At 43.1% G+C, this 72089-nt stretch overlaps 1 protein-coding gene across 1 annotated transcript; it reads left to right on the forward strand.

Annotated features, from left to right (window-relative positions):
- Positions 1-4238: 4238 nt before the first annotated feature.
- Positions 4239-55400, forward strand: SCGN (secretagogin, EF-hand calcium binding protein). Its single transcript, XM_032801255.2, is given in 11 exon segments — positions 4239-4562; positions 5413-5483; positions 21935-22027; positions 22484-22573; positions 24143-24199; positions 25740-25817; positions 44643-44698; positions 46622-46669; positions 46770-46827; positions 47392-47429; positions 54674-55400. Coding segments are annotated over 11 exon segments (831 nt in total). The 5' UTR covers positions 4239-4489; the 3' UTR covers positions 54843-55400.
- Positions 55401-72089: the final 16689 nt, after the last annotated feature.

Consider the following 72089-nt stretch of genomic DNA (forward strand, 5'->3'; position numbering starts at 1 on the left):
CTTCCCATAAAGTTACAAAATATGGTAATATTGTCCTTAAATCAACTAAAATGGGTTTATAAAGACCAAGTTTAGTCTCCTAGGTCACCAATAATGGCCTCTGAGCAAACATTTATGGAAGAGCCATCCTTTTAAAAGCCAGTTAATAAATAACTAGCAAATAACTTTTACTGATATTTGTTTAAGGCCCATATGCTTCTTTTCTGTGAGTAGACAGAACAGGGATCCTGGCTGGGTGTGCATGGACAGGAGGAATGCCTCAACACTGCATCATTCCCCTTACCCTGCAGAAGCCCCTTATCAGATATCTTACAGAGTTTGAACCCTGCAGTGTGATGGAGCATACTCAGTGAACTGCCACTCTGCTACATCAGCCTGAGGGAATTTAGTGAGTAAGTGAAAGCTGGCTCCAGGCAGGGCCGTCCTTAGGATTTATGGTGCCCTATGCGAGATTATTAAACTGGTGCCCCCGTGCCTGTCTTGCTCTTAGCAACACAAACATAAGCTTACAGTACTGGAAAACTTGCCACCTGCATGTTATTAAAAGCAGTTTAACTTATAAGCACACTGTAATGCTGAATGGACTAGCATTAAAGAAGTAGCAGTATAGAAAAAATTCTGATTTGACAGAATGATGCAAATAATATCATTTTTTTAATTTGTCAACATTTTATTGGAAATTTCTATGAAGAGGTATTGAAACAAGGATTAGTTTTTAATTAAAAGCAATCTTTCTGGCTTTTTTGGCTGCAAAATCTTAAGTAATAATGTTCATCGGTATGACAAAGACAAAGTGATGTCTGTTCGATGCAAGAATAGCAAGACCAGTCAAGTGTCCTGACTCATTGTAGGGTGGAGATAGTTTTTAATGAGCTTTAGTTTGAAAAACTCCGTTCTCCTGATGCTACTGTTACAGGGAATTGTCAGTAGAATACGAGTGCCAATGTACACATTAGGATATATGTCAACAAGTTGCTGGTATGAATAAACTGTACAAAGTCCATCACGATTTTGCATGTGGCAACAACTCAATTTTTCGTACAGTTCAAGTCCATTTAAATCAAAACGATCACCATGCTTCAGGAGGCTCTTTAGGTCAGGGGTCCCCAACGTGGTGCCGCAGGTGTCCCCGGTGCCCGCAGGGGCGTCTCAGTGCACCCACGTACTGGCCGGAGGGAAAAGATGAGGCATCTGCCGAAATGCCGCCGAAATTCAGCATCATTTTGGCAGATGCTTGTCCGCCACCACGGTCCTTCATCTGGCACCCGCCAGACGAAAAAAGGTTGGGGACCACTGCTCTGGGTCTTGCACTTAGTCATTAGTTGCTCTTGTTTCCTATTTCATTGAATTAGTCCTGTCAGCCCGCTGCCAGGCTGAGTGAATGGAACTGCAGGGTTCCGACTAGTGGGTTGAGTGGCTCAGCCGGGTCTCAGCCCGTCCGGCCCTGCTCAGCCAGCTGCCAGCCTGGGGTTCCTGGGGGTCCCCAGGCCAGCAGTGGGTGCTGAGTGGGCGCCAGCGGTTGGGACCTGGGTGCCAAAGGCGGCAGCAGACGGAACCCCAGAGCAGTGGCAGGCTGAGCTGCTCAGCTTGCCGCTGGCGTGCCATTTCAAAAATCAGCTCGCGTGCCACCTTTGGCACATGTGCCATAGGTTTCGCTGGACCAGCATGCTCTATACATTAGTAAGGAGATGAGCCATATTACAGTTGTTGGAGGTTCTATTTAGCAGTAACAGGGCTATAGGAAAGTCAGTCACATTTTTTGTTTCTCTGATGAAAACTGGACACCACTCCCCTCCCCATACCAAACTTGTCACAATATAATTGTCAACAACTTAATTTTCTGTTTTTGTCTAAGATATTGATTTTTTTTTAAAAAATATTGAAAATTGAATTCAGGATTGGTTAGCAAGCATTTTTAGTTCAAACAAAGTTTGTTAAATGACACTTTAATTGACAACACAGTACTGCTTTCCTGCTTGGCTCACCCCCAGCCGTGCTGGTCAACAGCTGCAGTAGAGGAGGAGATAGGTGGAAAACTGCAGGATTCCACAAAATTCACCTCTTTGGGGTGCAGAGTGGCAACAGCAGCCAGCAAACCCTGCAGGTCCGATCACACGCAATGGGCACCACCGCCAGCCCAACGGAACCATGGTGAAATTAGCACAGCATCTGATCTCAGGGACAGGGCACCCATGGAGCCACAGCGGCTCATCCTGCCCTGTGCAGCTCCCCTCGGATGAGATGGATCACTGCCAGCCCAGGGGAGAGATGCGCTCCCCAGCTAGGGTGATCAGGTTCCCGCAGAGTGGTGCCACCAGACCTAGTGGTGCCCTAGGCAGCTGTCTATTCTGCCTATGGCTAAGGACGGCCCTGGCTCCAGGAAGCCATTTCAGGAGTAATGGTTGGTGGAACTCTGGGTTCATCAGAGGAAGGAAAGAGTCAGGAGCTCCTAAGGTAGTGCAGAGGCATGGGGCCTATGCAGAGATGGCTAGAGATCTGAGCGTCAAGAGAGCTGAACCCCATCCAATGTCCATGATGTGTAAGGGAGAAGCGGAGGCAGCCTTCCCCAACGGAGTGATCTGATAAAGAATGGTGGAGTGTCCAGTCCTGATGATGAGAGTACCTGTGCAGATACCCCCAGACTACCTGATTTATCTGTCTTTTTTCCTAATGCTCCTGTTGCGGGGGCTCCCACTTCATGGTGGGGGCCTTTGGCTGAAGCTGCTTGCAGCCTAGTCATTCCACTGAAACCTTTTGTCTGGAGTAGAGTGGAGAGACAACAGTCAGCTGGCTGTGATATAGTTATAATAAACAGCTCTCATGCTGTTAATTAAATGCCTCAACTCTATGGCAGCTGCTTTTTCCTTCCCCTACTAAAACCAGCCAAGTGGTTTTATTCAGTTACCTAAAAGGTTAGTGGGCTCTGGTAGCTTAGAGTAGGTCCATTATGGATCCGTACGTTATACTTATCTAACAGATTGGGCACAGATTAAGAACTCATAATTCATAGGTGTGATAACACTAAAAGCAAGTAATTTGCAGGTATAGTGTTCTTTATGTGAATGGCAACTTCTGCTGAACAAATGCAAGCAAAGATTTTCAAAAGCAGGGGCCTAAAGTTAGCCTCCTCAACCTGTATTTAGGCATCTAGCTAAGTGACTGGCAGGATTTTCAGCAGTGCTCCCAATGAAATCAAATATATTTCTAAATTAAGATAATGGGAGTTGCTGGGTATCAGAACTTTTGAAAATCTTGCAACTTACAAATGAGTTGTTTAAGGGCCTGGTCCAAATCCCATTGAAGTCAGTGGAAGTCTTTCCATTGATTTCAATGGTCTCTTGCTCAGGCCCTAACAGTCAAAAATTAGGCACCCATTTTTAATATTTGGCAGCGCAATTCTCCCTCTCACTTCAGCACAGATGTGACTTTAATTTCCATGAAGAGTTAGAGAATTCTAGTAAATACTCTGGAACTTCTTTTTATTGTTTTGGTTTCTAGGGAACTTTTTGAAGTCTTGTAGGACATTTTTCTTTTAATTAAAACTCACATTTTCCATGCAAAATATAATTTAAGGATGACTCCCTCTCCCCCCCCCCAAAAATCGCATGCATGTGTCTTTTTCAGATGCATGTGCAATGCCAACATGAAGGATTCTTGTTTTAAGTCAATCCTCCCATTGTTTCTAGGTGTACTTGAATTTCTAGGTCTACCCATGTTTGAATAAAATACAAACGTGCAAACCAAAATCAATCTTGCAAAACTGTACTGCAAGAGGACCGAGAAAACACACATTGGCATTGCAAAAAATACACCAAGACTTCAACAGTACTGTATGGACAGCTCCAAGGGCTAGATGTGCCTCATTATTGCAGCCTGATATGAAGATGTCATTCAGACCACACCCATCCCCCTAAACAGGATGGTCAGGTGACTTTGGTGGGCTTGGGATCAAGCCTTTAGGGAAGAGCCACTGTGAGAGATGCTAAAATAAATATCCCCAGCCAGATATCAGAGGGGTAGCCCTGTTAGGCTGGATCTGTAAAAGCAGCAGAGGGTCCTGTGGCACCTTATAGACTAACAGAGGTATTGGAGCATGAGCTTTGGTGGGTTCTAAGAGCTGCTCCTGTAGTTAGTGGTGTCCTCTCTTTGCATCCCTGCAGCTCTCAGACACCAGGGAATGGGGTGGGGGTGATTTTTAACTGGCGGGGAGCTCAGCTGCGGACAGTTGTTTTGCAGTGGAATTTTCCCTCTCCCCTTCTCCCCCTACCCTCCCCCGCTCCAGTGGCTCGGCCTCTGCCCTTCCTCTCACCTGGGCCCATGCGCGCGAGCGCAGGGCGTGTCTCCCTGCGGGCTCTTCTTTGGAAACTCTCCTGCCCCAGTCAGTCGCGGGGTGGCAGGCGGAGCAGGCGGCGCGCTGCAGGGACAGCGGGCGGGCAAAGCGCTTCAGCCGCCGCCGGGACTTGGGCGAGGTCTCTTCCCCTGCAGCACCATGGACAGCAGCCCCCTGGAGCAGCTGGACGCCGCCGGCTTCCTGCACATCTGGCAGCGCTTCGACGCCGACGGTGCGGGAGGTTGGCTTGCGCGGGAAGGGAGCGAGCCGGGGGGCGCTGAGGGTCCCGGGACTGGGAGGACGGGCCCCTGTGGCTGGGTGTGGGGGGGTCTTTCGGCCCCAGGGAGTCCCCCTGTGATGTAGCTGGGGCGCGGTGGCCCTGAGTGCGGCCCCGGGTTGCATGCCCTGTGCCTTTGTGATGCACGTGAGCGTGGTGCCCGAGTCTATGCAACATGTAGCTGGGGCTTCGTATGTGGCTGAGACTTACCACCTACGTCTGCGTTTCCTAGCTGTGGCAGATGTTGCCTGCGCCCGGATAGCCCGCAAGCAGGTTGATAGCGTTAACACCGGGCAGCAAAAATCAGGACAAATGTTCGCTTTGAGCACCAACGAGAATTTTTTTTTAAATCAAGTACTTGCTGAGCATCCACCAGCACGGAGTAGCTGAATCAGTCCTTCCAGGAAATCCTGAACTTCACAGGATTGATCTTATATACATAAGGGAAAATAATTTTAACAATAAACTTCCCTTGCAGAGAATGCACTGGGAGCACAAAATATTTTTCTACTCTGTTACTGCTTCTTTTTTCCTTTTTTTTTTTACGAAGATCTTTACAATAGAGTAAAGAAAAAAATAAAAATATTAAAATGCTAAGACTTTGAATTAAATATAACAACTTCCAACTTTAAGCGATGTGCCATAAGATAGGAAGGATGAATAGACTTATTTAGGAATAAAGAGAACATTGCCCCAACTTGGCACAGTTTCTGTAAACAAAAATGGCTCTATAGTTCGTAAATTGTGCTTAGAGTTAGAACAATAATTATGTCTGTTCAATCATGTATGTTTTAATTGTATTTAGACAATGGTTACATAGAGGGAAAGGAGCTTGATAATTTTTTTCATCATCTACTGAAGAAACTGGGCACATCTGTAAGTACTTACCAAATTACATGCATGTGAAGACAATTGCATTTAAAAAGGTGTTGTGCTCTTTGCTCTGTGACTACTAGTTTCCTTAGTGAGACCAAAGATAAACGGTTTTTATTTTCTCCTAGCAACAACAGGTGTTAGGAGAAACAGGTGCAATAACTCTACCAGTATTAGAGCTGTTTATTTTCAGTCCAACATCTGTTACTCACTCCAAGGTTATAATTTTGGCACAAACCAAATCTCCTCTTTGAAAGCTTGAAGGAAAATCCATTTAGATGATAAAAATGGAACTGAAATTCTTTAATATAGATTTTAGTCTTTGAGAGGAGAGTAGCAAGTATTTATGCTTGATTCAAAACAATGCTGATTTGTTAATATGATCATTGACTTTGGAGATAAAACTACCATAGAAGTATTCCTGCATTAATTTTAACCAGAGCTTATGAAGAGTTATACCTTCATTCTTAGAAGTGGCTAAAGGATAAACATATGAGTCAAAGATACTGCTCATAAGATCAAGACTTATGTATCTTTGTTTGGGTTTGGTTTTTTTGAGCTCTGTTTCATACTACTTATCAGTGCTTCTCATCTTATGCTGTCCACAAATCAAAAAGTACAAAAAGTTTTATGCTAAAATCTCCCTGTTCTCTGTTATCTTCAGTTTATACTTTGCCTTTGAATGTCAGAGAGAACTACTGCCACTGAATAAGTCTGTCCTAGAATTTGCACAAAGATTACATTAAAAAAATTATCTTTTCACTACGGGATCGAATACAAGAAAAAAAAGTCAGCATCTCTTAAAATAGAAGAAATGGGCACAAAGCAAATAAATGTGAAGCAGCTCCATTAAATAAAAACAGATAATAAGACTGGAAAAACAGGCTAGTTAAATCTGAACAGATTTCTGATTATAACATGCAAAATTAAGAATGGGGGTCTTATATACTCCAATTTGCAATTATTCTAAACAAAAAGGAACTTTTGTTTCATTTGCAAAAAGAATAGTTTTATTATGAAATATTGTTGGCTTGTATAGAAAAGTCTATTTAGATATAAATTGCATAAAGGCAGAGAGGATTCAGAGATGAGGAATGAGAATGATTATGGATATAGAAATATTCATATGAAGAGAGGTTGAAAAGACTGTGATTATTTATTTTAAAAAAGAGATAAAATTGGAAGCTTCCATTCTCCCTGCTTCATAACACAAGAAAAAAGGGCATTGAATTAAACTGAAAGGTGGCATATTCAAAACTGATAGAAGTGTTATTTCACACAATGCAGATATTGACTAGAACTCATTGCCATACGATGTTATCAAGACCAAGAACCTAGGAATATTCAAAAAGGGATCAACATTTATATAGATAAGAATATCTAGATTTATAACAATGCTAAAGAAAGTATTGGAAGGAATATGAGACTTCAAGCTTTGGGGTTTAAGCCAAACTTTAATTATGAGGTATTAGGAGAAGAATTTCATAGTGCAGATTATCTGATGTTTGCCTGCTGTGGGGTTTCTTGCACAGTCTTCTGAAGTGTCTGGTGCTGGCCACTGTAGTACTGGACTAGATGGGCCATGAGACTGCTGCAGTACAGCAGGTCCTATGTTCCCGTGATTATGTATCACACACAGAGGTCTATGTGAAGTCTGTTTCATGACATGAAATAGGGCATTACATACCAAAACACTAGTGCCCAGAAACCAGTATCTACAGGGTTCATAATGGAACATATTTTTTTCCCTTTGTTAAACAGGGTACATAATGACAACTCTCATTATTGCCAAAAGTTATATGTTCAAATGATTTAATTGAAATCAGTCATCTTTTCTTTTCTACATCTGTATCTACTATTGCTATTATAAGAAAAAGTTTCACATAAATAAAAACCCTCTGAATTAAATTTAAGGAACAGATTCTGTCACACTTACTCATATGGAAAGTAGTATCTTGCTTTATCAGAGGATTCTCAGGGAAATCGGGGAGCAGTAAGGTGCTACTTAACAGTGAGGGGGCCAGTATATGGCCCTTAGACAATATGATCATGCATTGCCTTGCATCCCTTCTCCTGATATCCACAATTCAAGAAGGATGTTGGTAAATTGGAGAAACATGAGAGAAGAGCCACAAGAATGAGTAAAGGATTAGAAAACATGCCTTATATTGATAGACTCCAGGAGCTCAGTCTGTTTAGCGTAACAAAGAGAAGCTTAAGAGATGACTTGATTACAGACTATAAGTACCTACCTGGAGAACAAATATTTAATAATAGGCTTGTAGATCTAGCAGAGAAAAGTATTACACAATCCAGTGGCTGGAAGTTGAAGCTAGACAAATTCAGACTAGAAATTATGTGTAAATTTTTAATAGTGAGAGTAGTTTGGAACAATTTACCTAAGGTCACAGTGGATTCTCCGTCCCTGACAATTTTTAAAACAACACTGGACGTTTATCTAAAACAGTGGTTTTCAAACTGCAGGTCGTAAGGCACTGAATCATGGCAGCTCAGGTCAGCACCGCCGACTGGGCCGTTAAAAGTCCCGTCGGCAGTGCTGCCCAGCTCAGGCAGGCTAGTCCCAACCTGTTCTGACACCACGCTGAGCCCCGAAAGCGGCCAGCAGCAGGTCTGGCTCCTAGGCGGGGGGCCACGGGGCTCTGCACACTGGCCCTGCCCTGAGCACTGGCTCCCGGCCAATGGGAGCTGAAGGAGAGGTGGTATCCCTGCATGTGAGACACACGTGGAGCCACTTGCGTGCCTCCACCTAGAAGCCGGACCTTCTGCTGGGCTCTCCCAGGATGCAGCATGGTTGCGGTGCCAGGACAGGCAGGAAGCCTTAGCCTTAGCCTTAGCACCCGTGCCTTGCTGCTGACTGGGAGCCACTCAAGATAAGCCTGTGCTTCAACCCCAATCCCCTATCTCAACTTTGAGCCCCCCCAAACCCAGAGCCCCTTCCTGTACCCCAAACCCTTCATCTCCAGCCCCACCCCAGATCTTGCACCCCCACCCCAGAACCCTGGCCCCCTCCCACACCTCAATACCCTACCCCAGCCCAGAGCCCCCTCCCAAACCCTGACTCCCTCATCCCTGGCCCCACCTCACAGCTCTCATCCCCACACCTCAACCCTCTGCTCCAGCACCAAGCGCCTCCCACAGCCCAAACCCCTCTTCCCCAGCTCCATTGGGTCACAGGCATCAATAATTTTCCTCAATTGGGTGACCAGAAAAAAAGTTTGAAAACCACTAATCTAGAAGATATGCTCCAAAAATCATTTTGGAGAAGTTCTATGGTCTGTGTTATAATCTGACCTCCTGTGTATGATCAAAATGGTCCTTTCTGACCTTGCAATCTATGGTCTATTTTCAATTCTCATTGTTTAACTAATGGGAAAATTATCTCAAATCTATAGGGAAGTATTCTGCTTTCCCTTGCATGGGTGGATCTCCCATTGAGGCTGCTGAGTAAGTCTGAGAGTAGAATTTTGTGCTTTGATTGGACACTCCACAGGGAAAGGACTTTTTCTTATTTGTCTCTTAAGCATCATGAGCATCGTAGCACTGTATATGAATGACTTATTTTTGTATAATTATCATATAACATTATGTTAACCCACCATTTTTCTTTCTGTACACATCACCTATTCCATACATGCGTCCTACTCATGTGTGAAGAACCCCCTCCCACAGTGGAAAAAGTCAAGGGCCCCCATGGAACTATTTTTAATTACCCTAAAGAAACACATTGCCTACTGATATCAGCACAGGGCTGGGAGCTAGGATCTCTGCCTTTTAATCCTAGTTTTGACACTGATTCCTTTTATGGGCACTTAACCTCTATGCCTCTTCTACCCTCTGCTACAGAGAGACAATAACACTTAATGACATACCTTGCAGACGCATTACAAGGATTAATTAGTTACTATTTCCAAAGTGCTATACAAGTGATAAATAACTATCAGCTCTGGAAGTTGTCTCTGCTTGAATAGTGAACAGTTTCATAATTATATTTTTTCAACCTCCGCTCTCTAAGCTATTATTTTCCCCCTAATGACCACTGTAATCTGTAACTCGTTATTTTTCCCAGCTTCTCTGCTACATCTTTGTCTGACATTAAATGCAAGTGCATCAAAGCAGCTGGGGAAACAATTAAAGACAGAGTCTATGAGCCACTTGAGAATCAGATTTGTGGATTACGAGCACCGGGCAAGAAAGAGGATTCAGAATGTGTCACTAGTGTAGATGGGTCCAAACCAAAGTCTTGAATCTAGATATCTTTGAACTTTTGAGGGTGTTTTGAAGCAAAGGAAGATCTGAATTTTGCAAAGGGCCCCTAACTTTATAATGGGCCAAACCAAATCCCAGATCCAACCCCCACTTTCCTTATCTAACTATGAAAAGCTATCAGGTCATACCATTCTACCATAACTCCCTTGATTTGCAAGTAGATGTAGATTAATGGGCCACTTCACCTTGAATAGTCCCTTGAAATCTGTTACCTACTTATGCTAAACAATCTGTTCAAATCTTGTATTTAGCAGCGACAGGTCAAGTTACTTTCCCAGACCTGAAGAAAAGCTCTGTGTAAGCTCAAAAGCTTGTCTCTCTTGCCAACAGTAGTTGGTCCAGGAACAGATCTTACCTCACTCACCTCATCTCTCTAATACATATGGTATTATGTTATGGTAGGATTCTGTAGTCTAATTACTAGTCTATGCTGATGGGCTAAGGACTAGATCCACAAAGGGACTTAGGCATTGCAATGCTCAGTGTTGCAGTGCCTAACTTATAGGCATCTTGCTGCACCCATTGGAATCCACAGCCTCTGAGTTAGGTACCTACGTGCCCAGTGCATGGAAGAAAGAGTTAGCTGTCACAGAACTGGATCCACAAAAGACCATCATACTGAGGCCTGGTCTACATTACAGGGTGAAGTTGACGTAAGCTGCATTGCGGTGATCTAGCTGTGGAGGTGTTTTCACTTAAATTTGACTCCCACCGACGTAAGTGCCTCTTTACACCAATTTAGTAAATTCCCCATGTGGCACAGAGTCACGGGCGATGTAACTAGGTGGACACAGTGTCAGTGTGGACACTACATTGCTTACATTAACTGTTACTGGCTTTCAGCAGCCGTTCCACAATGCCCCACACTGACAATACAATTGATACAAGTGGTCCTGGTGAGGATGAACACCAACAACACAAGGAGCAAAGTGTGCACATACACCCAAGCAATTTAATAACTACGGTGGCTGTATGCTGATGGAAGTTAGGTCGGCATAATTCTGTAGTGTAGAAATGGCTTGAGCAGGGTGCTGCCTAACTTAGCTAGTAGGAAATGTCAAGGGGAGAGGTGTGGGCTGAGTCCTGCCCCTCTCAGGAAGTTTGGTGCTGCAGGGAGGCAACTATCACTGCTTGGAATTCACAACTCTCCTGGAGTTAGGTCCCTAAGCAGTTGTTTTATTTTGTTTTGCAAGAAAAACACTCTGTGGGGTGGGAATAGGAAATGATGGCAGCTTCCCTTGTAATTTTTAGCCCAATGACTAGCATATTCACCTGGATGTGGGAGACCCGGGTTACATGTCCCCTCTGCCCCACCTGATGTGGAGCAGGGATCTGAATGTGGGTTTTCCCAGTTCTCAGATGAGTGCTCTAAGCACTGAGTTATGGAATAGTCTGATGTGGAGCTCTCGCCTATTGAAGCTGTTTCACAGACTATAAAAAGCATCATTGCTCACGATACCACACAGCTTTCCTAAGCAACCATGTTTATTCTTAAGGTGAAAGCATTAGAGAAAATATATTAAAGTATTAAAAGAACTTGCACCCATGTTAATAAGCTTACCAGAGATCACCAGCAACCTTCCAGCCTCACGTAGGGGTTTTTTTTTTTTTTTTTTGCAGCCATAGGTTTGTAACAACTATTAGCTTGGAATAAGCACACCCATGAATCTCAGAGTCACTCCTACTATTTGGGCCTCTGACCTTGTCCTCATGTAACAGGTGAACAGCAGATGAAAGGTCTCCTCCTCAGGGCAGAGCTTCAAAAGGCTGAGCTATTGCATAACCTGAGTGGGTAACATTTGCATGGGCCTCTCCCTTGAAATTTCTGGGAAACCCACTTAACTTTAAAAGTTCACATTATTTCAAGTAGTCCTTTGAAGCTCGTAACACTTCCCCAAATTTACTTTAGTCAAATCTCCCTCCTAAACAAGTTTCATTTTTTTATATAAAGTTAAGAGTCTCCCATACAGAAAAGTCTCAAGAGTCTTTGATGTCGCAGCAGCAGCTGAAGAGCCAGGGCTGTTGCAAATTGCCCCAGTCCTGGTTCCTCCTAAACAAGTTACATACAGTCCCACAATAACACATGAACATTTGCATTTTTAATATAGTAAACTCCTAAAATACTTAAACTTACTTCAGTAGGGTTTGTCCAGGATACTGCTGGAAGTTGCCATTTCTGTCATATGTATATAGGTCCTGATTTCCAGCCTGACTTTAGTTCCATTTTTGTGCCCACTGTTTTTTTGAGTGGACATATCTACTGGTTCATTTTCCACCCACAATCAGTTGTAGACAGTTGGTCATATACATGCCTAAGATTTGTGGAGGAATAAATTGGACCATCAAATATTTGTGCCCACAATTTGTGGGTGCAAGTAGAAGGCTAGCTTTTTTTTTTTTTTTTTTTTTTAAGAGGCTATTGTAGTTACTCTGCATAGGAGGCACTTAGCACATGGCAGATTCAGGCTCTCACATGAGTTCAGTTCTCACTGGCTTATGTGGGAGTTAGATCTCAAACCTGCGTCTGGCTCCATGTGAACACAGGGCTTTGCATGCATGCAGCCTGTTAAAGGATCAGATCCTAAGTGAGGTCTGAATTAGTCCAAGGATTTGTTTTTCCAATTTGGCAGACACTGACAACTAGCTGCAGACAGAATTGAATGGTGCAATCTGCCTGCCTTTGTACCAATGAACAAGGGAAATTGGGAATTTAAAAACAAAAAAATCACTTGAAAACAAGCATCTTTCAGTGCTTTAGACTTTTTTCCCCCCTACATGTGATGTACTTACTTAATTGCAGGGAAAAGTCCTATTTTCCATCTCCTCATATGAGGGAGAATGGCAATTGTTAATGACATGACTTGTTCTTGATTAAAGTGATACTCTCAAGGTTGGCATATCCTAAGTTAGACCTACCCTTACATCAAGTTCTAAAGTCTCTGATTCTCTGCACATTTTATTTTTTCCAAAACACATGATTCATCACTGTGTTTTCATTAAAATAAATCACTACCAGCAGCACAGCTCTCTTAACAAGCAAAGAAATATGAGAGAACGTGGGGGCAAGGGCACCCAAAAGAAAAAAATGTGATAAAAGGAGAGAAATTACTGTCAAGTTTCCAGAAGGTTATGGACAACCATCCTTAAGAAATTAAACACTGTGGGGATAAAAAGGTAAATATGTCCTTTCCATCATAATGAGAAGTATGAATATGTCAATTACATTTCTGATGTGAAATATTTTTAAAGGTTTTTTCACAAAATTGAAGGACAGGGTCAGATGTGAAGAGGGGAAAATGTACTTACTATGGTGGGTTGAATTACAGTAATTGTCCCATGCAAAGCTTTGTGGAGTATTATCCTTAATAAGAAATGTTCTTGTAAAAAAATTGTCCTTAAAAGAAATGATTTATGATAAATGCCATGGGCCATATTTTTTACAGCTGTTTATATTTTCATAGCAAAGTTATATAATCTTTTGTTTGCTAATAAGATACATGTTACGGACTTGATCCTAAATAGTGGTGTGCCTTCAATTACCATAGGCTTCATTGGCCATTGAGGATGCTCAGCTGCTCTCAGCACTCCGCTAGATTGGGACTTAAGCCAGTGTCTTTGAAATTTTTATTGTTCACATGATAATAGCTAAGCGGTAAAAATCCTTCTTTCAGACTTGGGTTCAGTCACCATTATAATCTAATACAGATCATAGTTCTTTGAGTAAGGTGACCTTTCTTTTTCCAAAATGAAAACTGGAGTCAGGCACTGCTTTTTATTCCTGTAATTTGTGTCAATTGACAGTAGCGATCTGCCCCTCCTCCTTTCTCTGTCACCGATAACTATCGTATTACCCATAGCTCCTAAGCTTGCAAACTTGGTGTCATTTTTGATTCCTTTTCAGATAGCCACAATCTCCATATGCCTAACTTGAGCAAAGTTTGGAGAATTCTTATTTTATCTAATCTTGTTTACCTCTTTCTATGGAAGAAAAATTCCCTTAATTATACTCACATTGTGTTTTGACTAGGGCTGTCAAGCAATTAAAAAATTAATCATGCAATTAAATATCATTTATTTAATATTTTTGGTGTTTTCTACATTTTCAAATATATTGATCTAAATTAAACACAATACAAAGTGTACAGTGCTCACTTTATATTTTTATTACAAATATTTGCACTGTAATAAACAAAAGAAATAATATTTTTCAATTCACCTAATGCAAGTACTGTAGTGCAATCTCTTTATCATCAAAGTTGAACTTACAAATGTAGAATTATGTAAAAAAAAACCTTTCATTCAAAAATAAAACAATGTCAAACTTTAGAGCCTACAAGTCTACCCAGTCCTACTTCTTTTTCAACCAATTGTTCAGACAAACAAGTTTATTTACATTTGCAGAAGATAATGCTGCCTGCTTCTTGTTTACAATATCACCTGAAAGTGAGAACAAGGTGTTTGCATGACACTGTTGTAGTCACTGTCCAAGATATTTACATGCCAGATGCGCTAAAGATTCATATGTCCCTTCATGCTTCAACCACCATTCCAGAGGACATACATCCATGTTGATGATGGGTTCTGCTCAATAACAATCCAAAGCAGTGTGGACTGACGCATGTTCATTTTCATCATTTGAGTCAGATGCCACCAGCAGAAGGCTGATTTTCTTTTTTGGTGGTTTGGGTTCTGTAGTTTCCACATCAGAGTGTTGCTCTTTTAAGACTTCTGAAAGCATGTTCCACACCTTGTTCCTCTCAGATTTTGGAAGGCACTTCAGATTCTTAAACCTTGGGTCAAATTCTGTAGATACCTTTAAAAATTGCACATTGGTACTTTCTTTGCATTTTGTCAAATTTACAGTGAAAGTGTTCTTAAAATGAACATCATATGCTGGGTCATCATCTTAGACAGCTATAACATGAAATATATGGCAGAATGTGGGTAAAACAGAACAGGAGACATATAATTCTCCCCCCAAGGAGTTCAGTCACAAATTTAATTAACACATTATTTTTTAACAAGTGTCATCATCATGGAAGCATGTCCTCTGAAACAATGTCCGAAGCATGAAGAGGCATAAGAAACTTTAGTGCATCTGGCATGTCAATATCTTGCAACGCCAGCTACAACATTGCCATACGAATGCCTGTTCTCACTTTCAGGTGACATTGTAATTAAGAAGTGGGTAGCATTATCTCCCATAAATGTAAACAAACTTGTTTCTCTTAGCAATTGACTGAACAAGAAGTAGGACTGAGTGAACTTGTAGGCTCTAAAGTTTTACATTGTTTTGTTTCTGAGTGCAGTTATGGGATGGGATGGGATGGGGCAAAGCGGGAGGCAGCATTGTTTTTGGTACTGAGTCTGCCAAAAAAAAAAGTTACAAATATACATGACAATGATTTGGGTGTGTATCTGTGCATATTTAATTGTTTTTCCTAAAGTTAATTAGGTATTTTAAGGGAAAAGTGTCAGTGTGGTCACCAGTGAGAGTGGCCACATAAAAATTTGTTGTGAGAAACCCTGATCTAGTCCATCCATGACAGATGTTTGTCTAACCTGCTCTTAAAAGTCTCCAATGACAGAGATTTCACAACTTCCCTAGGCAATTCATTCCAGTGCTTAACTACCCTGACAGGAAGTTTTTGCTAATGTCCAACATAAACAGATATTGAACAGAACCAGACCCAGGACTGATTCCTACAGACCCCACTCAATATGCCCTTCCAGCGTGACTGTGAACCACTGATAATTACTTTCTGGGAACAGTTTTCCAACCAGTTATGCACCCACCTTATAGTAGCTCCATCTAGCTTGTATTTCCCTAGTTTGATTATGAGAAAGTCATGCAAGACAATATCAAAAGCCTTACTAAAGTCAAGATATACCACATCTACCACTTTATCCCCCACATCCACAAGGCTTGTTACCCTGTCAAAGAAAGCCATCAGGTTGGTTTGACACGATTTGTTCTTGACAAATTCATGCTGACTGTTACTTACCACCTTATTATTTTCTAGCTGTCTGCACATTGATTGTTTAATTATTTGCTCCATTATATTACCGGGTGCTGATGTTAAACTGACTGGTCTGAAATTCCCTGGGTTGTCCTTATTCCTCTTTTTATAGATTGGCACTATATTTGCTTTTTTTCCAGTCCTTCCATGACTTTTCAAAGATAATTGCTAATGGCCTGGATATTTCCTCACTCAGCTCCTTGAGTATTGTAGGATGTATTTCATCAGGCCCTGGTGATTTGAAGACATCTAACTCATCTAAGTAATTTTTAACTTGTTCTTTCCCTATTTTAGTCTCCGATCCTACCTCATTTTCACTGGCATTCATTAAGTTAGATGTCCAATTGCTACTAAACTTTTTGATGAAAACTGAAACATAAGTCATTTAACACTTCTGCCACTTCCACGTATTCTGTTGTTGTCACACCTGGCTCTGATCAGTGTGGTAGCTCTGTTTCTATGTAGTTGATGTCTGTCAGTCTGGAACGCGCTCCCTCACTCACTTCTTCTCCTTGTAATATGAACAATCTCAGGTTACCCAAGATTTGGGGTAGGGAGGAGGAGAGCGCTAATACGGGCTAGCAGTTACCTTTAAAACTACAGTGGTATCTTCCGACTGCAGAAAATGCATCCTCAGGTCACATCTACACAGTGTAACTTAATTGTGCATTGGCAAGACACTTTTTTAAGGGACATTTGAATCTTGTCTATGGAAACCATGGCAATTATTGAAAACCAATTAAATTAATACAGTTAAGTGATAGTAATTGATGTTTGTACTGTGCTTTGAAGATATAAAGATCTGTAAGTATGTTAAGTTCTGTAACTAATAGTAACAATGTATGTCATTTGTTTAAACATTTTCCTCTGTAAAACCCAAAGCTGTCTTCAGACCCAGACCTCTAGTATTTTACATTCTGCTTCTAGGTTGATGGGTAAGAATTTTTTCCCTGCTGTTTCTGGGGTAAGCCCCTCCCAAATGCACAAGCCTTCTGAAGTTTTAACTATCAGCAATGTTTGTTACTGTGATATTAACACTGTCATCTTTCCAGACTCACTGCCTCACTGTAGCAATATAACAGCAGTGATGTGAAAACAAAACCTAGCCCCCAGAGTAGATTCAGACTTGTTTAAGCTTTCTAGAGTCAACATTTTACCCCTGCTTCCCCCTTCCTTCAGATGGGAAATAATCTGCCTCAGGTCTTTTCAAGGAGTAACTTACTTGGCATCTGCAGCTGCTCAGCTGCAATAGCTGGCATGCTGGGGTACAGAGCCATGGCTACCGTAGCCCCCATCCACCTGCACAGTAGCAGCCCCAGGGCAGGCACATAAAATGCTTTCTTACTCCCCTATGTGGGGGTGAAATGCAGTTCTTGACTGCCCTGCATCAACAGCAGAATAGATTCTGCCCTTCCAAATGTTGGGTACGGAGCTAAAGAACAAAGCTGGAGACTGAAGCTAATGTTGTACAATGATATATAAAGACTTCACTTCTAGCATAGCTCTCAGAAAACCCAGATTGTGCATTTTTGACTCTGCCTTTGCTCTCTGGAAGTAAAATGATCCGCTTAGTGATAGTAATATACTCCTATTACCTTTTACATTACAAGAAAGAGAATGGTGCTGCATAGAGAGGGAGGGCAACTTTGAAACATCTGTCATGCTGAAGAACATCTGATCCGAAAGCTAATGGTGCTATGGTTTGCATACATTCCAAATGATGCGTCTTTTAAGTGATTTATCCAATAAGATAGCTAATTGTAAAAAATCCTATTTTTATTCTCATTGTCAATGCTTTTATATAGCTAAAATTCAATGAAGTTGTTAAAAGCTGACACACGGTTGAACAATAAGCTTTTATAACAAAACACTAGTTTGAATTCCACAGCACATTTTTTCAAATATCAATGATGATTATAGTTTCAAAAATAACTTATCCTACTGGGCATGGAGGAGGATAATTTCAGAGTAGTTTGCCAGGCTATTGAAAATAGCAACTGATATGCTTGTCTAATGCCTAGGAAGTGTTCTGCTCTGGAAGCCAATTTAAATACCACAAGAAAGGGTTATAATTTTTAGGTGTAAGAAAACAGTATTGTGTTTGTTCAAAAGTGCCCCATTTATTGTTTTGTCTGTCTATCCATCCATCCTCCACACCCACTCACATGTAATCAGTTGATGTATACAACCAGATCAGAAGAGCTACTTCATTCTTTTCAGTAGAGCTATTCTCTATTAATTAATTGGACTTGACATTTATAAACGAAGACATTTACTTGATTAACAGTTTCTCTTTTTGATGTCAATGTAGGATGCCCAATGAAGGGTATGTTATAATAATAACAGAGCAGTAATGTTCTCATGCATGAGAGAGTTGTTGAGGTCTTTTTTATTTTTTTGCTGTGAAATCAGATAAAGAGAAATCAAATTATATTCTTATGTCATAATGAAATAAAACAGATCTCTTTACTATTGATGGGTGAAGGGCATTTGGAAAACAGCAGGCACTTCTAAACATGCAGGATGTGTAGGGAACAAAGAGGGAAAAGAAAGATCCCAATCCAGCAAACCATTTAGGCATACGTGTAACTTTAACTACATGAGTAGTCCCATGGAAGTCAGTTAGGACCAGATTCTCAAAGGAATTTATGCTCCCAATGTTCATAGAAATCAATTTGAGGATCTGGTCTTAATTTTCAAGAGCAGTGATGAGCACTAGCTCATTTTTATGTCATAAAAATATAGCATCAGGTTTGGGCAAGATGTCAAGAAATATGATCAGACAAATATATGATACATGAGCATATTGACTGAAGTATGTGTAGAGGGTAGATACTTCAGTTCCAGTGTATGGCCTCATCTGCACTAAAAAGTTAGGTCGACCCAGCTATCCTGGGTATAGACAGTATTAGCTCAACAGAAGCATTCCTCAGTCAACCTAGCTACTGTCGGTAGGGGAGGTGGATTACCTATGCCGATGGGAGAGCCCCTCCTGTTGGCATAAGAAGTGTCTACATGGAAGCACTACAGCAGTGCAGCTGCACCACTGTAGCACTTCAGGTGTAGGCAAGTCCATAATCTAATCATGGTTCCATTCTTTCATCTATGAAATCCTGATGTTACTCTACTAGAGTAACTACTGCTGACTGTGGCGGAGGTTCTAGGGGGAAAAATCCTACCCAGTAGTATTCTTTTGAACCAGCTGGAAATTAGTACCATCATATTGTGATGCTTCCCCGTGGGTACCCGGCGCTGTGAGGCACTTTGCTACCACCTGGTCTTAGCATGAGGAAGCCTTGTCTGTGTCACCTCCACAGGCCACGGGCAACACAAGCACTCCCCTCTAAGACTATGCATGCCCCACTCTGATTCTACAGGTTGGCGCTAGGCACACTCCCACCCCCGAGCCTTTGAGGTCTCCCTGGAGTGTCCAGCCCCTGTTCACTGGGCACTCAAAGTATTGACAGATTCACTGCTCCCAAAGGAATAGTACAACCCATCTTACCAGGTACACCTCAGACCACTGTTCCCCTTAACACACAGCACTAAGGTAAGTTTATAGTGAAAACAAAGAAATTAATTCAACAAAGTAGAGAGATTTGAGTGATAACAAGTAGAAGTATTGATAACACGCATTCTAGAACGTAGGCTTAATTACCAAGACCCTTGTGTCTAATAAAGTATTACCAACACTTTCCAGCCACACAGGCTATGATCCCTTTTTCATGAAACAAGCCACACCGTCAGCTTCTCTCCTATGTGAAAAATCTAGACTGCACTCCCAGGTATACCCCCACAATCCATTGTCTTTACTGGTAAACAGGATCCCCTCCTGCTGTTTATTTTTTTCCTGTAAATATTGCAGTGAGTATCGGGCTCAGTATGCAAATAGGCCTGCATTGTGAGATATACAATGTCCAATACACACATGACCAGACATAGCTAAGTATCTGCTACCTCCTGTTTGAAAGGAACCTGTTGAAGTCATGTCATCTCTTGGTTATCTGCCTTAACTCCAAGTCTTTGAGAATGTAATTTCCAGCATAGATCTCCAAATCCTTTATTATTATCCATCCATACATTTTCAAATGATTGGAGTCACTAGTGGGCTATTGGCTCCTATTAGAGACCTCACACGCCACACTTTGGTGAACTTAATATGCATATAGCTGACCCAGGGGATCCCTATTAAAACTCTATGAATCCCCTTTTCTTCTGCCAGTTGACACCAAAAGGTTCCTGGGTCACACGTGACTACTGACTATTCTGCATGGTATCAAAAAGATTTGTGAGCTTTGAGGCATGGGTGTTCTTACTGTAATTCATTTCAGCAGAGAACAAGTTTTCAAAATATCAACTTGTGAGTTAACCATGATAGTACAGTGCTAGCCTTAGTCATTGTGCCTACAGCACAACCATGTTAGCTGCAAGAAATTTATAGATTGTTCCGGAATGGAAGACTGAGGGCCTGATTCTCTACGACCTTGTACCTCTGACAGTGAAAAGTGGATGTAAATGCTAATTTAGCCCATGCTTAAGTATTTTGCTGACTCAGGGCCCAATGACAAGTCCTTCTGTTGTTGCCTTGTTTAAACCTTGGTAAGCTGCTGCAATAAAAATAAGTTAAATTAAGAATAATTTCCACATTTGTCATCCTCAGAACACTTTATAAACATTAACTACTGTGAAGCAAGTAGTTATGATCCCCATTTTACGTGTAGGGGTAACTCAAGCAGAGAGGTTAAGTGATTTCCCCAAGACCCCACAAAGAGGTAGTGTCAGCACTTGGACTGGAACTCAGGAGTTCCTGGTTTCTAGTCCCATGGTCTGACATTCCCATGTGGTCAGTTTTTCCTGTGCTTGGACCGCAGCTCTCAGTATCTCCAGCTTCATCCCACTCAGCAGTGGGATACAGAATTGGTATTCATTCTTTACATCAATTGATTTTGATTTTAATAGTCCCTTGTCCTTAATCAAGTGGTATGCAGTCATGGCGATAATCTTAATAGTACTCACTTTTCTAGGACTACCTGTCATAAGAACCTAGGAATTACCATACTGGATGAAACCTAAGGTCCACCACTATTCTGTCTGACAGTGGCCACAATGCTTCAGAGGAAGGCATATGAACCCCACAGTAGGCGGAGAAGGGGTAATAATGAGTCTCTGAACTAGCCAAGCTGGGAAGCAGAGAGGTGTGACATAAATGGGTATTTCCATTCAGATTGCCTTGCTAGTTCTATTTATCTGAAATTATTGGCGATATCTCCTTTGGAAATCCTAATTGTCAGCTGTGGTGTATTTCTTTTTGGATGCTGCGCATATCACCACTAAATTTCTTCTCCCTATCTCTGCATCTCTGCTTGAGTTTTTCTAACCAAAATAAGGTGTTGCTGCTTTAGTATCACAGGTGGCGGAGCCCAGCCAGACCAGTTGTTCAAAAATGTTGCCAAGTTAAATTGTCCACAAGTCAGTATAATACCTGCCAAATCATATAAACAGTTGAACTCTCAACTTCTCACATTCGCCACCTACAAATTGGTTGAAAGGGGAGTAAGGGACATGCAAGCACAAAGAATGCAGGAAGCTTAAAATTCCATATCGTAAACACTGATACCTCCAGGGCTTAGTTTCAGAGCAGTTCTAGATCTCCATTCACATTGGTAATGACGTATGAAACAAGCCAGCTACAATGTCACCAACATCTGCTAAGCCAAATGACCTAATGAAAAAGTACAAAGATGTATTTTCCTGGAAACTGCTCTAATCCGTAAAGTACAAGAGTAAAATGGACATTCTAACTCTTGTATACACACTCCCCGCCGCCCCCAGGGAGCAGGGGGGATTATAGTTGCACTGTGTGGACCAGCTGGCTAAGGAGAATGACTCTGAAACATTTAGGCATCTCCAGATGCCTGAAATGAGTCTCCATCATACTGTTTATGAGCCACTGAGCTACATGTAGGGCTCCATTCTAAAACTTAGCCTATGTGGCATCTGTGCATGAACCAATAGAAGCACTGCATTGAGAATTCTAAATGAAGTAACATTCATATATGGGACAATTGTGACAGTAAATTTCATCCAGGAGATGTTCTAGTGCCCTAAGTGATTCTGTTTGTGTGTGCGTGGCTTTTCAAACCGCAGGATGCTATAACAGAGGAAAAGCTTCAGAGGGTGAAAGAGCAATTCATGTCTGCCTACGATGTCACTGCAGATGGACGTTTACAAATACACGAGGTAAAGTCCCAAAATATCTCTCTTTTTGAAAGACAATCAAATTAAAAAATGGATCATGCACAGGGCCAGCTCCAGGTTTTTTGCTGCCCCAAGCAAAAAAAAGATGTGGAGGGGGGGGAGTGCCACAGCTGAAGCGAAAAAAAAAAAAAAAAAGCCGGAGTGACGCCCCTTGAAAAGTGCCATCCCCAAAGGGCCGGAATGCTGCCCCTTGAAAAGTGCTGCCCCAAGCACATTATTGGATGCTGGTGTCTACAGCCAGCCCTGATCATGCATAATTGGGATGTTGAGGGGCATGGGGGGAGGGAGCAGGGACACAAAGATAAGCCAGGTTGTGTGTAAATTTCAAACTGCTTGCTCAAAGTGTAATTTACATGGAAACAACATGTTCATCTTTTATTTCTTGCATAGTGTCACTAGTCATGTAAATTTGCTCTAATCTTTACCTGCCCCTTTTAGCTTGCATATATGATCTTGCCAGAGGATGAGAACTTTCTGCTGCTTTTCCGTCGGGAAACACCCTTGGACAACAGTGTGGAGTTTATGCGGGTGTGTGTCTTTTGCCTTCACCTCTTGTATGTTGCTGTCCATTATTCTGAATGGCACCTATAAGCAGACTCTTCTTTAAAGTAGATTAGTATATTGGACCTCTGTGGAATTTTGTACAAGTTCATGTTCAGTAAGGAAAACAGTGTTATTTCTGAAGGCTGCATTTTCTTAGCTGTTGAAGGTGTGAACGGTCTGTAGGAATGCTCAGAAGACAGAGATTCTGTAGCTAGGATGGACAAAACCAGGGGATGCATAGAGTAGATGCTTGCACTTTGCAGACTTTCTTAAAGATACATGTCCATTTTCTCCAGAGATGAAAGGTTTCTGTAGCAACCCACTGAACAATTTAACCCTTTAGAGAGCTGGGGTCAGATCCTTGGCTTTATGATTTGTGCACTGGACAAAGATCAGTGGGGAATGGCAAAGAAGGTTTTGAGCCACCTTGATACTGGCACTCTTCCCTGATTCTGGAGATGTCCGTCACGTTCCAAGGCACAATTTAGAGTGGATTGAGGGATTTGTTAAGTGGCCCTGGACTGGGACTGTGGACAGCCTGTGCAATTCTGTTAGTCAGGGAGTACTGGGGTATACAGATGCCCTTGGAATGCCTCTTTTTCCTTGCCACACCTCTGCACAAGGGAGCAAGGAAGGAAGCAGAGTCAGAGTCATTATGGCAACTCTAGACCACCCAAGGAGGTCCCCTACATTTGGGGAAATCAGGTGGCTCGATCTACCAGCTTTTGAACATCTTCACAGATCTGGGGCAGGATTTGGTCCTATATTCTTGGCATTGCTAGCTGCTGCAGAAACACTATATCAGCCTTGCAACATTCATGAAAATTGACCAGCCCAGACAAAATTTACTTGCTTACCCTTTATTATGATGATGGTTATAACAAAAGACATTGCACTCACTCATTAAAATTACTTGCCCACAAAAAACAAAAATACCCCACCTGGGTGAATAGCCAAACAGAATTTTGCATGGCTCCTTCATAGACATAGAGCGACTTACTCCGATAGGAAACCAGAGTAGAGATGGCTTTTAAAAGCCATTATTTAAAAAAAACCTTTATTTTTAAATATATACCTCTACTTCAAATGCTTGATTTCCAAACTGAATGTATAATCTTGATTACAATGTAAATTGGGTGTTTGTGGACACAATGACCAGTTATGCATCTAACTGGTCATTTATACAGGCAAATTACCACTCTGAGTATGTAACCATGATGGCTTTGTGCACAAATTAGGTACAAAATTTTGATCAGGTTCTCAGTCTGATTATATTTTTCCTTTATAGAAAGAGACTGTCTATAATAAATGGCTGATTGCAGATTCCTTTTTTCCACAGCGTGCTATACATAGTTCTGTCAACATCAAAATAAGAGTAAAAAACACTGTATGTGGATAATTTTACTTTGTCTATAGTGAATTAAGTACTCAATAATATGACTACATGCAAAGTACGGAACTGAATGAGATCTGATCTAGAGCTGTATGAGATAATCAACTTATTTGGTGATTAAGTGCAAAATTAATGTGGTCTTACCAATTTTTCCCCTCCAGATTTGGCGCAAATATGATGCTGATAGCAGTGGATTTATTTCAGCTGGCGAGCTCAAAGTAAGTTATTTTAACTGTCTCTTTGGGCCTGATCTATAACTCACTGAAATCAGTGGGAGTCTTTCCACTGGCTTTAGTAATTCTACTGCCTTTTTGTGAACTTGATAAATGGCATTTTAAAATTGTTCTGTAGCAATCAATCACTAGAGAATACATTGGCTGTAATTGTAGCTGCTAGATCTGTGGTTCTCTTGCATGGTTGTGTGAGGAACTGGCCAGTAGATCCTCTTATTTGTGGACCACCTGAGCTCACCTTTGTGCCCCACTCCTTCCCCTCATCCCTGGGCTTACATCCCTTCCCTGCCCCCCAACTCACCTCTGGACTGCTGTGGAGACAACCACCAGAGCACTCCTCCATATCTTACAAATGTGCACAGTCCCGAGCCCAGCCTCTCCTCTCCAACCGCTGCAGAACAGAGCCACAGCAATTCCTTTTTATTAACTAGCTAATTACTTTTGTGCCTATTAATAAATGGTTTTCAGTGCCTGCAAAGGTGGGTGCAGGATTTAGCTCAACATTTATTTTCAGGCCCAGGTCCGATTCAGGAAAGCACTTAATCAAACACTGCACTTTTCACCACGTTCAGAAATCTGTCGTTGGTCTGCAAAGCAGTTGGGCAGCAAATCTGGCAATGAATCTTGGTCACATGCCATCTGACTGTAACCCCAATGTATTGCCATCTTTTGACTTCTGAGCCATTGGACTGGCGCTTCGAATTCTTCAGCTTAATGTTGAGGGTCTGTCAGCAGCCAACACAGAGTCATTAGTCCTTAGCCACTTGTCACAGTACCGATGTAATCTGTTTGCAAGAAACTTACGTTGCTATCAGCGTAGCAGGACGCTATGGTACTGATGACTTTGACCTCATCTCACACTTCCTTGATGTTTCAAATGGGTTTCTCTAACAACCTGCGATGTAGATGCGGTTAACTTCAGACTATGTTGCACATTCTTGATGAGTGCCTGCTGGCTTACTTCAACGGCAGGCTACCAGCTCTTCACCTGGCTGATGATGATGCTGTCAAATGGCTGGGCACACTGTGCATATGCTGAGAGAGAGCATATGTTTAGAGTTGAGCACATACTGAGGTCCCACTGAAGTCTGTGGGACTTCAACATATGCTTAAGTGTAGATGTAGGTGATTAAAGGCCTTTAAAAGTCTGGTCCTAAGTGCTTTGTGGAGTTTGGGCCATAATGATTTCAGATTATTTAGAAAGTTAAATGTTTGGGGAGAAATAAATGTCACTTACAAAAAAATCCACTGTCCCCTACATACAGCTGATCCTCTAATTTACGGTTCCATTATGTCTGTTACAGGAGAATCTGATTATTTTAAAATATATTTTAACACTACATATAAACTAAAAAAAGTAAAAGTTCAAATAAATTTAAATTAAATTGAAGCCAATGGAACCCCTCATGTACTCAGAGTTAGGCTTGTGTTTAAATAACTTGGTGAATTGCGGCCTCAATTTTTAATATTAATCCTTGAACTCCAAAAGGTAAAGTCTATTACTCTGATTCTTTTCTGTCAATAGGACTTCCTGAGAGATCTCTTTTTGCAGCACAGAAAGATGATTCCTGAGGCAAAACTGGAAGAATACACTGATACAATGGTAAGCAAAGATAGTATTATGTATTGTGACTAGAATTTTAGACAAATCAAACTCTGTCTAAACTTGTTCAAAAGTTCAGCTAAGGAGGTACCTTCATATTTACACAGCCTAGACCCAACCCTCATCTCTCTCTCCTTGCATAGACCTCATTGTCTCCCAGCCCACACACAGGCTTTCAGATCTCTTGTTCCTCAAAACCCACAATGGACTGCTAGTTCCCTTCTTCCCCCTACATCCTCACAGGCTTTCCAGCTCCTTCCCTACTAGTAACAGCCTTTTGAGTAAGCAGCAGCATTTTGAAATTCACTAATCTAAGCCTGATCTTCAGGAATGAACACACACATACTTTAAATCATTGGTGGTTACGATGTGTCCACAACATTGTGGCTGCAAGCAGGCATTTATATATGTAAAATGGGTAGTTGTGTGCATAACATATGTACCCATCTGCTTATATAATCAGACATTTTGCATGCACAAATGTGGGTTTTATGCAAAAAACTTGGGTACCCACATTTGAAAATTGTATGCAGAGTTTGTGTGAGTGTGTGAGAGAGAGAGAGAGAGAGAGCATAAGAAACCAACTCAGAGAAAAATAGTTCATTTCTGATAATGAAGTGGAAGATGTCATCTGAGTTCCATCAAAGACTTCAGCTAATGCTGCTTTCATAAACAGTTTGTGGACGCATTCATAAGAACTCATGACTTCTTTTTTGACAATTTATATCTAACTTGAGAACTAATTTAACTTTTTTTTGTTTTACCGTCAAATCTTACATGTCCACTTATGACAGTACATTTCCCCTCCCCCCCAAAAAGGAATGAAATCAGACTACAGAAGTAATTTTATAGCAAAAAACCCCTTGAAAATAGAAAAAAAATCCCTACAATTAGCATAAAAGTCTTTTCAGGAGAGATTTCTGGTAGCAAATAGCTTTTGCAAGGCTCCATTAAGATTTACTTCCCTGATGAGTACTCTGAGCAACAGTTAGAGAGTAAGCAATTTGAAATTTGTAGAGAATGGTTGGCTCATAACCTCTGGCTTGTTTCCCCTTCCTATGAGTTTCCCCCATAATTTCCCAAGACACAGCAACTGCCATTGCACATAATATGATTGCTAACACAACAGGTGCAGTTAGATAGTAATACAGTTGAGAAGAAACATGGTCTAGTGGTTCAAGCATGGGGCTGGGACTCAGAAGTCATCTGGTTTCTATTCTTAGATGCTCTCCTGTCTTGCTGTGTGTCCTTGGAAATAATTTAACATCTCTGTGCTTCAGACTTGAAAAAATGGCTGCTTTAATGTATCTGGAGATATCTAATCTGAAATGCAACTATGCAACAGGAGGAAGAAATCTGCAAAGCAGTTATGCCAGAAGAATTTAGGGTGCTATCTAACAGCAAATTAAACTTGAGTTTGCAATGTGATATTGCAGGGAAAAAAGTGCAGTGCAGTTTGGGGCTATATATGCAGAGGTATAGTGTTACAAAAGAGCACTACGATAATCCTCCTCTCTGTGATTCTCAGGCAACTGCATCTGGAATATCATGTTCTGGTCACCAAATTACCATAATACTGTTGACAAACTGGAAGGAGTTCAGAGATGAGTAGGCCAGAGGGATTAATTTACTAGGAAAGATTCAAAATATTAATTATGTATAGCTTGACTATGCTGGGACTAATGGGCACATTGTAACAGTCCACAAATATTTGAAGGGTGTAAATTTCTAGAAGGGAGCAAATGTAACTTGGAGTAATGAGATGAAACTCAGAAGGGGAAATTTTATCTGAACGTTAGAAAAAATGCCAAACCATTAGTGTGTGGAATAGGCTCCCTTGGGAAATGATGGAAGCCTTATCTTCTGGCACATTTAAAACTAAACCAAAGTTCTAGTAAGGGAATGATAAGAAACAAACCTGCACGGGCAGGAAGAGAGATTAGCTAACCTAATGTATACCTCTAATCCAGGGGTCGGCAACCTATGGCACACGTGCCAAAGGTGGCACAGGAGCTGATTTTTGATGGCACGCAGCGGCGGGCTGAGCGGCTCAGCCCACTGCCGCTCTGGGGTTTCCTCTGCCAGATCCTGCCAGCCGGTGTCCCACCGCTGATCCCACTCAGTGCCCACTGCCGGCGTCGGTGAAGGAACCCCAGGCTGGCAACAGGCTGAGACCCTGGCTGGCAGGAGTCAGCAGCCAAAGTGGGGACTCTGAGGGTCTCGCGCTGGCCCCACTCAGTGCCGGCTGCTGGCCTGGGTGAAGGAACCCCAGGCTGGCAGTGGGCTGAGACCTCGGCTGGCAGGAGCCAGCAGCTGGAACCCTAGAGCGGCGGTAGGCTGAGGTCCCAGCCACTGACCCTGCTCGGCCTGCTGTGGGTCTGGGGTTCCAGCTGCTGGCCCCTTGCCAGCCAGGGTCCCCACCATAGCCCCACTCACCTTGCTTCTGGTTGGAGTTCCAGCACAGGACCTCTGCCAGACAGGGTACAGGCCTCTGGCCCTGCTCAGCCCTACCAGCCACCAGCTCCACTCACCTCAGCTGCCGATCTGGGGTTCCAGCCACTGATCTCCTGCCAGTCAGTTAACAACTGATCACTCAGAAGCCTGTGTGCATCTTAAAGTATCCAAATACGTGCCAGACATTGGAAAACTCAGCAAGGAAAAGCAAGGGCAAGGATCACACTAAACTGATAAGATCTACATTTTAATTTAACTTTAAATAAAGCGTCTGAAACATTTTGAAAACCTTGTTTACTTTACATATAACAGTAGTTTGGTTATATAATATATAGACTTATAGAGAGACCTTCTAAAAACATTAAAATGTATTACAGGCACACAAAACCTTAAATTAGAGTGAATAAATGAAGACTCGACACTCCACTTCTGAAAAGTTGCCAACCCCTGGTCTAACAGTAGGACCTACTAGACAGTGAAACAATTTCCGAAGGAAAATGGTCACTCAATGATTTATAATCAGACTGGAGATTATATTCGAGCAGTTGGGAGTTCTGAACAGTCTAGGGCACAATCTTTCACTGGCAGAAAGATGAACAAGATGATTTAACAAGTCTTTTTTCATCTCTAAGTTATGTGCTTCTGTCGAAACAACCATATGCAGTGAGAGCACTCTCCCTACCCAAAGCCCAAGTCAGCAGATTAGTGAGGGAGATTAACTGGCAGGTGTGGGATGAAATTCGCAGCCTGTGGCCATGGGAGTTCAGCACAGCCCACTGCTATCACTGTGCCAATGTATGGGCTGAAACAAAGCTTATTGCACCTCTCTGTTTCCTCTGCTGTAGAGTAGGCCACCCCCAATGGACTGTTCCATAGATTGTAGAGGGTGGGGCTTATCATGTGAGGTATTGAGCCCCCTTGGCCCTTTGGGAAGTCAAAGTGTAGTGCTCTGTACCTTGCAGGGCTGGCCCCATGGGAGCGAGGCTTCTAGTATAATTGTTCTAACAAAGAAGCTCCTATTTGCAGGAGGGCTAAAAGGGCACTTCTGTGCTGTGGAGGCTGGCTTATTTAGAGGCTGCATAGGGGTAGATTTCACCCTGTTTAATTTTTGTGTGTATATTTGCCTTCACACACATGTATGCATATATGTACAGCTAGATACATAGCATTTTGCAATTCCCCATCATTCAGGCAAATTCTGTTTGGAAGTGTTGTTCCAGTGGGCCCAGAACAAGCATCGTGGAGGGAGGGAGCATATTCTCAGGGGCAGAGTTCAAATCACTGTACTTTCTACCCATAGCTCTTAGCAACAGCCACCTGCTATAGGAATACTATAGCCAGGTACCAGGGAGACCAGGCAGGTACTGTAGTTTAGAAAAGAAAATGGTAGGTTTTGCTGATAGGGTGAAAATATTCAACCCTCCTAAACTTATGAGAAAGACAGTGAAAACACTTGCAGTGACGCCTGCTACTGCTTCACCACAAAGAGAAAATAATGGTAATAATAGTAGAAATAATCTCTCTCCAGCTGCACATAGTGAGGCTTCAATTGGACTTATGGGTTCTGATGAAGTCACAAAAACCACAAGACTCAAGCTCATATGTTTGTCAGAATCTCAGCATGGAATCCTAGTCTTAATGTAGGTACTTTAGTGGGTATTGTCTATGGATGAATAATAACCAGACCTAAAATTAACCTTGTGCTCGAGTTAATATCTCCTTCTCTCTCATTTATCTGTCTTAGGTTCCCCCTGCTGTATTCGTAGTACTTCTTCACTGCCTCCTCCCCACACCTTACTGCTGATCCTTTTTACCATTTTATTTACGTTTATTAGCCATCAAGATATTGTAAAAAATAACATCACTGGGCTTGATTCTCCATTGCCTTACATCTTGTGTAGTCATTCATACCTGTACCGAGAGGGGGTACATTTTTACCACTCTAACCTGATAGCATTTTACATCCATTTTGCACAGGTGTACTTGGAGTACAATGCAGAGGAGAATCAGGTCCAGGGAGGGTTTCTAGGATAATATTGTCAATGGGCCAAATGCCAAGGTCCTTACCTGATTTGCTTCGATGCCAAGTAATGATTGAATCAGTATTTGCAGAAGGTGCCTCTTTTTACAATAATTTTCTAAGCTTGCACAGAAATCACCATCCTTTATAAACTTCCTTGCATCTGTAATCATATAGTACTCACTCATTTCAAGACTGAACAGAAACCTTTCATTCCTATGCAGAAGCCCCTTGCACTCCTTAGTTAGCTTGTAAGTAAAGGCACTGACTGTTCTTAGCATTCTATAGTTCACAAAACTACTTTAGCTGTTAGTCTTGATGTATTAATGCTGCAAACAGGGAAAGCTCATTACCAGTTTGTGCTTCTGTAAATCAAGTTACATAGGCTGTTGAAATAATCACATAGAGAGCAAGGTTATTGTGGTTCATTTTTTTGAATACCCACTGATGATAACATCGGATTCACCAAAAGGCTTAAATTTGAGCACCACAATATCCTATTACATTAAAAAAAACCACCCAAAACACTATCTTTGCCTACAAAAGAATAAAACATTAGTTTTCTGTGATAACAATATGAATGCTGAGACCAAAAATTCAAACAGGATTTTGCCTGAATAAAAACTAATTATGAAGTACAGTATCTATTCTATGGAAATTAGTGATTGGAGAGAATCTAGGGTGAAAGCCCTTCTGAAGTCAATGACAAAACTCCTATCTACTTGAAGAGGGTAGGCTTTTGCCCCTAATCTCTCCCCATATAATTTGGTGGGGAAAGACTGAAAGCACAGGAGATGTGACTTGATTCTGTTGTCAGCTCTGTCACAGACTTCCTGCGTGATCTTGAGCAAGTTATTTAGTTTCTCTTTGCCTTCCCTTTTCTCTCTGTAAAATGGAGGTAAGGGAACTTAGTTTCACAACACCCAGTTAATTCATTCATATCTGTGAAGTTCACAAAATCATCAGATGGAAGGCATACAGAAGTGAAAACCATTGTTTTTATCACTAATATATCCTTACTGCAGTATGTTTATGCACTTTGTATGTTGTTTAGTGGCTAAGGGTGCGAACCCCCATATGACAGGGTTTACTACATCTGAGAACTATCTCCTGAACATTAACATCAAGTTTTTCACCACAAGGTTTAATGTTACCGCCAAAGTTTTCATCATAAATTGACGTTTACAAGTATCTTGTCATACAACACTTTCTGTTTAGATAGTCTGGTTTGTTCAATACCCATTGTGTCCTTTAATTCCTTCCTGTACCCTTGCATGTACATAGGTACTGGCTTTCCTTTTACTACAGTGTTCTGTCCTGCATAAGTTTTTAATCCAAGCACATCTTTGGGGCTTTGATATTTAGGGATCGGTGAGGTTAGGATGCGGTTACTGGCAGGCCCCTTATGGAGCTGTCTCCTAACCCCAGGGCTGTGCATATCCACTTCCTCTCTTGGGGTCACCCTCTGGGTGAGCCCTTCCTGCCCCGCTTTCTGAAGGATTGAGACTTGAGCTCCCTTGGTTAAGGGAACCTACCTGCTGATTAGGGGTAAATGTTTCTAGCAGCACCCCCTCAGCTGTTTGCTCTATGTTGTCAGTGAGGGGCAAAGCTTCCTCCTCCCTGTCAGCCAGGTAATTTGCATTTTCACAGACATACTGCTGGTTGTTTGGATGTAGATTTAAAACCATTGTAAACTCAAAGACTGGACTCTGCCATAAAGAGACAGCATCAATTTCCGCCAGCATGTTAAAACTGATGTCTTGGTGACTTACAGTTACCAACTTCTCCTGCCACAAGGAATCAGATGTGTCTGAACCCACTAGGGTTCTACAAAGATGTGAGACACTGGCTGTTTGCCTGGATGGACAGGTGCTGAATCAGCCACTCTATCCTAGATATTTGCCCATATGGGATCAGCATGATGATAGTCATGTGCTAACAACATTACTTCCTTAAGATGCTGAGTAGGCAAAGACAAGTGGTTACAGGGCTGTCTACATTCCATAAAGTTCCCTTTTCCCCTTCTGCGCCTCTTTTGAGACACCTTCATCAGTGGTCTGTAAAGTGAGTTCAGGACTGAGCTCATCTGCAGAACTCTGGCAGTTAGCATGTGAAACAATTCTCTCAGCAGGCAATCTGCTACAGTGGTCCCATCAGGAGCTAATTGGGCCAAATAGCTCCTATGCCCTTCAGGCACAACTACTTACTTGCAAACGTCACCAGGAAGCGTCTTTCCTAAAGGAGCTTTCCCAAACAATAATCCATTTTTCATTAAGCTTTGATAAAAATGCAATAATGTTTAAACATGCTGGGCCTTATTCTCATTTACGCGATGCTCTTTTACACTATTCTGGCAATGTAAAGGTACTTTCAAGTGGGTGTACGGTTCATTTGTTTCCACTGAAAGGCATCTTTATGCTGCCAAAATGATTTAAGTGAAAATCAGGCCCACAACTATTTAAACCTCCCATGTAAGTTTGTACACAAATAGATCCATGATATGGGGGTGTACCTGCTGTAATTCTTTGTGTGTGTATGCAATTATCAGATTAGATCAAACACATGCTTGAAATTAGCAAGTTTAATTAATAAATGTATCCCCAGGCATTTGATGTGTAATACATGGAGAGACGGTACATAGCAGATGTGCATGAGCTACTGTTGTCCAAGTAATGGGATTATGTCTAGTTTAGTAGATGTGGTACCTGAACTAATTTGTTGAAAGCCATTCCATATTGAGTACATGTTTTCCATACTTCATGTGCAAATCATTATTACAGAAAGGTACAACCTAGGCCTTCAGGTGGGACTTTCTTTTTCTTTGTTGACCTGAATGGACAAAAGATGAAATGTATTTGGAAATCTTATTTAGGATGTTGGTCCTATAATAAGCAAAGTAGAATCTGAAAAGATGAGGGAGCTTGGGGAGGGGTTTGCAGTGGCTATAACTACCCCAAAATTTGCCTTAACCCTCCCGTAGCCACCCCTCCCAGCACAAAATTTAACCATTGATGAAAGGGTGGTATGGTATGGCATTGCCACGCTTACTTCTGTGCTCCTGCTGGAAGTGGCGCTGCCTTCGGAGCTGGGTGCCTTGCCAGGAGCAGTGGTCACCACTCTCTAGCCACCCAGCTCTGAAGGCAAAGCGGAGAGAGCGGCAGCAGCTAGCCTGGTACCTAGCTCTGAAGGCAGCGCTTCCACCAGCAGCAGCAGAGAAGTCAGGGTGGCATATCAAGCATGGGCAAGGGGTGGGGGCATGGAAATAACAACAAATGGGAGGAGGGAACATGCAGGGCAAAAGATTGGGAGGAGTGTGCACAAGGGAGGGGAATCACAGATGGGGAAAGGGGAAGCATTCATAGGAGAGGGGGATCACAGGGCGGGGAGGTGGGGCTTGGTTAGGGGAGGGGAATCACGGGGGAAGGATGTATAGCAGAGGGGGCAACACCGACAGAGGAAGGGGGGCATGGTTAGGGAAATGGGGAGCATGGACAAGGGGTGGAAAGCCTCAAGCAGAGAGGATGTGTGGGTGGGGGAGGAGTTCCAGACAAGCAGGCATCATGCAAGGAGGGGATTGGTACATGGTGGAGTGGTAACGTGCAGCCCAGTGTGGGGCACTGCACACCGCGAGTGTGGCACAGGGGCAGAGGGCTGTGGCAAAGTTGGGAACCCAGGGGATATTGCTGCTGTTAGTGGGGTGGGCAGGGGCCAGCAGATGCCATGAAGGATCCAGTCTCGACAATGTGGCAGTCTGAGGGCACCAGCAGCAGGCTTGCCAGGCACTGAGCTGAGCTGTGCTGCAAGCTAGCAGGCGGTGTGAGGTGTGCAGAGCTGTCCTCAAGCCACAGGTCTGGAGTCCAGGTCAGCTCCAGGCCCTTTTCCATGAAGAGGCAGCAAGGGGCTGGAGCCCTCATGCTCCTCCTGGGCCCTGCATGGAGGCAGAGGTGCTTCAGTGTTCCCATATGTGTGCCCACAAGATGTAAAGTGCAGCCCCTGAAATTTTCTATCTAGCCCACATCAGACACACACACATATACACACACACACACACACCCGGGAAGAGGCTTGCACTGCCCCTGAGAGTTTTTCTTGGATTGGCGAAGGCAGAGCTCAGAGAAAAGAGACAGATGGGGGAGCTTGAAGCAAAGGGAAAGAAATGATGCTAATTAGTTAGAAAATACACATTTAAAGTCAATAAAATTTAAACTTTAGGTCCAAATTAAAATTAAGAGGGGACCAAACTGCTCAGGAGATTGGTAATGGGCCAGGAATCCTTTCACACCTAGGTTACCAATTCTAATCTAGCCCACAGTAGTAGTCGTGAACACAAGTCATGGCTATTTGATGACACACACACACACACAAGACATTTCCTACTCTAGAGCTCTTGTCATCGAAGTCAAACAGAAGTAAGGTAGACAACACACACTGGAAAGCCCAGATGAGGGAATAACTACAGTAGGGAGGGTTATTATTATGTTATGTTTTATACTATGTACTCCTTGAGGGCATCCTGGAAGGCAAGGAGACTTTAGGAGACATATGAATGAAAAAGTAATTAGAGGCTTGGCTTGACCTGTGCACAATGAGTTACTGGCCTCAATCCACTTCTTAGGGTCACAGTCACGTGTGTCTATCACATAAACTGCCATCACAATTGGTATTAATTAGTATCTTTATTTTCAATCTCATAGAGAAGCCAAAGATTTAGTGGTCATGGAGGCTGAAATTCCCCCGAAGAGACCTACAGGTTTCCTATTTGATGTATCAGTGTATTGTGCTATTAGGCCTGTATTTAAAAATATAAGGACCCTGAAAGAGGTTGAGATTTTTGCTGACACAAGAGCAGGGATGAAAGTAACTTAAATGACTTAGCGGCCGGGGTCCTGGGCAAGGTGGGGAGGGGGGGACGGGTTCAGCTCTGGGCTCCTGGAAGGGGCAGGGCTGGGACCAAAATTCCCCAGGCATGGTAGCGGCAGCCGGGAGCCTCAGGCCCTTTAAATCACTGCTGGAGCCAGGGCCGGCACTACCATTTAGGCAACCTAGGCAATGGCCTAGGGCGCCAGAATTTTTGGGGGGCGCTATTTTGCCGGGAAGCAGTGGTGCATGTAAGAGTAGGGCTGCTGGGTCCTAGAGAGCAGAATGCAGCACAGTCTGAGGGAGGGGACTGGCTGCTGGTGTCTCTGGGAAGGGGTGGGGAAGGAAATCACCTGTGAGTGTGACTCTTTCCCCTGGTGTGAGGTGAGGCAGGCTCTGCGGCTCTGGCAGTATCCTTTGTTGTCCCCCATAACGTCCATTCTTCTCCCCTCTGTCCCACAAAGCACCCCCCTGTTTCTCCCTCCTGTCCATGAAGCACCCCTCTCTTCCCCCTCCCCTCCATCAGGGTTGGGTTGGTGAGGTGCTGAGGGGGAGGAGAGGCTGGCTGGCTGCCTGCTGAGGAATGAAAGTGAAAGTAACTCACTTCCTTGTCAGGCAGCCAGGATTGGAATGGTCGCACAGGGCTGGGCTGGGGATAGCCAGATAGCATGTGTGAAAAATCAGGACAGAGGGTTGGGGTAGGGTGAGCAGATGTCCCACTCTTATAGGGCCAGTCCCAGTTTTTGGGTCTTTTTCTTATATAGGTTCCTATTCTCCCCCACCCCCATCCTGATTTTTCACACTTGCTGTCTGGTCACCCTAGATAGGGGTAATTGGTGCCTATATAAGACAAAGCCCCAAATATCAGGACTGGCCCTATAAAATCAAGACATCTGGATCTGATCACCCTAGCTGGGGACCGCATCTCTCCCCTGGGCTGGCAGTGATCCATCTCATCCCTGACTATCCCGACGCGAGCTGGCACAAGGGCAGGAGGAGCATGCTGTGAGCTCCGGGTGTGCACGAATTCCTTGAGATCAGAATCGCTTGTGACTAATTTCACCATGGTCGTTGGGCTGGCGTGGTGCCCATCATGGCGTGTGATCGGACCTAAGGGTTCGCTAGCTGCTGTATGCCCACTACTGCCACCCAAAGAGGTGAACTTTGGTGGTCCTGTTAAGTTTTCCACCCATAATCTTCCTACCTCTACTGCGCTTGGCTGTTTGGAGTACCCCATGCCAGCTGGGGTGAGCCCAAGCAGGATACAGTCAGTACACTCTCGTGTATTGTCATTTAAAGTGTCATTTAACTAACTGACACTTGAAATGCTTGCTAACAATCCTGAATTCCAAAATTATCCAAATATTTTTCTTTAAAAAAATCAATATCTTAAGACAAAAACAGAAAAATAAGAGTTGTTGAACAATTATTTGTTGACGAGTTTGGTAATGGAGACCAGGGAGTGGACCAGTTTTCAATCAGAGAAAACACTAAAAAAATGTTGACTGACTTTCCTGTAGCCCTGTTACATGCTAAATATAGAACCCCCAACAACTGTATATATATGCTCATCTCTCTACTAAAGTATAGAAGCGAGGATCAGATCAACCTATGTGCACAACACGGCACATAGTGTACTAATACCAATGCCAAAGTGGCACCACAAGCTCGATTTTGATGGCACGCCACGGCAGACCTGAAGCGGCCCTACAGCCCGCCAGCTGCTCTGGGGTTCCGGCCTGCTGCCCTTTGGCACCACCAGAAGTCCTGACCGCTGGCCACCACTCAACACCCACTGCTGGCCTGGGGACCCAAAAGGAACCCCAGGCTTGACAGCGAGGCTGAGCAGGCTGGAGGCCTGAGACCCCGCTGAGCCACTCAACCCTACTGTCGGCCTGCACGTTCCATTCACTCTCAAGCTGGTCAGCGGGCTGACAAGCGACTAAATTCAATGAAATTAGAAACACAGAGCATAATAATGACAAAAGTGCAAGACCCTAGAGCAGATGGCCCCAACCTTTTTTCGTCTGGCGGGCGCCAGAGATGAAAGGAACCCGTGGTGGCGGACAAGCATCCTGCAAAAAATGAATGCCTGAATTTCAGCGGCATTTTCGGCAGAATGCTACATCATCCGGCCAAGTACGTGGGTGCACTGAGAGGACCCCTGCGGGCACCGGGAACAACCATGTGGGCACACGCGTTGGAGGGGACTCCTGACCTAAAGAGCCTCTGAAGCCCATGGTGATCGTTTTGATTTAAATGGACTTGAAACCTGATAACAAAAAATGGAGTTGTTGGCACATGCGCAAAATCCGATGGAATGGGACTTTTACAGTTTTATTCATACCAGCAAAACTTGTATGACCATATATCCTAATGTGTAACATTGGCACTCACGTATTCTACACTGAACAATTCCTGTAACAGTAGCAATCAAAGGAAAAGTGATGTTGATTTGCAAAAACTAAAGCTCATTATAAAAACTACCTACTCTGACGCTCTAATACAATGAGTCAGGAACACTGACTTGACTCTTGCTATTCCTTGCAATGTGAAGCAAGACTGATCACTTTGTCTAATGTCATTACGAATAGACATTATTACTAGATTTTGCCAGCCCAAAGGCAAGGCCAGAAAGGATTGCTATATTAATTAAAAGGACTAGATCCTAATGTTTCAAATTACCTTTTCATAAGAGAATTTCCAATAAAAATGATTGGACAAATTTAAAAAAAAATGATATTATCTTGCAATCATTCTGTCACAATCAGATTTTCTATACTGCTCCATCTTTACTTCTTTAGTGCTAGTCCATCAGCATTACAGTGTGCTTAACTAAGTTAAACTGATTTTAATAACATGCATGTGGCAAGTTTTCCAGTACTGTAAGCTTATGTTTGTGTTGCTAAGACAAGACAGGCACAGGGGCACCAGTTTAATAATCTCGCCTAGGACACCATAAATCCTAAGGACGGCCCTGTCTGCACAAGAGTATTTTTGAGGTTTATAACATATGTTAGAAAGTAAAAGAATAATTTCAGTGAAATAGAAATACCTAAAAGAACATGGGTGAAGTTTAGAAATAGTTTGACTATGTTAAATGATTTTAGTAATGCAGTGAGAAGCACAGTGTTCCTCTTGTAAAGAAAAGATTAGGAAGGTGTCTTCAACATATTTTGGTCTCTTGCAGAGAGGCAGAATGCAGTGGAATTACATCAGGGATGAATTTGGTCCTGTATTTTTTAGAATGTGGTGACTCTCACTTCATGTGGCTCTCCATATTATTTTTGTGACTATTGCGTGTCACATTTGTCACCTGCAGCCCCAAAACAAGAAACTTACAGTAACATTTTCAAAAGCACCTAAGTCCTATTTTCAAAAGTGACTTAGGTAACTAAGTCCCATTAACTTTGAATGGGGTTTTTAAAATGTTACCATTAGTGATTTACTGCAAGAGGGGAAAGTGACTATTTACAATGCTTCCAAATAAACCTTAATTTTGTGCATATAAAAAGTTCAAGGCAAAGTTTTTACTCCCTGATCTCACTCAGAGCAATCACATTAGACTGCTTCACACCACATTAGACTTGCTTCACTCATTCTTCCAGCTCCAGGTTGAGGGAAAATTAGAAAATCAAGGTTATTCTTAGCTCTAACATTTATAAAACTGTGAGGTAACTGCACACAAAAACAGGCTTTATGAAACAGGAATGAAACTGTAATACACACTTATGTATCCATTGTACATTCCGATCACTTTGAATTGGTGACACAGTTTTCAAAAGCTTTCAGCATAGATCTAACTCTGCTCTTAATTAATTTCAGTGGGAATAAAGTTGGGCCAGTGAGTACTCTTTAAAAACCTCATGCTGAATATGTATAGGGTAAAGTATTCGGAAGAATTCATTCAGTAAAATACTGTTATTTGTTCTTATCTAAAGCTAATACTATAAAAAGTATTACCACAGACTCTGTGATATGCAGGAAGGAAATGTGTTTGACAATAGGACTAACCATTTATGTAGAGGCTTCTCAGGACATTCGGGCCCCTTCTCACATTCTCTACTTACTGAGCTCTTGGGAGTCCGTGTAAGTATCAGGCTCTGAACTGAATTCTGACATAGTTGCCCCAATTCTGGAAGATGTTTAGAAACAGCATCTTGGTTTCCCTGGCAGTACTGTGAGATCTTCCTTTCCTATTCTGTGTCACATGGATTGAACACTGTGCCTATTATAGAAGGTCTAAATAGGGGAGACAGACCACATATGCCTTCTCAAAGACTTATAAAATCACTTTGATTTTTAGAAGAGATAACCATTAAAGGAGTAAGTTTCATGAAAGAAATGTGACTAATTATCCCAATACTGAATATGGGAAAGAGAACAGCAACCTATCTTGATGAAATATTATACCATTTTTGCAATAAAAAGTGGAATCATTTTTTTCTACACTATTTTTCCATGAATTATTCATGTTTATGATTTACCGAGCCTCTTTTCTCCTGGCTTAAGTGATCACCTCTTATATATTCAGGGCCGGTGCAAGGAAGTTTCGCGCCCTAGGCGAAACTTCCACCTTGCACCCCCCCAGCTAACCTCGCCCCCCCTCAAGGCAGCTAACTCAGCCCCCCCACCTGGGGAGCTCCCCCCCACAGCAGTTACCCCCCCCCACTGCGACAGCTAACTGCCCTCTCCCCGCCGGCCCCCCATGGCAGCTAACCCTGCCTGGGGAGACTTCCCCCCCCCTGCTCCCCCCAGCAGCTAACCCTGGCCTGGGGAGACTTCCCCTCTTCCCCACAAAGCTACCTGCTGGGGAGCCCTCCTGCGGAAGCTAACCCTGGCTGAAAGCAGCCCGCCCCAGCTCACCGGCTCTCGCCTCCGTCCACTGAGCACGTCGGGGCTGGCGCTTAATTCGCCCCTCGCCCAGCTGCAGCGCGATTGGAGAGACTAGGCCACGTCTACACTTACGGGATAATATGAATTAGCTAAAATGTTTTATAAACGATATTATAAATTCGATTTTCAATGCGGCCACACTTAGGCACAGTAATTCGGTCTGTGCGTCATGGTCCGAGGCTAACGTCGATTTCCTAAAACGTTGCATTGTGGGTAGCTTCTTTCCCGTAGCTATCCCATAGTTCCCCTGCAGCTCCCAGTCCTTGGAATTCTGGTTGAAGTCATTATTGCGGGTGGTTGTGGTAAATGCATCAGTCAGTCCTCCTCCGGAAAACATCAGCGAACAATCCTTTCACGCCGTTTTCCCTGGATTGCCCTGGCCAGATGCCATAGCACAGCAACCATGAGCGCCTTTCAAGCTTTTTTTTCTGCACCATATGTTGACTGATCCGCGGAGAGAGAGCGAAGACCCAGCGCTACACAGGCAGCATTCACTTGCTTTGGCCAATGATAGCAGAGATGGTAACGGTCTTCTTACCGCTACTGCCGAGAAAACTTGCAAAAGGGAGATGACGGTTTTATCTCTCCCCCTCTGACTGTCCGCTGCAAATCATGAGTGCCCCTGGGCTGAAATCGGCCGGGGGCGCAACGCAATAAGCAAATGGGGATTGAACTCTACTTGACGAGTCAATTCCTCCCTTATGGTTCTAAAGATAGATCAGTCCCTCCGAATAAGCGGTAATGAGGAACAGTGTACAGAGCACAGCTCTCCGTGTCAGTTTCACAGGGGATGCCCCGCAACAAACACCACCCGTTTCCTTCCCCTCCCAACCTCCGGGCATCCGTGGCAGTGTCCCCCCCCATTTTTCATGAAAGATAAAAGAATGCAGGAATACGAGGAACAGAGACTGTTAGTCAGATAAATGAGGGGAGCAGCCTCCCCGGGGTATGACAGTCCCAGGCAGTAACGAATCTTTTCTTTACACAGGAAGAGGGAGGGGCTGATGAAGCTCAGCCCCCAGTTGCTATGGATGAAGACAGTACCACCATTCTGTATCCATCTACTGGAGTAAACTGGGAGTCAATTCCATTTTTACCCAGCAGCGCACCCCGGCCAGCCTCAAGCCTGAGGCCAGCCAGGACAACTCACGGCATGAGGCGACGACGGACATCAGTCATATGTACCGTCTATCCAACCAGGGAGGGGGAGAGGAAGCAGATACTGCTCTCACGCGCAGCAATCGCGTCTACCAGACCACATTCAAGTACACATAGGTGCATTAAGAATCAAGAATGAGTTCTTTCCCTTTCTTCCACGTGGTGGTGTGTGGTGTGAAACGAGAGCTATTCCCTGACCACGGCCCAGAACACGTGTTTGAACCTACAGACAATTGAGCTCAGCCAAGAAGCAAAATTAACTTTCAGAGACCGCGTGGACTGTGGGAATAGCTGGAGTCCTCAGTACCCCCTCACTCATGAGCGCCATTGGAGTCACTGGCTTCCCGTTATGCTTGTCACGCAGCGCTGTTGTAATCCTGGAGATTTGTTTCAAACGCTTGGCATTTTGGTGTTTCTGTACGGAGCTCTGAACACACAGATTTGTCTCCCTATACAGCGATCAGATCTAAGTACTCTCGGTAACGGTCCATGCTGGAGCTCTTTTGGATTGAGACGCATCGCCACCCTGCTGATCAGAGCTTCCCACGCTGGGCACAACAGGAGAATGTAATTCAAAAGTTTCGTGGGCTTCCTGTTTCCTGCCCACCTGCCATCCAGAGTTTCGATTGCTGTCCAGAAGCGGTCAGTGGTTCACTGTGGGATAACGCCCGGAGGCCAATAAACGTCGATTTCCGGTCCACACTAACCGAATCAGATATGTTATATCGAATTTAGCGCTACTCCTCTCGTCAATGCGGGTGGAGTACAGAAATCGATTTAAAGAGCCCTTTATATCGATATAAAGGGCATTGTAGTGTGGACGGGTACAGCGGTAAATCGATTTAATGCTCTTTAAATCAATTTAAACGCGTAGTGTAGACCAGGCCTTAGAGCTGGGCTGTGTGCTCAGCAGAGGAGGCAGAGCAGAGGTGAGCTGCGGCGGGGAGCTGTTCCCCTGTGCGCCCCCCCTCGTTATTGCGGGCAACCCTCTCCGCGTGCCCCCCACCCAGCTCACCTCCACCTCCTCACCTGAGGGGGTTTTTAGGCGCCCCCAACCACTAGGTGCCCTAGGCTGCTGCCTAGTTTGCCTAAATGGTTGCCCCGGCCCTGTATTTATTCTTCAAACAGGCAAAGAACTCCAAAATAAAATAAAATAAAATAAAATATATGGGAGTGAGTCACAAGGAGGAAACAATCTGAATACATTAAGCAAAAGGTCTCACCCATATTCATATGGATTAACTCCTTGACACTGTCCATGTGAAATTCCTGAATAAAACTGGTTCTTCTTGATGCCAGGCTTTGCTCCAAATAAACCCACCAGCTTTGACAATATAAAATGCTGACGTTTCTGTGTATCAGAATGAAGCATTTTTCCCTGGTCTGTGCCATAACCATTACAACTAATGAGGATAAGGATGAAATCAGAATTGGAGGGTTTTAAAGTTGCCCATGGGCCAACATTTTTCCAAAGACAATAGTGTGATGCTGGTATTTAATGTAGTAAGGAACTTATTAGGGCCAGAATTTACTTCTGTGCCAGGTGTGAATGACTAGCACAGGGGTCGGCAACCTTTCAGAAGTGGTGTGCCGAGTCTTCATTTATTCACTCTAATTTAAGGTTTCACTTGCCAGTAATACATTTTAACATTCTATATGTCTATAATATATAACTAAACTAAACTAAACTAAACTATTGTTGTATGTAAAGTAAATAAGCTTTTTAAAATGTTTAAGAAGTACCAGCAAGAGACTTTTAGCAGGTATGGGGTACTGAAAAGACTTGGAGCTCGCCTCCCCGTGCCCACTCCAGGAACAGAATGCAGCTAGGGAGGGCGTTCATTCTTTATATGGCTTTAACAGCACAATACATATGCTAACAAACTTAAACATAGGCTTTATTTAAGTTTGTTAGCATTTGTATTGTGCTGTTACTTTGGTCAGGAGTCCTCAAGGGGATTGGGGGAGGAGGGAAGGTGTTTAAACAATGTTTTTTATTCTGTTTCTCCCCATTGGTCTGAATTATCCATGGCATCCATACTGCATCACATCAAGTCCAAATCATTAGAGGAATGCCTCTGCTTGCACTGACCAGAGAATGTTTGGATTCTGATGTCACCCCAGTTCTGCAGCCTGATGGGAATCAGGTGTTGTCCCTCATGTACATAGAATACTTCTTTGCAGCCAAACTAGTCTAACATGCATTTTGTTAACTGGAACTGGAGCAGCAAAACAAAGAAAACAAATGCCTCATTTTCCAGCTTTGTGGGTGAGAGAACTATAAGTGAAGATTACAATGCTAGACACTGATGGCCTTAAACCAGCTGCCTCAGGAGTCTAAAAGAACTTTGCTGAAAACTATGTTCCTCATCTTAGCAACGGAGCTAAGACTTATCACACATCTGCCCACCTTTGTTCGAATGAAGCTCCTTCTGATCTGACAGCTCAGGCATTGTCAGTTTCATCCAGAACAATTTACAAACTTGGAACCTAATCCTATAAACCCTTAATCATTTGATCAATCCCATTGAAGACAGTGGGACTATCTGCTTGACTATGGACCACTTTTGTGGACTGGTAAGTGTTTCAGGAGTCTGTTCCTGTAAAGGATGTTGAATCTCCCATTGAAATGCAGTTTTGGGTACAATATCGTAGAGCAGTTTAGGATACAGTTCTATTTAAAATTTGTCTTTTAATAAGTCATACATATGCTGAAATGGCTCCTCACCCAACTCCCATATGCCATGTAAACAGACTGAATACTATAGATTTGGGGGGAAAGTGAGTAGTTAAGCATGTTGATGTTTGTATATACAAAGGATGGCGGTAGAGGGGACGGGGAGAGTGTAGGAGCCCTGGTCTGGGGCAGGGATGAGTCATATGGAGGGTCACATGGGGAGGTCACATGCCCCCCCCCCCGTGTCCCTCCCATGAGTGCAGTACCAGCAAGAAATGATTTCTACTTGCACCACTGGTCAGAAGGTCAAGAGATCAATCAGGGGAAGCAGGAGCAGATATAGCTAGCAGGAAGCACAGGAAGGGGGCACAGTCTGGACCAAGATGAAACCCAGTTGTTCAGATGGCTTCCTGTTCCTGACACTAGCTTACATAGGGCCAGCAGGTCTATCATCCACTCTGGGACTCCACCACTTGGATCTCAGGAGCGGAGCCTCACACTGGGGCTGGGCTTCATGGGTTTCAGGTAAGCTATTGCCAGCAGGCTGCCAGGTGGAGGGTTGGAGCATGGTTGTTCCCATGAACCTTGCAGGCCCTGGTTTGAGACCGGTGGGTCGACTTGGGCAATACTGAATTCCCTCTGCACTGCTATCCTTAGAGTGGGAAGGGCAGTGTAATTTTTCTAGGCCATTCTATGTTCATATTTTCTTACCCAGCTATCTCTGTGTTACTATTTTATGGCAATTTTGTCTTCTTGATTTTAGATGAAGGTCTTTGACAAAAATAAAGATGGACGATTGGATCTGAATGACCTGGCAAGGTAGATTTTAATGGTACTGTTATGGTTTAGCAGCTTCTAGCAGCAGACCTAGGCAAGCTGATGGATTATACTGCAGAGGTCTGAGTTTGAATTCTTCCTATGTTTCAAATGAAATCAGGATGTCTAGGTGTTTCTACAGCATGATCCCCGTTACTACAGCATCCACATGCTTGCTGCATTAGAGTTCTAGGAAATGCCAGGATTTGCCTTTCCCTCACTAACATGCCCTAGAATACTTAGTACTGGCTGAAGAGATGCTTCAAAGGAGGTAACATGGCAGCCGATAGAAAGTATTAGAAGGTTCTGGACTGTATGTATAGAGGTGCAGTCAAGGCATTACTGAATATATAGAGAGAGGTGCTTTGATCTCGCTTCTACCCATATAGATATATATAAAGGTCCCCTTGTAACATGCATACTTAAAGCTGTCTCTTAATGAGGAGAAAGTATATTCAGCTATGCCTTGACTATACCTCTATACACACAGTCCAGAATCTTTTAATACTTTCCCTCAGCTGCCATGTTACCTCCTTTGAAGCACCTTCTTGGCCACTACAAAGTGCGTGTGTGTGTGTATTCAGTTGTGCCTTGACCTCACCTTTGTCCATGCACCCCAGAATCCTTTAATACTTGCCATTAACATTTAGCTGAGAATAATAACCCAGAATCCTTTAATTCTTTACTTGCTGAGACACACATTGAGAGAGAGAGAGAGAGAATGAAAAATACCACAGAAAGGCCATTATTCCAGCTTCCTCTTAGAAAATGACTCTGTAAGTGGTCTGCTTATAACACATATGCTAACTGACTCTTAGTAAAATGAATTTAATAGATTCCCTCCAGCTCAGAGTGAACATTTGTCATTTGTCACATCACAAAACCTCAGTGAGGGCACAATTTGACGTGACTGGCATTCTGTGCTCAGGAGAGACCCAGAGCTGGAATAGTTGTTCGAAAGAAGGGCTTTTAACAGTGCTTTAAGGGGACATTTGTAAATTGTCAGTGCTCAAGACAGTATTATTTTGTCCTTTTTTCACAACCAGGGAATTCATCCATGAGAAGATCTCTCTCTTTCTCTCTTTCATATACATATTCCACTGATTCCACTTTAAAGAGAGAGAGAATTTCCTTTAATTCAGCACAGCAATCCAATTACAGAGGAGTAACTGGACAATAGCTCTTGCTTTTAAGGCTAACCGCCTCCACTGGTCCTAGCACTGGAAACGTTCTGTAAGCATTGGCACCAACTTCTCCTGGAACCAGTGGGTGCTCGACCCCAGCCCCTCCAACTCCACCCCTGACCCACCCCCTCCCTTCCCTGCCCTGCCCCCATTCCAACCCCTTCCCCAAAGTCCCGCCAACTGCCAGCACCTCCTGCCCATATTGGACATCCTTCCGCAAATCTGACCTCGCCTGGCTCATTTCTGTCCCCACTCCTCCCCTGAGCGTGCATGTTCCTGCCTCCTCCTCCTCCTCCCACAGCCTATTACGCTGTGAAACAGATTTTTGTGCGAGCACAGTACTGGAGTAAGGGAGAAGGTGGGTGAACACCAGCCATTCTCAGGGGAGGAGGTGAGATGAAGGCTGGCTGGGGGGCAGGGAGTTTGGTTGGTCGGTGGGTGCAGAGCACCCCCCAATTTTTCCCCGTTAAGGTGCTCAGCCCCAGAGCGCACCCAAGGAGTCGTACTATGTCTGTAAGAGTCCATTAACATAAAGGCAGTCCATTTTCAGAACAGTGAGCCAAGGGGATTCATACTGACAACTCCCCCTAACAGAGGAGATTTATGGTCCTAATCACCCACAGATCTCTCCAGAAAGTACTCCTTGCTTTAGACCAACTATAACCTACAATCTTTTGCCTTTGGACAAGTAGAACTAATCGATAACCAAAAATCATTCAATTTAGAATCTCATCCTTTTTAGGATTTTGGCACTCCAGGAAAATTTCCTCCTCTTCAATTAAGAATGGATGTAAGTGCACTATTTTCTAATACATTCATGTTGCTGCTTTTTCAGCTAGAGAAACTCAGGCTCTAACTCAACCCATTATCATTTTTTCCCCTTGATTCAGGCTTGTATCAGAGAAAGGAAAGAATGATTTTGAGAAAATCTTTGCACATCTCGATGTTGTGAGTTCTTGTGGGTCTGGTTTTATTATATTGCAGTTTAACGTCGGCACATCTGGACTTGACTGCATATTCATTCTCTATGCAGTGAGCAGTGGAGATGCTGATTGTAGTGGTCTCTTCTCCTGAGGCGGAAGCAGTGGTTATATAGTAATCACGGAAGCAGGGCTGGCCTTAGCTCTGTTGTCCTTCAACAACCAGTTTTGCACCACATGCTTGCCTACCTCCTGAACAAATGCACCCTCAAACCGACATTATAGCTCTTTTGATTGCGCAACCCTCGGGGAACGCAAGACGAATGCCCTATCATTGGTCCTATATCACTTGAAAGGCAGCACTTCAGGCCATTTTCCTGCCGTTTACCCGACTTTGTAGGGTAGTCACCCAAAGGGCCTCACAAACACTGAGGGAAGATGCTCATCACGTTTATGGGAGAGGAGAAATTCACAGTGGATGGTGTTGGAGGATAGAATTTAGATCACATGGAGTTTGGGGACCCTGAGTAGAAAATAGTTATATTTCTGACTTGGATGAAGCTGCCTCTTAATGTGTTCCTTGTCTTTGCAGAGTAAAGCAGAGAGAACGGAAGGTCCAGAAGTCGATGGGTTGTGACGAATAGTATGATGAAGCTGATCGAATGGTGGGCTTCCAGGGATTTCTTGCTTTATTTTTCACATATTTTTCATAGGAATGATATTTCCTGATTTGCACAATAACCTTTGAAAATCTGAAAAATTTATCCATAAAAGAAATTAATTTCATGGTCTCTCGTGAAACTGTTGACATTGTCCATGTTCACACTACAATGTCAGACACAACAGCTGGTATAATCAAAATGAACCAGCAGTTCTTTCTTAATGAGGCCCAAGATGTTCTAAATTAGACAACAATTGCCAGTTCAACAAAACATAGTTGAAGGTTCAATCTCTGAGCTGTGCACATACCGCTTTTTCTCTTTGGCCAAGTTCATGTATGGATTCAATGGATTGAAGGCACTGATTTAGGCTGTTCGGGGGTAAGGGGAAAGAGGGAATCTGCATAGACAGTCGATTGGGTCTGCCATTTTTCTTATCAGTTCCATTATGAGGCACAAGAAGCCCAATCCTATGGAGGGTGCTGAATGCTCATTCCCGCTAGATCCGTAAGAAGAGTGATTTGAATAATTGATTTTTATTTGTGAAACAAACCAAAAACTGGGATAAAAGATGGTTAGTCTTCAGAAACTGATTATTTTCAGTTTTCTTGCAGAACAATAAACCAAAAATATTTGTTTGGGTCAACAGAATATTTCAAATGTTTTCAATCACATTATGGTCCGTAAGACTGAGGTGATGCGTATTAGGCAAGGTGGACAACCAGAGGAATGGCGAGATTTCATCACTTACTTAATTAAAGTTTAATCGCTTTATTTCATGGCGGTCACAGTCTTAGGGGTGGGTGCGTGTAATCAAGTCTTCAGAGTTATTGTGAATATGCGATGCAACTCCGAGCCAAGACTTGATCTACACTAAAGGGGTTTTGCTCGATATACTGCTATTCTGCACACTGTCGTAGTGGAACACAGCTATACCCAGCAAAAGGAGCACTTTTTTCTGGTGTAACTGCATCTACACTACAGGGCTTTTGGCCAGACATGTCTGTGTAGGCCAGTCTGACACACTTACGAGATTAAATCGATTTTAGATACGCAACTTTCGCTACGGAATAGCGTGCTGAATCGCATATTATTAAATCGCTTTCCACCCGTCTTCACCGCCGGAGATGCGATCCGCGCGGACTCGCCGTGTGCATTCCGGAATCCGGGTCGTCTAGGCTGGAAGTTCCGGAATCGATCTGCTCGCTCTGGATCGGAGATTTCTGAGTCCAGACCAGACGCGATATTTCGATCCCCGAGCAATCGATTTTAACGCGCCAATCCGGCGCGTAGTCTAGACGTGGCCTTAGTTAGGGGAGTGATTTTTTTTTCACTTTCCTAACCGACGAAGCTATACCAGAAAAACTTAAGTGTAGTACAGACTCAGAGTTCTTTTTTCCATTTGTGCTTGGCAGGAAAGTTATCATCTTTTCTTTGGATAAGGCCCTGGCCATAATTGTCCATGTCTTTGCTATCTCCATATTTGAATTAGTACATATGTGTTCTGCATAGAGCTACTCCTGAAAATCATCTGGACTCTTCAGCTAGTGCAGGCAACGCCCTTCCTGTTTACTGGTGCTTCTCACAGGCAGGAGATTATAACTGCACTGAATTCCATTTAGTTTCCAGGCGCAATCTGAACTTTTGCTTTTGACCAACATAGTTTCAACCTTGGCTACCTTAGAGTATGTCTACACTGGAAAAAAAAAAAACTCACGGGAGCGAGTCCCGCAGCCCAGGTCAGCTGACTCAGGTTCATGCTATGGGGCTAAAAATAGCAGCGTAGACGTTTGGGCTCAGGTTGGAGCCCAGCTCTGAGACTTGACAACGCAGGAGGGTTTTGGAGCCCAGGCTCCAGCCCAAGCCCAAACGTCTACACTGCTATTTTTAGCCCTGTAGCACGAGTCCCACAAGCCCAAGTCAGTTGACCTGGACTCTGAGACTCATTGTGTAGACAGACCCTTAGAGGCTTCTCATGTGAAACTGCATTTGAGATATGCTGTGGCTAAAAGCTACCCCAGTTTAGAATCATCGTCAGAGTTTGAATCTTCAGCACTGCAGCACAGACTGCTCCTACTTGAGCTACAGGGCTAACTGGATTAGCTGGCAGCAATGGAAGGTTGTTTGAGAGTGACTGGGGGGGAGGTCCAGCCTGGCCCGGTGCTCTCTGTGTTTTCCACCCCTGGAGTTTGGAGAACTCCTGCCCTATATGTCACCCCCAGAGGTGTGAATGGCTTTGGGTGCCATATGCTGGGTTTTGATGGACGGTTGAAGGAAGCCCTGTCTGTCTGTCTGTCTCTCTCCCCTCCCAGGAGCTGGGGGAGCTCCTGACCTATGTGGTAAACCCAAGGGAAAGGATGTAAATGAACCACTGGGGCCATGCTTTGGATCAGGGAATTAATAGGAGAGCACTTTGCTGGTGTTCCCATTGCAGCGTGTGCTAATACTGCTGCTTTGGCAGCTGAATGAGTCCAGCCTGGGAATGTGCAATGACTTTGACATTCCTCAGGGAAGTTTTGGTAGCATGCCAGAGAGAGAGAGGAATTGGCAGTTTTTAACACTTTGTATCTCAGCGAATTCTGAATGGAGTGTCTTGGGACAAAGAAAAGGTACTTGTGTAGCTCAAGAGGATTTCCTCTGCCAAATATCAAAGGTCTTCTGCAAACAATGGAAGTGGGGGAGCTTCTCAAAGAAAAGGTCCCAGGCATTCTTTATAATGGAAAGTGCTAGGCAGCCTAAATATAGGGGGGGTTGTTACCAGCTCCTCCTATAATAAAGTGTAATTAATCAGGGGCGTATCTTATATCAGTTAAGAATAAGAACTAGTCTTTATATTGACTGTGCGTATCCGAAGACTAACAATATGGATTGGATATGATGGCATCTGCCTTTCAATATCTGAAAGCCTGATGAACATCAGTTCTTGTTTTTCCATAACCTGCACTCCATCTACTCTCAATCTTTTCCTTCCCACCATTTACACACAGTTAATTGTAGGCTGCCTTTTAACCTTGTGTACATGTAGCCAATAATAACAAAAATGGCATCTATCCATGGAAATAGAAAAAATGTACTTTGGTCTCAGATGAGCAGGTACACTTTCAGTAACATGCTTTTCACATTTGCCATGGTGCCTGAAAAGGTTGTGAAGACCTTAGTAACCAGGACTCATAGACTCATAGGTCAGAAGGGACCAATATGATCATCTAGTCTGACCTCTTACACAAAGCAGGCCACAGAACCCTACCCATCCACTTCTATACAACCCCTAACCTATGTCCGAGTTATTGAAGTCTTTAAATTGTGGTTTGAAGACCTCAAGCTGCAGAGAATCCACCAGAAAGTGACCCGTGCCCCACGCTGCAGAGGAAGGTGAAAAACCTCCAGGGCCTCTGCCAATTTGCCCCGGAGGAAAATTCCTTCCCGACCTCAAATATGGCGATCAGCTAAACCCTGAGCATGTGGGCAAGACTCACCAGCCAGCACTCAGGAAGAATTCTCTGCAGTAACTCAGATCCATCCCATCCAACATCCCATCACAGACCATTGGGCAGACTTATCTACTGATAATCAAAGATCAATTGCCAAAATTAAACTATCCTATCATACCATCCCTTCCATAAACTTATCAAGCTTAGTCTTAAAGCCAGATATGTCTTTTGCCCCCATACTCCCTTGAGAGGCTGTTCCAGAACTTCACTCCTCTAATGGTTAGAAACCTTCGTCTAATTTCAAGTCTAAACTTCCTAATGTCCAGTTTGTACCCATTTGTTCTTGTGTCTACATTGGTACTAAGCTTAAATATTCCTCTCCCTCCCTGATGTTAATCCCCCTGATATATTTATAAAGAGCAAGCATATCCCCCGCAGCCTTCTTTTGGCTAGGCTAAACAAGCCAAGCCTCTTTGAGTCTCTTTCATAAGGTAGGTTTTCCATTCCTCAGATCATCCTAGTAGCCCGTCTCTGAACCTGTTCAGTTTGAATTCATCCTTCTTATACACGGGAGACCAGGACCATGACTGAAACAAAGAAAAGAAGACACTTGGTCATCTGATGTAGGAAATTCTCCTCAAGGGATTTCTTCATCATCATCTTCCTTTTTGTACCATGGCCGAAGCTGATATTTTTGACACCACAAATTCTGTTCTCATTATGAGAAGTGAGAACAAAGGAAAGATGTTAATGCAAAGAAATGATACAGCACTATTGCAATACAATGGAAATGTAGCCATTAAAATAAGTCTTCTGTAGTGTGTTAGCCAGCCCATGGTATTCAGGGTTTTAAAGCAATAGAATTAGTCTGGCACATATTACTAAATATCTATCAATCACACACATTCCACAAGGCACAATGTTTGTGTGAGAAACAGAGTTAAGTAAGGACTTGGAGTCAGGAGAGCTGGGTTCTGTGCACAGCTCCGCAGCAGGTTTGCTATGTGATCCTAGATATTTAACATCCTGTGCGGGAGAAACACCACAGCAGCCCAAGACTGTGCGTTTAATTTCGGAAAGGGAGTTGCACAAAAATGAGGAGGTTAGTTAAACAGAAATTAAAGTACAGCACCAAAAGTAAAATCCCTGCAAGCTGCATGGAAACTTTTTAAAGACAGCAGAATAGAGGCTCAACTTAATATATACCCCAAATTAAAAACCATAGTAAGAGAACCAGAAAAAGAGCTCATGCTAAACAACAAAGTAAGAGCAGTGAGAGCAAAAAGGCATCCTTTAAAAAATGGAAGTTAAATACTAGTGAGGAAATAGAAAAGGAGCTAAACTCTGGCAAATGAAGGTGTAAAATATAGTTAGGAAGGCCAAAAAATAATTTGAGTACAGCTAGCCAAAGACTCAAAAAGTAATAGCAAAAAAAGTTTAAGTACAGGGGCCGGGATTGGGGTGCAGAGGAGGTGCAGGGTCTGGAAGGAGTTTGGGTGCAGGAGGGGGATTCTGATCTGAGGCAGGGGTTGGGGTGCGGAGAAGAGTGCGAGGTGCAGACTCCAGCCGGGAGGCACTTACTGCAGGTGGCTCCGGACGGTGGCGCAGCAGAGCTCAGGCTGCCTGCCTGTGTGCCATAGCCCCAGCTGCTCCTGGTAGCAGCTGGCTGCTAGCAATCTCTGCGGCCCGTGGTGGGAGGAGGACAGCATGCTCAAGGCACTGTCTGCACCCACAAGCGACGCCCCCGTCGCTCCAGCCAATGGGAGCTGCAGTGACAGTGCTGGGGGCGGGGGAGTGCGTGGAGTTGCCTCCCCCCTCACCAGGGGCTGCAGAGACATCCTAGCAGCTGGCTGCTTCCGGAGTGGCATGCAGGCAGCCTGCCTGAGCCGCCTGTGCACAGGACTTTAAGTGGCCAGAGTTGGAGATCATTGCCTGTGATTTTTTTTGCGGGTCCCCTTGAACTGGGGCCCTGGGCTGCAGCCTCTAAAGTCATGCTTAATCTTGCCCTGGGACTAATAACTGTAGTCTGTAACCTATTATTTAAATCAGCTCTGTACCAAATTACTGGAGAAAGCTAATTTGATCCAATTTTTAAAAAAGGGCTCCGAGGTCACCCCGGCAATTACAGGCCAGTAAGTCTGACTCAGTACCCGGCTACTGGTTGAAACTATAGTAAGAACAAAATTGTCAGACACATAGATTAACATAATTTGTTGGGGAATAGTAAACGTAGTTTTGTAAAGGGAAATTATGCCTCACCAATCTACTAGAATTCTTTGAGGGGTAAACAAGTATGTGGACAAGGGGATCCAGTGGATATAGTGTATTTAGATTTTCAGAAAGCCTTTGATGAGGTCTCTCACCAAAGGCTCTTAAGCAAGTAAGCTGTCATGGGATAAGAGGAAGGTTCTCTCATGGATTGGTAACTGGTTAAAAGATAGGAAACAAAGGATAGGAATAAATGGTCAGTTTTCAGAATGGAGAGAAGTGAATAGTGGTGTCCCCAGGGGTCTGTACTGGGCCCAGTCCTATTTAATATATTCATAGGGATCTGGAAAAGGGGTAAACAGTGAGGTGGCAAAATTTGCAGATGATACAAAACTACTCAAGATAGTTAAATCCCAGGCAGACCGTGAAGAGTACAAAAGGATGCCTCAAAACTGGGTGACTGGGCAACAAAGTGGCAAATGAAACTTAATGTTGATAATGCAAAGTAATGTACATTGGAAATAATCCTAACTATACATATACAATGGTGGGGTCTAAATTAGCTGTTACCACTCAAGAAAGAGATCTTGGAGTCATTGTGGATAGTTCTCTGAGATCATCCACTCAGTGTGCAGCCACAATCAAAAAAGCAAACAGAATGTTGGAGTCATCAAGAAAGGGATAGATAATAAGAAAGAAAAATCATATATGCCTCTATATAAATCTATGGTACACCCATACTTGAATACTGCGTGCAGATGTGGTCGCCCCACCTCAAAAAAGATATATTGGAATTGGAAAAATTCAGAAAAGGACAACAAAAATGATTAGGAGTATAGAATGGCTTCTGTATGAGGAGAGATAAATAAGACTGGACTTTTCAGCTTGGAAAAGAGGTGACTAAGGGGGGATATGATAGAGGTCTATAAACTCATGAGTGGTACAGAGAAAGTAAATAAGAAGTGTTATTTCTCTTCTCATAACACAGAACTAGTGGTCACCAATGAAATTAAATAGGTAGCAGGTCTAAAACAAATAAAGGAAGTATTTCTTCACATAACTTACAGTCAATCTATGGAACTTCTTGCCAGAGATTTGTGAAGCCCAAGACTATAAGTAAGAACTAGATAAATCATGGAGGATAGGTCCATCAATGCTATTAGCCAGGATGGGCAGGGATGGTGTCCCTAGCCTCTGTTTTCCAGAAGCTGGGAATGGGCAACAGGAAATGGATCACTTGATGATTACCAGTTCTGTTCATTCCCTCTGGGGCACCTGCCATTGGCCACTGTCAGAAGACAGGACACTGGGCTAGATGGACCTTTGGTCTGACCAGTATGGCCGTTCTTACATTTTTATCAGTCACTTACGCTCTGGGCCAAGTACAGAAATTATGTTAGATTTCCTTATTTAGACTTCCTTAAATCTAATTAAGCCCACTGCACCTATGTAAAGCCACAAGACCTTTCCCCTCATCCTTCTCTGCATTTCATTTGTATCTCCCCCCTCAATGTATTTCATATGCTTCAGTCATTCTGCAATTTCCATTGGCACATGTTAGAAAAATGATTGAGAGATTTTTCTCTCCCAACAATGATTCTTTCTTTTGTCTCCAGCCCAGCATTACTGGTGTGGACCTGGATAAGTTCCGTCAGATTCTGCTCCATCATTGTGATGTGAACAAGGATGGAAAAATTCAAAAATCTGAATTAGCCTTGTGTCTTGGGCTTAAAATGAACCCATAGATTTGAATGCGCTTCACCTATTGTTTGCAATGTTTTCTTTGTAAGAACTTGCTGCTGCCGGTAGAACTCTTTCAGTGCTGTGTTAATAATCTGTGTGATAGTGCTGAACGTGGAAGATATAGGCACCTCACTGCTGTAATAAAAGTTCATTTGCACCAGGATGCCACAGAGTGGAGAATGCATGAAGGGCCTTTCAATTCAATAACTAGATTCACATTGTTCAGTAGAAGAAATTACGTGTGGGGCCTCTGTATTTTTTATAAATAATGTCCACATCCACAGACATACCAGTTTATCAAAAATGGGGGATGTCGTTCCATTACTTCCTTCATAAAATACTGCCACAATCAATTTTTTGGAGTAGGATGAGTTTTTCCTTAAAATGTAAGATTAGTGCTCTCATACTGCAGCTGCTTTCATTGCCTGATTTTTATGATGACTGCCTTCTATGTGAAGTCACTATATTTCTAAACGTGATCATTGTGCTTGTGCGTACAGCATTATAATAGTGGATGGTTTGCAGTTTATTTGTGCAAGAATAAAAACAGCAATTAAGGAAATATAATAAGATTGGTGCCTATGCATTACTTATGGACAGCCATACATCACAATTCAATAATCATACTATACTATGTATATTCTATCTGTCATCTCACTGTATTTATTCAGAACACATTAAGTGTTAAGATTCACATTGTTCAGTAGAAGAAATTACCAGTGGGGCCTGTGCATTTTTTATAAACAATGTCCATATCCAGACACCTACCAATTGATCAAAAATGGGGAACACCTTTCCATTATTGCCTTCATCAAATACTGCCATAATCTGCGCTCTAGAGTCAAGTGAGCCTAGTGGGTTTGTCAAGCCTTGGCTTTACATATGCCAGGCTACAGAGTACAGTGGAAACTTCTCACAGAAAAATCACTTAATGTGATGGAAACTTCTCACAGAGAAATCACTGTGGGCCAAATCCTTCTTTTGACACAAATCTAAATAAAATAGCTTTGTGCAGGGTTTCCCATTAGGGAGACGAAGGTTCAGAGTCAGCAAAGCACTTGCTCTACTTTAACTTCTTTTTTTTTTAAATCAATGGGTCTTAGCCACATGTTTACATCCTTTGCAGAACTAGGAACTAAATCCCTCCCTTCCTCCATGGCCTTCTTGACACTATTGGAGCCTCAGTACTGTAGCATCTGCTGCAATCTGTGATTGTCCATCTCAGGGCAACCAACCAGTGGATACATGTAGTCAGTGACCCACTGGCCACACCCACAATGCACTGTCTACTGTCCCTTCAAATAATCCCCCTCTTTATTTACAAAGAGAAACCAGCTGAGGAGACGTGTTTAGTAGAACCTCAGTAGTTCTGTTGCACCGAGGATCTGACATATCCATGGAGGAAAGATTTCCCCTGTAAGTGGAAGTTCACTAGATCTACAATGCACTTTGCACATTGCAAAGCACTGAAATAATCTGATGCTATTTCATCGTATAATATTTATAGAAAATGACCTTTAATAAGTCAACATTAAGTCCTACTGATTTCAGTGGGACTGCTCATATGCTTCAGTACTTTGCTGAATAGGGATGTGTTTATTCATGTCCTTTAGTGTTTTGCTAGAGCAGGGCCTTAACTCTCAAAACTGATTGTTGTCATTCTGACAACAACACGGAATTACAACAATAATAACTGAGTTTTCACAGTGTTTCATGGAAGGCGGTAAACAGACAATCATGCCTTACGAGTACAGAGATGCACTGTTATCCACATACACGTTCGTTCATCTGAGGAACAAGCTGTGCTCATGTTGCATGACAACAGACAGAAAGCTCAATAGCTAAGAAAACTATAAATGTGCTGTACACAGGGCCTTTCCTACCCATGTGCAAAGTACGCAACTGCATAGGGCACCAGGAAATTTGGGGCACCACATTTCCTGGTGCCCTCCTCCAGCCCCTGCTCCACCTCTTCCCCATGGCCCCGCCCCTACTCCACCCCAGCCCTGCCCCCTCTCCACCCTTTCTCCAAGCCCCGCCCGTGCTCTGCCCCCTGTCCCTTCCCACCCCTGCTCTGTCCCCCACTCACCTGAGGACTGCTGCTGGGGTCAGGCCTGCACTCACCATGTGGTAAGTGGAGCGACCCAGCCCCAGCCTGCTCCACTCCTCTGGCTCCCAGCCCTGTTGCCAGTGAGTGCTCGGTGGTGGTTCCCCCCCTCCCCCAAGCTTGGGAGCCAGGGGAGCATTGCAGAGCGGGCTGGGGCTGGTTTCCCCCCAGATCCCTCCCCCCATGGAGACCTGGAGCCAGCCCAACCCCACAGAGGCTTGGGGCCCCACACAGCCCCCCCTGGGGGGGGGCTGCAGATGGCACCAAAATGGCTAGGGACAGCCCTGACTATATATGATATGTAAGTTATCATAGGCTTTAATAATTTTCTACAAGACATAATAAAAGACATAACCAACCACAGTTCCATCATATTTCCAAGGGGATAAGGTTCATCAATCAAAATAATGATCCCTTTCCTTTCACTCTTCTCCTGCCTCTTTCTAGCTGGCTTTCTATTATCATGTATTATGTTGCTTTCTTAATCTAGTTTTCATTACTTTGCTATCAGAGATAGTTCTGCACCATGATATTGCACTATTTTATATGTTTAAACACCAGCTTTATGATGCTGTTGACATGTTTATCAGCTATGAGGCTAATTCTGATCATATACCAGTTTAACTCCACTGACATTACTCCTGATTTACACTGGTATAAATGGGTTAAAAAAGTTGCTGTTAAAAAAAATTCTGAAACAAGTGGCATTGTATAATCTCACAGTTACAGTAACTTTACAAGACCAGGGCCGGCTCTAGGCACCAGCAAAACAAGCAAGTGCTTGGGGTGGCACATTTGCAGGGAGCAGCATTCGGGCCATTTTTTTTTTAAACTCACTTCTTCCCCTCTCCCAACCCTGCAGAAGCTGAGCAAGGGAGCAGCTGAGGATCCAGCATGGGAGCTGAGAACTCATGGGACCCTGGGAGCTGTAGTTCCTTGCCGAGCTCCCTGCCTATAGAGCCAGCCCTGGAGCAGGAAAAGAACTACATTTCCCAGCAATCCCTTGGAAGTGATCAACAGGAAAGGGAGGGGTAGGGAGTGAGGTCCTGAGCCATGCTGCCAGATGAAAGGGGTGGCAGTGTGAATGGGGAACAAGTGTGCCCAAGGAGTAGATGGCTTTGCCCCAGATATCCCCTTCAGAAGACTTCCCCAGACTGGATTAGGGATACTTGTGTGACCTCATCTTGCAGCCCCCAAAGAAGGCATTGGGTGGACTAAATGGACAGTGCCCTCTCTATCTGAAGCCTAGCAAGGGCGGTACATGGATCCCACTAGAATTTAAAATGAAAAGTAAGGGAGGGGAGGCTCTGCTAGAGGACTTCGACAGCTTTAGATACAGTACTAGGCATGTAGGAGGATTTCCACTTCTGAGCCATGGAAGCAGAAATTGACTTTTCCTTTCCAGATTTAGCTAATATTCAGAAAGGGGATCTAGCACCTGCCTTCCAGTTTTGAACACCTCAAAATTCAGGAGTCCTCAAGCTCAATTTGAGCAGCTGTTACTTAATTTCTCTCAAATCAAATATACTGATCCACTGTAACTTGCTGTAGAAAAAGTAGGATAAAATTGAGCAAGAAATGCTTCCCAGTGGTTATTAGGACTGGAATTGCTGTTTTCAACAGCCATTGCCTTTTTTTTTTAAGTTTTATTTGTTTAAAAGGAGGACAGTGATATTGCATTGCCAAATTCCCCATAGAAACAAAGAGTAGAACAAAAGAATAATAAAGCACCTCAACTTTTCCTCATTTATGGAGGACAGTCTTATAATATGCATCCAGATATCTTCCAATCACACAAGCTGAAAATTGTTCCACTTTACTGCAGCTCTGTAACCATATGGGAACCAATCGTGTCTGTGTTCTGTGCAAATCCAAAATTCCTGCTAAATGACCTGCCCTGGGAGTGAGTTACCAGTGACCCACAGGGCTGGACAGGCAGGAGAGGTGCAGGTTGTGGGAGAGAGCCCACGGCTGGGGTGGCAGGCGTGGGGGTCGGGGGGTGGGGAAGGGCACTGGGATGGGGAAGGAGGGAGCCCAGTGCACTGGGGCAGTCAGCAGGAGATGTGGTGTGTGGGGGGAGGAGAGTCAGGGCTGGGGCAGCAGGGGAGTGTGGGGGGCAGCCAAAAATTTTTTTGCTTGGGGCAGCAAAAAAACCTAGAGCCGGCCCTGTACAAGACCAGTTTATAAAGACCTCAACAAGGAACCACAGCTGAAAAAAAGCTAATTTAGTAGCATCTTGAGTCATCTCTAAATGTGAGTAGTTCAGTATCTTTGCAGGCTGTGGTGGGCTATTTATTGACTATGTCCTACTATGTTCTATTATTGCAATGAAAACCCTCTGATACAAGAGAATGTGAAAAGGTGGGATTTTTTTCTTTTTTTATAGAGGTCCACCTTGTTGACTAAACATTTTCTACTATAAAATTTCTTTTTCTTCAAATGGCTTTTAGTTGCTAAAAGGATCTACAGTGCCAGCTACATTTCTCTTCAAATAAAAGTATTTCTTGTTTTATTGATTTTTTTCTGGGAGGAGAATAGTGTTTTTATGAGTTTTTAACATGTTTTCAGCACATGAAATTGGAGAGAGAAAGGGTGTCTACACTGTAATGAAAGCCCAGGGTTTGAACTCAAGCTCAAGTTAAACCCCCTGTTTCTGTCCACACATAAATTGCGGTAACCCACGGCTTGGACCTAGGGTCTGAGGACCCCAAAGGAGGGGGAGGGTCTGGGCTGGAGTCCAGCCAGGACCCAGGCTTGAAACCCTGTTTCTTTGTTGTGTTTAGATGCAGTCCCACTGGACTTGTGCTCGGGGAGTTGGCCAAACGTATTCCACAATCCCATGGGCCGACTTTCTGTCCTCTGGCCAGTCAAGTTTTCTGGACAGTCAGGTTTTCCCACACTGAACCACAAACAAAGGGCTAGAACAGCCACTTTTTGAAAAGGTGCTAGGAAGTCTGGGATATGCGTGGTAGCACTCGGAACCACATAATGCAGTGTAGATATTGGAACCCCATGCTGGGTCCTAGGGTTCAACGATTCTTAACCTGATGTTATAAAGAATGTATCTGCTCAAGCCCTAGGTTAACAAACCCAGGATCTGCTAACTCAAATTCTTCTAACCTTGGGTTTACAGTGCAGTGTAGACATACTCAAAGGTACGGCACAAAGGCCTAATCCAAATTGCTTTGAAGTCAATATAATGCTTCCCATTGACTTTCAGTGTGCTTTGGATCAAATCCTAGAAGCTCGGATCGGAAGATTTAGAGACAGTGGGAGTTTTCCATTGAATTCAATTGAGGCCAGGAATTCGCCCTTTAATTCTTTTGGGTAAATAAACAGTCTTGCTCCTGGGTCATAAGGTTTGAGATGCACATAGGAAATGTGGTTAGAGACTGTGATAGGTTTGAGCTTTTTGATTGCATAAGCACCAAGTAAAATAAAACTGAAACACTACAGACATTTCCTGTTTGTTGTTTGTTCACTCTGGGCCTTGTGGGGAGTTTCTCGCTAGCTGCACAGACACTGAGTCTGCCTCAGTACAACTGAGAAATACAGACTTTGGTGTTATATCTGGATCCAGCAAAGAAGGAGATAGAAATAGCTGTCTGCTGTGGTAGCTTTTATTGTTCAGGCAGCAAAACTAAAACCAACATGAAAGTGAGGCTTGGGAGGGGGCAAATGCTCAAATATTTAAAGGGACAGGACATCACGTTCCTTCAAAAAGTTTTCCAAACACACACACGTTACTGTTTACATGACTAACATGAAACACTATAGAACCTAACTAAAAGTTGTGCATGGACTACTGCAGACTCTTGAGTGAGTCACAAGGGATTATTCTGCCCTGGAATAGCAACTTACCAATTAATTTATAAATTCAGGTGCACAACTGTTTTTTCATACTCTCTTGGGATAATGTGGTGATGGTGGTATGGCAGTGACCTGAACAACAGCTTTCTCAGTGAGCGTAGTTTGTGCCCAACAGCCACATGGAAATTCCTTACATTTCCATGGTTCTTTGTCTCACAAGTTTGTGAGATGAACTTCTTAATTCATGCTTAAGCCCAAAGAATCCTTCTCTTCAGTTTCCATTGCAACTGCTACTTCAACAGCCTTCTTGCATGTCCGTGCTGATACAGTCCCTAACTTCTTCCAGACCTGGTCTTTGTGTAATCCAGAGGCAAATTGGTCACACAGGGCATCACTTAGTATTTGTCTGAACTGACAATGTTCTAACAACTTCCTTAGCGCAGCAACGAACTGTGCTACTGACTCTCCACTTCCCTGATGCCCAGGGCCGGCTCCAGGGGTTTTGCCACCCCAAGCAGACAAAAAAAAAAAGCTGCGATCGCGATCTGCGGCAATTCAGCGGGAGGTGCTTCGCTCCGAGCGGGAGTGAGAGACCCTTTGCCAAATTGCCCCCGACTATCTGAAAGTGCCACCCCACATGGGAGTTGCCACCCCAAGCACCTGCTTGATAAGCTGGTGCCTGGAGCCGGCCCTGCTGATGCCACTGATGGAACCGATAGTGTTCTGCTGCCATTGATGGGATAGGAGAAAACTGTTCCTGCATTGTTGCTGTAATTACAGCATACATGGCAGATCCAGGCACAGTTGAAGACAATAGGTCACGCAGTAGTCCATGTGCCTTTCGACCCATCACTGTCAGCAAGATTGAAACTCATCCATCTGCAGCAACTTGTTCAAAATGTTTGAGGTACACCACCCATGATTCCTGGTTGTCATCAAATTCACCAATGCTCAGGGGTGGCTCCAGACACCAGCACGCCAAGCTCCAAGACAGTCGCCGTGAGGGCAGCAGGCAGGTTGCCTTCGGCAGCATGCCTGCGGAGGGTCAGCTGGTCCCGCGGCTTCAGCGGACCTTCCGCAGGCTGCCGCCGAATCCGCAGGACCGGGGACCTCCTGCAGGCAAGCGTCGAGGGCAGCCTGCCTGCTGTGCTTGGGGCGGCAAAATGCCTAGAGCCGCCCCTGTCAATACTGCCCACAAAAATTGCCATTTCTCTGCTCTCCTGTTGGATGTCATGCCTACTGAATATCTTCTCTGGGACAGGGAAATTCTTTTTCTTAACCACGCTATCTACATCTGTCACACTCTGTTGGCTGTGTGTTTACATCGCAAACTGCAGAATTCCTCCTTTGACTGTGCTTGGACTCCCTCTGCTGCTATAGACCCTCAGTGCAGGCTGAGCTGTTTGTCTCTCTGCCTGGCCATGTGGTCAATCAATATGGTTCCTCCTTGCCCCCGCTCTGTCTCTGCACGTGCTAGGCAGCAATGGCAGAAAGCTCCTCGTGTTCTGCCATTAATTGCAACTTTCCTCCTCTCCACTTTTGTTTGAACAGCTCTGTCAGTAACTGCAGAGTCCTTCGACTTTGTTCTATAGTTGTTTGCCTACTTCCTCTCTCTTGCAGGATGGCTCACATTGCCCCGTCAGCAGTCTGTCACCTTGGGTGTCTGGGTGAACTTTCCTCTTTTTTTTAATAGTTGTCATAAACAGATAAGAAAAGTTAATAGCACAGAAGTACTTTATATCTCTTTGACTGTAAAGAGTTAACAAGTTCAGTAAGCCTGGCTGTCACCTGACCAGAGAACCAATCAGGGACGATACTTTCAAATCTTGGGAGGGAAGTTCTGTGTGTGCGTAAAAAATTTGGTTGTGTTCACTCTGGCGGCTCAGAGGACCAGAGGTGCAACCAGTTTCTCTCCATCTCCCTGATACAGGCTCTTATACATTCAAAATATGAGTACTAGATAGGATAAAAGGAGTTAGGCTATGTTTATTTCTTAATTGAAAATGTGCATTTGCTGGAAGGAGTTTAATTGTTTTGCTGAAAGGAGTTTCAAATTGTATTTTTGCTGAAAGGATTTTAATTTGTACTTGTAACTTGGGTGGAGGTATTCCCAGAGTGTTAGTGAAAGACCCTGTACTATTCCATTTTAATTTTACAAAGATCATTTTACTGTTTTTCTCTCTTTAATTTAAAGTTTTTCTGTGTTTAAAAAAACCTGATGTTTTTTTTATTTTCGTGGTGTGAGACCCCAGGGGACGTGGTCTGATCATCAGGAATTGTGGGGAGAAAGAGGAAGGGGAGAGAAGGCTAATTGCTCTCTGTTCAGGATTACTTTCCCTCTCTCAGTGAAGGTCTGGGGGCGGGGAAGGGTGATTATTCCTCTTTGTTAAAGATTCAAGGAGTTTGAATTCACATGCATCTTCCGGTAACCCAGGGAGGAAGCCTGAGAGAGGCAACGGTTTGGAAGGGTTTTACTTCCTTGTGGTAAATCCAGAGGGTCTGGTCTGGGTCTCCCGGCAAGGTTTGGGGACCAGAGTGTTACAACGGCACTGGAATTCCTGGTTGGTGGCAGCACTACAAGTACTAAGCTGGTAATTAAGCTTAGAGGACTTCATGCTGGTACCCCATCTTTTGGACGCTAAGGTTCAGAGTGGGGAATTGTACCATGACAATAGTATTATTTGCTTATTGCTTCATCTTCTGGCAGAGGCAGCACTGGACACTCGTGGGATAAAAATGTTATATGCGGACCCAGCAGGGAAGGAGCTAGCTGCCACCACAGAGAGCATTGCTAGAAACACAGTCATCTGCTGTGATTGCCTTTATTGTTCAGGCAGCAAAACAGAAACCAACACAGAAGTGAGGCTTTGCACTGGGGATGGGGGCATGCACAGACATTTAAAGGGACAAGACATCACATTTGCGGTTTATTGAAAGCTGTGTTCCAAGTGTGTTTGATTGTGTATTGCTTGGTGAGCCTGGAACCTTGCTCGTAGGTGGTTAAACTGAATTAAGACAAGCTGGAATAGTGTTCTAGCTCCAGCCCAAAACCCTTATGCCAGTTTTATGCCAGTCTTTGCCAAAATGCTGTCAAGGCGGGTTGCATAAAGAACAGTCAGTCCAAGACTGTGTGCTGTAGTGACTGCAGCCCCAGCACACAAAGGGGTGACAAGGAAGGGAATAGTGATCTGCCCTTTCCCTCACTGCCCTAACCTGTGATAAGCACTCTGCTTTTCCCCTTGCCACACAACTGCCAAAATCTTTCTTGGAGACAAGAGCTCTGACCTCTGAGCCAGACACCTGACACTCTCACTCCCTTCTCCCCCCACACCCAACGTCTCCTTCCACGGTCCTGACCTTGGCCTGTCATTGGAGGGAGTTCATAGGGGGAAGCTCTCTTCCTGCTCCCTGCCTTCCCTGGAAACCCCAAAGTTCTCTGCAGTAGGCATCTCTTTGCAGGCCTTCTGTCCTGCTGCATTTGCTCAGCTGCACCCCCTGCTAGTGCATGAGGGAAGGGAACATTAAGTGTTCCTTTGGCTGCTGCACCACATGCATCCCCATTGGTCTGTTAGAACACCAATGAGGTTACAACACGAGCAGGGCGAGTGCTTCCCCCGCACCTTCCCTGCCTGTGCCCAAGAAGGGTTGTCCCTGATATAGGCTGGATCCAATCCCTGTACAGCCTGGGGAAGGAGGTAGGGAGAACCACTGCCTGGAAGGAAGGCTGAGAGTAATTTGAGGGAGGAACAGATTGAATTCAGGATGTGGCTGAGAGCAGAAGGTTGAGAGGCCCCAGTGTCATTTTGCTGGAGGGTAGAAGGGACAAAGGATGAGATCAATTGGCTGGGGCCAGGTAGAGGTTCCATTTGCTGGTGGGGAGGAGGCAGAGGATGAATTGGTTGACGCGGGGCAGATGATCAGTTGGTTAGTGGTGCTTGGGAGCTAAGAGATCGGAGGCAGCAAGAAAGCAAAAGGGATGGGAAGCCAGTGGAAGAATTACAAAATATGAGAGTGGGAGTGGGGTGGAATCAAGAAAACCACATGTTGTGAAGGTTCTTCACACAAACTTTACATATGGGAGATCCATATTTTCACTAGGATTCTGTCCCCACTGATATTCAGATCCATTATAATCAAGACAGAGTGGAATAAAATGCAGCGGTATTGGTACCATATTACAAATCTCACAGTAGCAATAGTTAATGAGTTGTCTTTCACAAAAGTACACAGACTATGCTCTTCTTTTAACCCCCTGCTGAACAAAACAATGAGCCTAAATTATATCGTGGCAAGCAGATCTTTTCATATTTCTTTTTATCATGAAAAGGACACATTTGCCTCCCTGCAGAGACTCCTTTCTAGTCTCACTAAAATGATGAGCACCCCTAGGCATTTCAGTTAGTCACAGTTTCAGCTGCAGTTCTTTTGGCAATTCTCTCTCCTCCCCCGAGAACTACAGCTACAGATGGAGGCAGCATGCCAACTTCGCTCCATGAGGTGATTTAGCCATTTGCTATCACTCAAATGCGGAGTATTTTTACATGGAATTTAGATTCCCTTCCATGTTAGCATATGCGGGACTATTTAAAGTCATATTTGAATGACTATATGAAAAAAAACCTTCAAATTGTCAAATCCTAAATACAAAAACTCAAGACCATATGTATTATGATGCTTTAACTACAGTAAATATGTTGAAATATACCAGTAGGAGCTTGCCATGTTGGATATTCAGTGCATCCTATGTCTGCAAGTGAGCAAAAATACTTGTTCACATTATTTCATGGAGATTAATATTTTTCCCTTTGCTATTTCACCAGAAAACTGGAACTCCTGATGGTGTTGTTTTTAATGTGCACTTTTACTAAAGTTAAATGGATACATTGTACATAATGAGACTTAATATCTAAATTTCCAAGGTAAATTCGGTTGTGCATAAATCCTGAACTACTAGATGTTTTATTCTCCTCAGGCTTGCTCTAAAGCTCTCTCTCACTATACTTGTAGAAATCTATATGCACAATTTCCCCAAATATGACTTGATAAGTGTTTTGTAACTGGCAAACCACTGGATGAGTAAATCAATGTATGAACTATCTTAATACAAATCTGCTGCCTTGCTTTCCTTTCCACTAAGAATTATTTGGAGAGCAAATTCAGGGCTCCTGCATTGCTTTGTGCTCATCTCAACTTTTCTCATTTTCAGTCTTTAGTATCTTTTTCTGGATGATTTGCCCTGATCACTGTGTTAGGAGACGCTGTGTCTGACAACTTCATTTGCCTGTATGAAACTGATACCAGTGCAACATGTACATTTGTGGGGCTTTTAACTCAAATTCATCCCTCATGTAACTCCATTGGCTTCACTGGAAATGATATTATAAAGACACAATCTTTCCTCTTCCAGCATTTTGTACCTTAACAACCCCCCTGTTTATTCTGTACCATCACCATGGAGATCTGTCATAGGAGATGCATAATTTAACGCATGAGCCCAACCTATTACAAATTGTTCTTGTGCCATCTTGTCCCTTGATCATTACCTATTCAACATTTTCCAGGATTATGACCCCCACTGAGCTCTGCTCATCTCATTTCCAGTTTTGGACACATTTTGATAGCCTCTCTTTGCTGCATGAAGCTTTAACCAGATGAGATGTTTATAGTGGCATAACGTTTTAGTTTTGTCAGCAATTTATTTTCAAATTTTTAACCAAAGAATTCTCACCCTTTGTTTTTATAATATTGTTTTAAACAACATGGGCAAAGCCAGAAGGGTCTCTTTTGGAAAGTGCTTTTCACCTTTTTGGTTACTGAAAGCAATCAATTGAGTAGAAGCCTCAAAAAGAACTAGGAACATAAAAACCTAACAAAATATTTTGATTAGTCTGGTTGTTTGTTGGTTTGGGGTTTTTTTTTTCGGTGTGTGTGTGTGTGCGTGTGTGCGTGTGTGTGTGAAATATTGTTGATATCATTGAAAACAATAGCTACTAATGCAGACAACAAGTATATCATCGAAACATCTGCCCACATTATAATAACAATCCATCATGCGAAACACTATAATTACAGCTATTATCTCTTAAAATGGTTGGGTAACTGTTGCATTAATCTGATTTGGAAAAGAAAGTTGCCGTTATGAACTGAAACGTTTAATGGGGCTTTGCTGTGTAATTACATGTGGTAAAGTAACTATGAAAACCATTTTTGTATTAGGGTTACAACAACAGATAATGAAATGCTATCATTTTCCGGCTGTTAGGTGCACTTGTATTTTCAATAATTCCATGGAGAATTACATCTGACTGAGGAATGCTTGCAGTTGGAAACACAAAAAAAAGACCACCAGTTACGACTATTGGGAGAGAAAAAGAAGGGAGCCATTTTTTAGTGAAGCAGTAGAATTTACCTCACACAAAGTGTTATTTGACAGTGCATGTGCGCCCTGTTTCTGAGATAGAAGTGATCTCCCTGTTTGAAAATACGCGTAATAATTGATTACCGATTATTTTTTTAACCAGGCTTAAAGAGGTAATACCAATTTGCAATCCAAGGCCCCAGTTCTTCAAAGGGCTCTGTCCAGGCGGAATTTTGCACTCATGAGGAGAACCATTGATCTCATAAGGGCTACACACAGACTCACTTTCAGGATTTTAGCCCTCAAAAATTGAATTAATAGTAATTTCAGGTACTGTACTGCCCCCTGAAATTCCTGGTGGTTTAACAATCATATTTTACTATTGTCTGTACCTTGTTGCTGTGTCAAAAACACACAGAGACAGCAAAAGAAACTGCCTGACTGTATAGGAAATCAAGTTAAAGTGACTATAAAGTTCCTTCCCCTGCACAAAGTAAAAAAACTGAAAAAACAGAGCAAGATATGTTTTTCCACTAACTTCTTTCAGAGCTGGCAATCTTAGGTGTTAGTTGTAATGACAGCAGGATGAAGTGGAAATTTGTTTTAGATTGATGGAAACATCTATTTCTAGTAAAACTGAACTAAATTCATCCCTGATGTAACATCATTGGCTTTGATGGGGTTACACCAGGATTTAGTTTGGCCTAAAGGATTTGGGAATGGAACTACAGCACTGCTAATTACCTGGATTGTATTTAAAGAGTTTGTATAACTACATATGGTACAGTTGTGTGTGCGTACGTGCATACCTTTATATGCAAACATAAATAATGTATCTGGGTTCAGTTGGTTAGCCATTATAAAACAAAGCTGATTGTATATAGCATCACACAGAACTATAATAGTCTGATTATACTGGTTGATATCATTAATGACACTGTGATTATCTGAGAGCTATATTTTTTCTGTTACATTAGGATTTTTGGCATAGCGGTATCCCAAATTAAGCAGCTATATAGCAATGCAGCACTTCTCTAGAGAAAGAGGATTGTCAGGGACAGGGACAGCCTAGATAGCATATAATTAATTCAATAACATAAACACCAAGGGGTCTATAGGCCTGATATTTGTGCTCTGGAGCTCAAAATGACCTTCAGCAGTTGCAGATTTACAATGGAATGATTTTTAGTTGGGACTGAAGAGAGAAAATAATCACTGGTAGAGAATCAGCTGTATTGTTTTTGATTTTCCTTTAGATCTCAAAGAAGGAAGCGCATGTCAGATTGATATATTCAGTTAAACACATGGTTTTCAAATTCAGGAAAGGTGAACTGTGTTTGTTATGATTGGCCACATCAAATGTGGGAGCTAGTTACTGTATACATATAATAGGTACATATAACAGCACCATAGAACTTCAAGGCCTGCAAGTTAAAGTGAATCTGTTTGCATGTCTTTGAGTTCTTTGGACATCAGAGCTACTTTAATTAATACATTAATAATGTCTGTGGAAGGATCTGCAGCCGATTATGGATGGTTAGCAGTAAACTTGAAGATAGTCTGTGGGGACAACACTATTTGAACTTTTTATTTCTGTACAAATCCAAATATAACATCTGTCACTGTACATTTATATTTGTGTTATGTCCACATTATTCAACTTCATAAAATAACAGTATTACAGTATCAAGAAAGAGAACTGGGTCATAGTTGAGAAATTCCAGAGAAAACACATATTTGATACTGGGTAGGAGTGTAGCTTTAATTCTGCCCTGGAGATAGAGATCTGCTTTGATTTCACAGTCATTTTGCAGGTTTTTTTAACCAAGTGGGGACAGAGGCCCAAAAAGCAACAGCACCAGGATTCACTCGCAGTGGCACATCTAACCTTGCCAGCAGCCATTTTTCAACTGGAGTCGGGCCTAAACCAAAACCAGATTTCCGAGTATCCCTAAACATTGGGGAAGTTGCATTCCAGATCTAGGAATCTAGGTCGGTCTATGTTTTTAAATGGGTGAACCCAAATAGCAGGTTTATTTTCAGTTGGTGAAGATAAAGACAACATGACTTCCTGGTTTTGAATTCCATGCAGAATCTTGTGTAAAGCTTGATAACTCTAGAACAGAGGTTCTCAAATTTCATGGCACCACAACCCCCTTCTGACAGCAAAAAATATTACACAACCCCAGGAGAGGGGGTCGAAGCCTGAGCCCAGCTGCCCTGGGTGGCAGGGCCAAAGCCTGAGCACCCCCATCCTGGCAGGGTGGCCAAAGCCCGAGAGCTTCAGTCCCAGGCAGGGGGCCTGTAACCTGACCCCTGCCAACCAGGGCTGAAGCCCTTAGGTCCCAGGCGGTGGGGCTTTTGATTTGGCCCCAGTCCCAGGCCCCAAGAAGTCTGAGCCAGACCTGGCAATCCCATTAAAATGGGGTCACAACCCATTTGGGGTCTCAACCACAGTTTGAGAACCGCTGCTCTAGAAGCCTCTGAAAGAGAGAGAAAGAATGCGCAAACACTGATGGGTCTGAATTTTCTATCGGAGCTGCTGTTTGAACAGATTGTTGTCAGTCCCTCAGTTTGGCTAGGATTTCCCTAACTTTGACAGCCTGGCCAAACACAGGTTTTCTATTTACTTTCCTTAATCCTTAGGAAATTGGCTAATTCTCATGAGGATGAGAAACCAGGAGCTAGCTGATTTCCAGTGTTTTCCCTGTTCCAAAGGTGGCTAGGAGGTCTGGAGAGGACTCATTTAAGGACAGGAAGGAGGAAATTATGCTGTAGAAATCAGATGGAGGTAGTGGTATGTGGAGGAGGAAAGGTTTGGAAGTAGTCAGAATAAGTAATAGGTCTCCTACTGCATTCAAGGTGAGTATATTCATCCTAAGAGTCCTTAAACAATTTTCCAGTACTGCAGTTGTCTTCCAGGAAGTCATCAGTGGACAGGTTGAAGAGCAGTTATAAGTGTCTATTTAGATTGTTGCAGTTTTGTCTGTAGTCCAGGGCAAGTGTGTGTGTGCGCGCGCGCAGGACTGTGGGTACAACTCATGGGCACTCACCTGAGTGTCACCTGCATAGGCTTGCAGGAACTGATTATTTAGAAGAGAATCCAAAGCAAATCAAGTCGATATTTTGTTTCATTCTTATTATACCATGTGAAATCTTAATGTAGATACCTATGGTTTATTACAAGAGCAACAAATTAGTGTCACATCATTATACCAATATTTAAAGGCTAGTTTTAGTTTTCTTTTAACAGTTTCCATAAAAAGTAATCTAATTTTAGTGTAATCTTGGGCTTGTTTACTTTCCCATCTCATCTATGCTTTGATAAAGAACGATGGAGACTCTTTGCTTACCATTAAGGTCACTCAGACAGTGGTGTGTTATGTTTTTTAAAAATTAGAAATTATCTAGTTTAAAAAAACCTTTTGGAGACTTTTACTTTTAGATTCCAGTAAGTTACCAAACATTTTCTGTAAGGCCTTTATATCCTCTCTATTTTCTGAATGGGAAATTCACAGTTAGGCTCACTGGGCCTATTTCTTCTCTCATATTGGTGTATTCACAGAAGCAATTCAAAGCAATCTGAGCCCAAGCATTCAAACATCATGAGTCAGGCTCCCTAAAGTCAGGAGGTTGGCTTAAAAATCATTAGATTGCTTTTAAATATCTTTTACAATTTAGATTCATTTTATTTGCCTTCCGAGTCTTTAGGCTGCATTTGTGTCACAATTTCAAACTTTTCTCCACAACCAGGAGGGCTAGAAACTTACTTCTTTTTTTTCCCCTTTCTTTCATTTTTTTTAAAATGAAAACTAAGATTTCTTTTGATCTCTTGATTTCAGCAGGTGGAGTTTTGCAAGCACTATCAAATATCATGAAACCCGTGATAAAAATCACCAGAGTTGGCAATACTACAAAAGCAAACCCAATGAATTCCATAGAGTTACTGGAGTGGAGAAAAATTGCCAGAAAATCCACCTATTACTCTTTTCTCCTTCCTTGTCAGCATGAAGCAGCTCTGTCAACATTCAAACATCAGCATGGTACACCTGCAACTATATGGCTCCCATTTGGCTAGCACTGGGGATCTGCGCCAATGACATTCAGTGCTAAAAGTATGAGTCTTTACAGTGCGTATTAATGAGTCAAGCTCTCACTGTGAGATCTGTCCCAGACTCTCACCCTCTGCTCTGTGAAAGAGGTGAAAGTTGAACTCCTGGTCTTTGCTTTCCTACCTCAGAGAGTTTTGCCCTAGTCTATAGGGGTATTTGGTGAACCCAGCCAGCCCTCCAACTTTGCCTTTCCCTTTCACATTTTCTTCTACGGCTAAAAAGTTTTTAAAATGCTCTGTAGACAAACAGTTTCGATATATAACTGATATTCTCAGAATCAGCATGAGAGGAGCAACACAAAGGACTGGTCCTATGGTGTTTTAGATCACTGGCTCTCAACCTTTCCAGACAACTGTACCCCTTTCAGAAGTCTGATTTGTCTGGCATATGCCCTAAACTCACTTAAAAGCTATTTGCTTACAACATCAACATAAAAATACAAAGGTGTCACACTATTACTGAAAAATTGCCGACTTTCTCATTTTTACCCTATCATTATCAAATAAATCAATTGGAATATAAATACTGTACTTACATTTCGGTATATAGAGCAATATAAACAAGTCGTCTGTATGAAATGTTAGTTTGTACTGACTTCACTAGTGCTTTTTCTGTAACCTGTTGTAAAACTAGACAAATATCTAGATGAATTGATGTACCCCCTGGAAGACCTCTGTGTACCTCCAGGGATACAGGTACTCCTGGTTGAGAGCCACTCTTTTAGAATCTTTCCAAAAGAGGTATGAAAACAAATTCAGATAATCCAGCGGAAAATTCCCTAAAAGGGCGATTTTTAAACTTTTACTTCTCTCTCTCTATCCATTCATTTTTCAGAAACCCACCATGAAAAGTTCAAATAGTC

This window comes from Chelonoidis abingdonii, chromosome 2 (genome assembly GCF_003597395.2).
Source record: "Chelonoidis abingdonii isolate Lonesome George chromosome 2, CheloAbing_2.0, whole genome shotgun sequence".
Lineage (NCBI taxonomy): Eukaryota > Metazoa > Chordata > Testudines > Testudinidae > Chelonoidis > Chelonoidis abingdonii.